Raw genomic sequence first — 72,089 nt, forward strand, 5'->3', positions numbered from 1 at the left:
GAAACTAAAATTAAAATCTTCCATCATAAGAAGTTCTTATGCATGATGCATAACTTAATGTATCATGAATTACAGTAATATAAAGCAACCCTTTTAATGGTATAGTTGAAATTGTGTAACAGAATTTGATTTTAGAGAAAACAATGAGTTTCTTATGCTTCTAATGTAAGCAAATAACCTGATAACTAAAAAAGAAACATAAATATCAAGGGTTAAGTTTGCTGATATTCTTTATTTGTTATATTGTTGACAAATCCCATTAAAATATATCTTATTCCGCTGTGCCATAGAGCTCCATTGTTGTCCAAAAACGCATCAATAAACACATACTGTAGTTTATTTTGAGTCAGTCTAACATGCACTGTCCTGCTCCTTTAAATACTCAGCAGAGCACCAAATGAAAATATGCCCCAACAAATGTACTCCTGTTCGAGTAATATTTGCTTAAAACTACAGTGCCCAGCTGTTTCAGGAAATTCTTAAGCCTTTTTAAAATATGAAGCTATATATTTGTGACCAGTTTTTTTTTTTTTTTAAGATTTCCATCTTCAGTAGGAACCAGTGGGCTCGGGGCAGAGTCAGAAATTATTGAGAGATGGACTAACGTCATTGAGGGGTGACCCTCATTTACAATGACATTGAGTCAATTACAAAACAAAGCAAAGGAAAACAAAACAACAACAATGAGATATATACAAACAGAGAAGATGCAATATCATTAGAAAATAAGAAAAAGCCATTAAAACTTTTCAATTAGGAAAAATAATTTGATAGATACATTCACATAATAAATAGATTATATTTCTTTTCCTGCGCAAAAAAGTAAAACATTTAGCCTAAAATTATTAGCAAGTACCACACACAATAGCAACACTCTTCATTGACAGTTACACTTTATGCAAATTTGAAATATTTCACCTAGCTGTACAATGATTTGCTGTTGAGTTTCCTGGAAAATAAAAATCACTAATTGAACTTATGCAAAGATTAAATAGTAGTTTTACCTCTTAAACTCCTTTGTTGTGACTCAGAAAACCACCTGATTTATCTTAAATTGCCAGTGAAAAAAACCCTTATTCACTATAAAATAAACATTTTCTTGGTGTTACTACATTGACTAAGGGCCCATTTCACAAAGGCAATACAACAATGGAAGAGGGCAAAGAGGATTTGTTTAGTAGTTCAGGCTGCTTCTATGTTTCCGACTGTAGTGAGCAGGAGTTTAAAGGGTTAGTGCACTGTTTATATTTCTAGGAACAAGTCAAAAAAGATGACTTTCAATACGAGAAGTTGAAGTTGAGCGCCAGGCTGGGTTACTGTCGTGTCTCTGTGCTGCTTTTGTAATGTTGCCCTCATCTTTGCCACTATGAAAACCTTCATTCTCCAGCAGGTAAAGTGTTGTCACCTTTCTCCTTTCTTACTCAAACTAAACTCTGTGCTGAATATTTCCTCACTCGATCCTTTTCACTGATTTTTTTCTTTTTCTGTATTATGAGTTTTCCTCTGCTTCCTTCATCACTTGCTTTTCATTTCGGAGATCACCCCCAGACTCCATCTCTCATTCTCTTGATAGTCTGCCTCTGAATCTCAGCAAGTGGAGATCTTTGGTGGCACTGTTGTATTTCCCAGCCCCTTCATCTGTCCAGATCTCAGCCTCCTCATCTCTGCTATGGGTTCACAGTTACTAATGAAAAGTCAATCTGTCCTGTGGGCAGTCAGTGACATGGTCCTGGGTCAAAGGATTTTGGCCTCTTGTAGCTGCTTTCCTGTGATGTCTTTTGACTTTCAGTTCATCGGGGTGTTTTTCACATTTGAAACTTTACAATCTTTGTAGTCTCTCGTTACAAGACATTTGTGTTTTCATTTGTCCATTTTGTGGGCCATGAACGTCTCACCAACAAGTCTCAAGTTCAAATTTAATGCTTTGCCTTCCCATATAAACAGTTTAATACACTAGACATAGGCCTTCGATGGATCCTAAATCAACAACCAGGATTTAACAACTGTCGACAAGCCACCCTTGCCCTCGTCACCCTCTGTCTAATGTTCGATGTACTCCTGACTGTTGTGGTGGACTCTTCTTGGCCCACATCCCATGTTACGCCTTGTTGAAAGTCCACCCCTGTGACCCCCCCCAAAGCTCTCAAGCATGAGCTCATTAAGGTTCCTGCTGCCTTTGAATTCTTTGTTTTGTCTCTTGCACCGGCTTAGTTCCTGAAACTAAAGAAGTGGTGATCCACAAGTACAAGACACCCATGGTGAGTACTCACTTCTTCTGTCAGTACTATTTACCAGTGCATGTAGAGTTCCACTCACAAGGTGTCCACAGCAGATATGTGCCTCACAAAATGTGACATTTGTATCTGTAAACATGACTGCTGTGGAGGTGCACTCTGATTCAGTTTCCCCCCTGGGAACACTAACATGAATTTTTGTGTAAAAACTGAAGTTATACTCTCAGTAGAATCGCTCAACACTTACTTATAATTATAATGTGTAAACTTAATCACTAAGACTGCAGCAATTTGACTCATTCAAAAAAAAAAAAACATTGACTTAGAGACGAGGCAACCGGAAGCACTAAAATGCTAACTCGTTTCCGGGTTTTAGGACTCAATCCTGCACCTCTATAGAATCCGCATCGCTCCACACAGATCTCATGTTTTCGTCTCTTCAGTGGACGTACTTCTTGATTAATTTGCTAAGTCCGTCGTTGCATTTTGCTTTAATAGATAGACCAACTTTTCTACCTCAGCCAAGCATAAAAACTGTTTTGCGATATTACAATTTTCAGTGCATCCACCCAGGTTTTTTTAATGCTCAAATTGAAAATGTGCGTAAAAACAGGTGGCTGGAAACGCACCTACAGGGACATTTTATCCTCTGTCTTTACGGTCACAAGGTAAACTGCAGAATCGAACCATTTCAGGGTAAAAAGTAATCTAATAAGACTGAAATCTTGTTATGTATTTGATTTTCCAATGTAGTGCTTTATTGAATGACGTCTCCCTGCGTTTGTGTTTGTTTCGGTGCCAGAATCCACAAAAAAAATCCACAGGGTATCTTTAATACATACCTTTAAGTACACAACAGTCAATATTCCCACAGTATTTAGACTGAGGTGGGCCTCTTGTCTATCTTTATTCCTTGTGTTATTTTTAACTAAACACAAATGTAACCTCACTTATGCTCCTCATGGTTATTTTTTCCTTCTGCAGGCACATCAGATCTGTTACTCGGTCCTCTGCCTTTTCTCCTACGTGGCGGCAGTGAAGGGGAAGGAGGCGGAAGGAAAACCCAAGCTTCTGTCACCGAGACCCCTTCTTAGCTAGTCTACGCCCCGCGCCCTGCCCCCCCCCCACGCTCCCTCCCCCACCCCTCAGAGTGCCTCTCTACTCGAAATGGCATCTCAGCTCTAAAACCACAGACTTCTGACAATCCCTAACTTTATTCTAAGCACACAATTCCTGCTCCCTCCTCTTGTATATACAGGCCTAAGACCCTTTTTAGACCCTGTCGTGTAGACGTGTTTAGTCTGTGATGTTGTGTAAATACTTCCGACCCCTCGTCGCTGTCGTCCCGTTGATCATACAAACTAGCTAAATGTTTTGCCTGCTCCTTAACTCGGGAGAAGTGACTGCCCCTCGAGCTCTTCTCCTCAGTGTGAAAGTCTTCTATTGTTCCTGCTGCCAAGACCCAACTATTTTTACCGATAGGAGATGTGAGGGATCGCCCCGAGGCACAGAGTGCATGCAGGTCCCGTGCACAGCCTTGACATTCACTACAGAGTAGCCCCCCCCCCCCCCCCCCCGCCTCCTACCCGTCTCCATTTGACTGTGTGAGGTATTCTGTGATATGTGGTTACTGTAAAGTTCCAGTCTGTCCAAGTTTAAACAGGTATAACATCCGGAGACCCTCTTGTTGTGCAGGATGTCCCATACTGAAAATGCTACTGTATACTGCACCAGAGCACCGCAGCATGTAAACGCTTCTTAAAAGTGTTTGAACCCCCAAAATAATGTGAGTGTTCTCAGATGTGTTGCCCTAGATCGGCCCGCCAGGCTGAATTACTGTTCTAGTTCTACTGTAAAACTTCTCGTCTGTGTTCTGCTGTTATCAATTGCATGTTACTATGAGGATGAAAAAAATAAATATTATATATATTTCTATATATAGTATTTATTTAATATATACATATATTGACTGTACATTTCTCTGGAAAAAAATGTTACAAATTGTTGAGTTGCTAGATGTGCAATACTTAATAAGTAGTTAGCCATTGCCAGAGCCATGTTTTTTTTTAGTTAACTGGCTTTCACAGGGTGAAGAATGTAAGAAAGAACTTTTCTTTTTCTTCTATAGTACATATTGATTGAAGTGAATATGATGACTTCAGTTTGACTGTGTTTAAGTTTGTCTTTTTTAGGTAAATCAACAAATCACATGGCAAAGAAACTGCTGCTGCGTTGCTCTCTATGGTGCAAACTTTGGAGCATTTTGGACTTAGGCCACACCCCCAATTAGTGATGTCACAAGGCGCTTTTTTTAACAACAGCAGCAGGTGGTGGAGATGCTGTAGTAAACGTCAGATATGGTAAAGTACCTTTTACAATCCTTTTACAATTTTGTTGGTACACTTTATTTTTCGATTCAAGTCGTCGCTTGTTTGCTGAATTGAAATGCAGTGGAAACCAAACCCACCTGGCTCAAACCAGTGTTACACCACAGTGTGTAATGTGTGACCAAAGAAGGGGGGTCGCTGTTGCGTGCATGTCGTTATTATTGTGAGTCAGTCTTTAAAACGGGTTTGTGACTTGACAACAAGGCTAGCAGCGGAAGAAACTTTAGAATAATGCTGCGTTCCATTTAAACTGAGAAATCGGAATTTCCGAGTTCCCCGTTGAAACTTTCAATTGTAACAGCCCTTTAAGTAGGATTTCCAACTTGGAAAGTGGGACGAACATCACCAACCCCGACTCAAAATACAAGATGGCCGCCGTTAAGCTATAGTAATATACTGTTCATTTGCACTTCTGTCTTATTCGTGTCTCGTTAAATCAGTCGTACACACAGTACTGTCCAACTTCTATCTGTGGACATCTTGCTACGGTGTTTACGCAAAATATTGACGTAATGCGTTGTTATCAACTGGTATTGCTAAACAACGGCTAACCTGGTGGGAGCAAACCCCATTAAGTTTTCCAACTTGTACTGGAACGCGATCAACTCGGGTGTGTGTCCCTGCTCCGACTTCCGATTTCCGGGGTAAATAGAACGCAGCATAATTATATGCACACTTTCAGATTGTATATCCGTCGTTCAACTACGTATTGGTAACACGGCGATGATACGTGAAGATGAACTAAATGGGTTTTATTTCTAGAATAAAAAGCAAAATGACGGTGGGGGCTGTGGGCAAATAATATAATCGGTGTGTGCCTGAACACCGTATACACAAACTACCGCGGCAAGCCTATCTAACACAGGCCGTCAGAAAATGGGACCCTGTTGTACCTGGAAATTAATTAAAATAATTATTACAAGTAACCATTTGTAGAAAGTGACAACATCCATGCAACTATCGACATTATCGATTAATCGTCGGTCAGGAAATGGTTAAAAATACTGATGGTAAGTCTAAGCTTTGTTTTGTGTGACAAACAGTACAAAATAAATAAAGTTATTCAATTAACTGTCATAGAAAATTCACATTTTAGAAGCTGAAACCAGTGAATTTTTGCTTGAAAAAAAAATAAAGGATTGAATGATTAGCTCTTGGTCACAGAATATGGTACAACACCGGCGCCGGTTTGGTCAGGTTTTGGCGTGAACCTCATAAGCAGCCAAGGAAAAACACACTGTTTTTACATCTCAGACTGGGTTGTGCCAAAAGTCTAAAATCCTCCAAACAGACCAGCAGCAGTTTTCCATCCTGTGATTTCTCTTTCAGATGTGTTGAAACAGCCGTGGTCATCTGCTCCCAGAGGAGATCGAGTCTTAATGTTGTTTCTGTTCCGTGATAGTAAAGAACAGTTGAATCTGGTCTTATCGCTGGCCCGTTAACTTTCACAGTGAGTGTGTGTGCGTGTGGGTTTGTGTGTGCTCGTGCGTCCATGTGGTGAACAGTTTCTCCAGATCAGCAATATAACGGTACAGCTATATCACTGCAAGGTGTTTTTTTGATTCTGACATGGTTGTATTTTTAGTGATTTAACTGTGCAAAGGAAAATAATCAGTGGGATATTGAGAGGATGCTGTTCCACTAACAAATATATTATATATAAATAATATATAAATTAGACAGAACTCGATATGAAGCATCTCTGAAATTGGTTTGGAAATGGGACAAAAGCTCTTTCTGCTTAAGTTAAAAAGGACGTTTTTTTTTAAACTGGAGTATTACAACTCATCTCTGTCATTGTACTAGCCAGCTTCTGTAACAAGAGGGAATAAATGAAATGAGATGCCAGGTGTAAGTATTCCAGTACTTGAAAAAAAAGTATTTATAGAATATGTACAGCTTTGGCAATATAATAAAGTTATCGCAAATAAAGCTCAGCGTAGTTCATCGTCCTTTTATGAAGAAAGAAAAATGAGGTGAAATGAACATTTACATTTTTTTCTTCATTTTACTGAATAGTTTGAATCCATATTGAACACAGACACAACCATTAAAGGTAATCACTATACTATGGCTTTTTTATGACTTTTTCGTGGTATGCTATGACTTTTATATGACGTACTATACTGAGTTTATTTTTCATACTATAGTCATAGGTGCAGTTTCAACTTTAAGGTTGGGGTTCACAAAACAATCTAGAGGGTATGTAGACAGAGGTCTGATGTACAGGGATGCATGCAGCCATATTCCACGCATTGTTTTCTTTTGGAATTCCTAACTGGCTGCGAGCAACGCAGCACTGCGCAGCGTGCCGTTTTGAGCGGAACTTTTGTCGGACGTCCTGTTTGAAACTGGTTGTTTCTACTTATTCCTGTAGTTCGCTTTGAAAGCGCAGCAATGGACGAGGAACAGCGGATTCATTAAGTTGAAATGAGTTATCTATACCGTACGATACCTCCTCATTTCATTACAAAAACCTAAATACGGCGGCAGCAGGCCGGATGGAGATCGCCTGGTAGTTTACTTGCTGTTGGCTATATTGTATGTAATTTCCAGTAAATATAATATAATATAAAAACCTGTGTTTTCTATTTAAAAATTACATACGTTGGAAGATAGCAATACTACTCACCCATCTTTTAAGTGGTTACGTCTCCAGTCTGATCTCGAGCGCACAGCTGATAGGTACGTGGTTTGTTTACATGACGTACAAGAAGTGCATATTTAACGGTGTGTGGACAGAGAATAAAAAGACCACAAATCTATCTTCTCATCTTGTTGGTTTCTTGTTCTGTCAATAAGAAGACACAACAAGGTCGATATTATTCATCATTACAATACATTTTTAGTTCTGTGTTATAAAAACTATAGATTCATTTCTAGGGAGTTCAGTTAGCCCCCTGAAACAACGCAAACTGTTTTAGAAGACGGCTTTAGGATCCCGCAGGAGCAGGCGGTTATAACTTGCTGCATGTGGGAGCACACAGTCAAAAACATAAACTGTAGCGATAACCAGAAGGTTGGAGTCAAGAAATTAAGTCTAAAATTATTAAAAAAGATTAAAGCAGGTCATGAACCACTCACCGGCTGCACAGTCCCGCTCTGAGCTGGTGTCTGGATCAGCAGAGCTCCGTTAAAAAAAACAAGGACACTAACAACGCGGCTCTAATTACCTGTGCACGTGTAATAGTCTTAGCCATTTCACGTTACTGAGAAACATGGTAAAATACTGTGTTTCAAATCAGATACTTCCATGTAGCACAATGTGCACACTATGTACTTTTTGTGTAGTGTGTGAATTTCTAAACGGCCGTTGTGCACTCGGTAGATCCACTGGTGATAGTCAGCCACAGACATCATGCCGTATTGGCAGTAATTCAATTCAGATGGATAAATTAACCCAATAAAGGCTTCTATCTGGCTACAGTATGATTGTACTTTGTGAAAAAAACACATTTATAACTTAAATTTGTAGAATTTGCCCTTTCAGTCGCAGCAGATGCTGGTTCCTCGCCCGACATTTTTACACATTTGAAATAGGTTGCTGTCCCCCTCCCCTTCCGCAAAGTAGCAAAATGGCAACTGTTGAGGGTGAGCGGTGTCTAGTGTTCAACGCTCAACGTTTTGGCCGTTTTGAGTACAACATCTGGATTCTTAGAGTGCACTACATTTGGCCATACTTCTCAGTGTGAACACGCTTTTGCACTCTAAATAGCAAGTGTAAGTACGGAATACGCAAGTTGAGACACAGGCTAAGACGTTTTCCAAGACACATTTTACTGACTTTTTTTTCATACTATACTATTACTTTTTGTCATGACATTTTATCGAAATACTATACTATGACTTTATTTTGTGACAAATTGTCATACTATACTTTGACTTTTTAAAAACTTTTCGACATACTTTACTATACTAAGTTTTTTTTCCGACGAACTGTACTATAACTTTTTTTTTATTTTTTTCCACATGCTATATTATGAATATTTTTATTTTTTCAACATACTATGCTATAACTTTTTTATTTTTTCGACATACTACACTGACTTTTTTTTCGACATATAACTATTTTTTGACACTATACTACAACTTTTTTTTTTCTTTTTTTCAACATAATACTATGATTTTTTTTCGACATTCTATACTATGATTATTTTTATTTTTTGCGACATACTATACTATAACTTATTTTTTCGACATATATATATACATACTTTATTTTAACTTTTTTAATTTTTTCAACGTACTACACTGACTTTTTTTTCGACCTACCATAATATTACTTTTAATTTTTTCGACACACTATACTGTGACTTTTTTTCGACATACTAAACTATGACTTTAAAAAATGTTTTAACATACTATACCATGACTTTTTTTCGACATACTATAATATGACTTTTTATTTTTTCGACATACCATACTACGATTTTTTTTGACATACTTGGACTTATTTTTTCGACATACTGTATTATGACTTTTTTATTTTTTAGACATACTATACTTTGATTTTTTTTTCGATATGCTATACTATGACTTACATTTTTTTGACATACTATAATATGACTTTTTTTTTTTCGACATACGATTCTATGACTTTTTTTAATTTTGTTCAACATACTATACTTTGACGTTTTTCGACATACTATACTATGACTTTTAAAAAAAAATTGTACATACTATACTATGACTTTTTTGTTTTTTCGACATGCTATAGTGTGACTTTTTCTCGACATACTATACTATGACTTTTTTTTTTTACATTTTTCGACATACTATACTATGACTCTTTTTATAACAACTTTCTACATAATGTACTATGACTTTTCATGATATTTTTCAAAGTACTATACTATGAAATTTCATTATATATTTCATCTTACTATACTATCAATTTTTAATAAAATACTATACTATCACTTTTTAAGACATAATATACTATGACTTTTTTTTATGACATACTAGACCTAGCGATCCCACTAGAGATACTAACTAGATCTTGGTCGTTTTTAACTACATCACAGAGAGGAACTACCATCACAAACCTACCGGAGCCTGACCTTCACCCACCTTTTATGACACTATTATCTGAGAAGCTGAGCACAAGCAGCTGTCAGACTTCTTTGAACTCTGAAGACTTTTGTTACTCAAGAAAGCAAATCAAAAGATCAGTGACCTTAAGGAGGATATCCGACGGCTTTCTGATGAGCTGAAAAATAAAGATTCCCTCCCCGTCTCCCTGGAGCCATAGACCTGGTCAGCTCCCGGGGCTGCTGCGCTCACTCCCGTCCTCTCAACCCAGTGATAGTCCATATAGGGACAAATGACACAGCTTGTCAGCAGTCTGAGCTGACTAAAATGGACTTTAATGAGCCGTTTAAACTTTCGAAGTAACTTTACTTGTATGTGAAGTCTGTTTTTATTTCTGGTCCTATTAACACACTGGCAGGTGGAGCAGGTGGAGCAGGTGGAGCAGGTGGAGCAGGGCATTTCAGCAGGATCCTCAGCCTCCACACTGGGCTACAGTCCACCTGCAGAGCTCACAAGATAAGTTTTATTGGCAAATTGAATGTGTTTTGGGACGTTTCTCCCTCTTCAGGACTGAGTCCCCCCCAGACGGCTGGGCCGCTCGCTAACAGCTAACATGCAGCACGCGGTACAATCAGGTACAATCCTCTCCACATGATCGACCTTGCACACCTCCCGGAACCTCCATCTCCATCACTGCTTACAAAAACAACACCTCAGAGTAGTGTTTCCCCACTAGCTCCCCCTATTGATCACTAACCCTCTCTCCCAAATTTACTTTTTTTATGACATGATTTTTTTTAGGACATAATACAGCCTACTAAGATTTTTATGGCATACTATATGATTTTTTTTTATACTATACTATGCCTTTTTATGACATACTACAGCTTAAAGGGACTATTTGTAACTTTCAGAAATGCTTGTAAACAGCGACACCTGTGGCCGTTAAGTCAACGAAAGGCAGCGTTGGGCTCGCGCTTGCTTGCTCTAAATATACCTGAACGAGCATCACTCAAAACAGTGAGGCGACACACGTCAGCTAAAACCACAATATCACTCTATATTTCACCTGCTTGGCAGTAATGTTAGCTGACCAGACGAAGGTCTCTCCATGAATCACTGCTGATCCTAGTGATGGCTTTTCCTGCCTCAGCACAGGCTGAGCACAGGCTGAGGCAGCGGGGCTCCGCAGCGAGTAACGTTGTCGTTTCCGCCCGCAGCCGGAGTAAACAGGGGAGACACCGGCACCCAGTCGGTAACGAGACAATAACGTTTCTCGCTGTGGAGCCCCGTCACTTTACAACACACGGAAAACCTCTGTTGGTCTGGAGGAGCTGCAGCAGTTATTTCGGCACAAACGTCCACTGTACATTCACTAGATATTCTCAGAGCTAAACTAACTCTTCTGCAGTGTGGAGTGAGCGGGCGTTCACGTCTAGAGGTGGAGCGAGTACACGAGAACGCGCGCGCTGTGAGTGAAGGCGAGCAAGCGGAGGAGGAGAGGCTCCGACTACACGCGCATATGCGAGCGCGCATGTGTCCCGACCCGGTACATTTATACGCTTAAAAAGTTACAAACAGTCCCTTTAAAATGATTGATTGACATTTTTTATGGCATACTATAATAGTTTTTTTTTAGGACATACTATACTATGACTTTTTTAGGACATACTTAAATTTTTTTATGGCATACTATTCTATGATTTTTATAACATACTAAACTATATTTTTTATGACATACTATATTGGGATTTTTATATATATTTATATATATATGTATATATATGTATGTATATATGTGTGTATATATGTATGTATATATGTGTATATATATATGTGTGTGTATATATATGTATATGTACATGTATGTATAAAATCATATATATATACTTTGCCTTTTTATGACATGCTATGAGTTTTTGTAACTTTTTATGACATACTGTACTATGATTTTTTATGACATCTATGACAGACTTTTTTGACGTTTTTTTTATTATATACTATACCATGATGTATTTTTTATGACATACCATTCTACTGTATGACTTTTTCATGACATATACTATCACTTTTTTTTATGGCATACTAAACTGACTTTTTTTATGACCGTTTTTATGACTAAAACTGGAGGATTTTCTTTTGTATTAAATGTGCAAAATGCTTTTGGAAGTACATCCATATCGCCATTGACATTTTTTTTAAGATGCATAAAAATATGTTAAATAAAGCGTTCGATTTTGTAGCAAAGAAGATGAATAAGAAAATGCTGATTCTTATTTTTCAGTAACAGCAGTGAGTGAGCAGGAAAACAGAATAAATCGATCACAAACTGGCCGTATTGAAACATGAGCACATTGTGCTGTTTAATAACAGTTTATGGGTATTTGAAGGATCAGTTTACTTATATTACAAAATAGTATTTTATCACCTAACCCAGGTAACCGTGTACATAGTTTGGGATCTTGTATGCTCAGCATACCTTTGTCTGAAACTTCTGGGGTGAAAGACATTTAACGTGTGCTCTGAATAACCCACAAAACTGTCAAAAGTTTTGGCAGGAACTATTTCTTTGGTAAAAAAAAGTAGTTCCACAGTGCGATCTGTGGATTATCCAAGTAACCAGGACATCATAGATCATCAAAGATAAATTGCTGTTGAGTTTTTCTAATGTGGTTTCTCAATCCTTACCTAAAATAAACAGACTGGTTTTCAGCTTAATGACAAACATTTTTCAGATAAACCCAATTTTTTTTTACATGTTTTATTTATTTTATAAAGATTCAGATTAATCCTTCTGTTTGTCCAAAAAAATTTCAAATCTGGAAATGCCGGTAGGCTGTATCTCAAAACCTCATCACATAAAACCAAAACTTTCTGTTTGGCCAGGTGCCATTAAGGTTAAGTAGAAAGTACACATTTTTGTCAGTTGGTTAAACTGACCTTTTAAATTCACAACTGCAGATACTTCTCACTGCCACTTCTAGTACAACTACTGTACTGTAGCTTAAGGCACTTTTTAATTCAGACTGCAACTCTACAGAATGAAGGGGAAGTCAAGGACATCCTTTGTGTAGGCACATGATTGAACAGGAGAGGTAGCAAGAACAAGTTTTACATTACAAAGGGAGTGTGTGTGAAATCACTGCCTCGTTCACTACTCTCTTTATACAATAATAGACACTCAACAGTTTACTGTAGTGTGCAATAAGTTGAAATTTCAGAATTATTGTCAAAAAATTCAGAAGTTAGTTAAAGGGATAGTACGGGTATTTTGAAGTGGAGTTGTATTTTCACCGCTTTATCTTGCCGTCAGATAACCCTTTCCTTCTCCTTTCCGACAGGGAACTGAACTGAAAGTGAAACCTTTCTAAGCTCTCTCCAAAGCCAGCAGGCTCAGATGACAAAAACAGTATAGATATGTTTCACTCTCAGTTCAGTTCACTGATGGAGAATATTCTAAATATAGCGTACACTTAAACGGATGTCAATTCTTTAGGTAAGTCTTTCTTCTAGGTGGCTAAAATACGTTTTTCTGCCGTTCCTGTCCACAACACTGTATTGCTTTGCTCCAGCGCTTCTGTCTGTTTCTCCAAGCTGGGGGCGTGACGACTGTCATCTACTGTAAGTAATAAACCTACTATGGATAAGTACCTCATACAACCCCACTTCAAAACACCTGAACTGACCCTTTAATATGGAGTGATTTTGAGGCAGCCGTCTTCAGCCACATATTTAACCACAGAACTGGGAATGATGAATTATGTATTAAAAAAATTATAAATTACACAATATCAATTGGAATTTGGTGTCCTTAGGAAAATGTATAAACCCACTTAGTTAAATTTAAGCTTATAAAACGTATTTGTCACTAGTCACTATGACTGAATCCAACAGCACCTTCAAAATCTGAAAGCAAGGTGTTTTTCATCATCTTTGCATTGAAGCGTTGCACTATGTCACATGTTTGAAAAGTTGCTTTCATCATTTAAACTTTGCAGATTTTGTAAAGCATCCTCACTCTAAAATCGTTGTGCAATTCATCAGGTCGTTTCATTTATGATTTGATGCTTGACTTCCTCAGCGTCAGATTTAGCTGTTGAGAGCAACATTTAGCTCAACTTGCAGTTTTTGCCCAACAAAAAAGATTGGCTGTTTCCGGAGCTCAAATATTCCCGTGGACCGAGCTGCGGAGTATCCGGAGGCGAGACATGACTTCATCCCAGTCCAGGTAGGCGCCCTCCAGGTGTCGCAACTTGTCTGGCCTGCTGACGTAGTTCTTCCGCCCGTGCATCAGACGCCAGTTATCAAAGATCACTACGTCGCCTGAAACACAACAAATCCAAAACATCATTTACGAAGGTATGAGGTATATTTCATTAGATCTTTATTTCAGTAAAGAATTACATTTCGTCAAAATAATGTAGTTTGTTAACGGTGCTAAACTCCAAATTCAGAGCTTATTTATAATTGAGGGATTGCCTCCACACGGCTCTCAACATGGTGACAGCTGAGCTGGTGGCTGGCAGCTAATGTTGCTAACAGCACAAACAGTGCAAACACGACGACGACACCGTCGGTTGAGACGGTATTATCAGCTGTAACCGCCGTATAAGCAGTGCAGAGCAGAGGTGATTAGTTAGCCAGCGGGGCAAACGGACTCACGTGCACGCACGGCCGGACCGGCTACGTAAACAAAGCACAGAGACGCTCGGATTACAAAACACACAGGAACGTGACTTCATTCTCTGCTCAGGTAGACATTAACCCACTATATCTTTACACAGACAACAGTTGTTTGCTGCTATATTAATGCTCTGAATTTCAAAATAAGCACCTTAATGAAATGCTTCTTGGCCTTGGAAGTAACAATCACTGTTAATCAGTGACTACTGTAGGTAGTAAACTAGTCAGCCAGTCGACAGACATGCGAACGTTTGCATCTTACGTTAAAGCAGATAAACACACTGTTTAAAGGACCAATATGTAATATATTTACTGTAATAAATCATAAAATGACATCATATGATATGATATGTCATCAGAAATTAAGGACACATGCTGAATTGAAGTACTGGCTTCTCAGACAACAATGCTACGGCCAGGATGTTCTCCTGTGAAATTTCCATTCCGGTCCAGGAAGTCTGTTTTTGTTTTGGCCGGTGTGATCCCGTCCACTGCACATTTCAACACCCTGTCGCCACATATGAAACAAATTGACATACAAACACAGCCTTCAGCAGCACATCGGCACATCTCTCTGTGGTCCGTGTACAGCTGGGTTATCAAGGCAGCCAGTATTTGAGACACACAGCCGGTGAAATGATTCAGACTGCTGCTGGACAGAGGCAAATGCGGTCGTGTCTAGAAGGTAACCCTCCAACTGCAAAAACCTGCGCTGCAATCAGTCACATCGGAGGTGTGGACGGTTCAAGGCTCCAATTTTTTTTAATTTGGACTGTGTTACCCATTTGAAACTCAAGCGGTCAGTCCTACATAGTGTTCCTTTAATCAATTTCTTAAACTTTTACTTGTGTTTTTGGTTTTTGAAAGATTAAAAAAGACCTCCAAACTACTAATACGTCCCTCTTACTACAGCTTAAAGTAGTTTGACAGTCCCGACAAGCCTAGTTACAGTTGCTGCGCTATGTCTGGATAATTGCTGTTCAGGTGAGGGGTTTAGCCAAAGGTCTTTTCATCGCGTCTCGCCCCTCTCTATGACGGCAGGCTTTGGGGTGTGGCTACTTGGAAAACAAGTTTAAAGGACACGTTTGTTTGAAGCATCTCAAGGCCGCATCGTCAGGATGGATGCTTTCCAACATGGAGGCTTGAACCCTGCGTCTCTCTACTGACAGCACCATGCTGCTACACTGGGATGTCCTTAGACTCATACAATATCACTACTTCATCTCTGTCACTTTGTGTGGCAGACTCTTTGCAGAGCAGTGATTATTTAGAGAGGGTTACACCTCACATGAGGTAATTTAATCTGGTCTACAGTGACAGAGGTGACATTGACTCTCTGATGTCATTGTGACCTTGATGATGAGGTTGTTGTACGTCAATGTACCGGTACATGTTCTGTTTACTACGAGCCTGAGTATTAGCACTTTTACTGTGATTAGAGGGCTTTACAGGTACATTTTCTGATATTTGTATTTATGTCGGTAGAGTTTTTAGAGGTGCACACTGACCTGGCATCATTTTGTAGGTGACCACGTTCTCTGGTCGGTTCACGATGTCCGTGAAGGCCTTCAGCGCTCTGTAGAAGGGCTGAACTTGATGGAGGGGGAGGTCCAGCACCGAATCTCGGGTGGCGTTGTTGAAGCTTATGCTCGTAACACAGCCCTCGGCGTTAATGCTACTCAGAGAGGAAGAAGACGTTCAATGTCAAACTAACATGACTCATGAGTTTTAGAGTTGAAACTATTCGTTGATTAATTGATTAGATGCTCAACAAAAAAAATTATTGGCAACAATTTTGATAATTAATTAATCAAATAAGTCAAATACCAAGCAAACGTGCCAAATTCACTAGTAGGGCTAGTATTAATTATTTTTCATTATTGATTAATCTGATATAATCTGGATTTGGTATATAAAATTTCAGAAAATAGTGAAAACCAATGTGATGATTTGCTGCTTTTTTTCAAAATTGCACGTTAAATATTTTTGGATATTTGACTGAAAAAAATTGACAAAATGTGCAATTTGAAGACATCACTTTGGGCAATGGAAAACTTGCATTTTTCTCTATTTTCTAACATTTTAGAGACTCAAGCATCAAATCATCAATATATTAATCAATTATGAAAATAGTCATTTGGTTGCAGTCCTTTTACCCAGAAAGGATTCAAAAGCCTCATTTATTTATCGCACATTAACTAAAAATCAACTCTACGTGGCCAAAAGTATATGGACTCATGAGCATTAGACCACATAGTGAACATTATTATGCAACACTCTTCTGTTCCACCTGGTGTTGGAGGCCATATAGAGTATATATTTTGGACATAATAATTCTGAACAGCAGATGGCAGTGTCCCATTTCCAATCACACACACAAACTCCACTGCATCTTTTTTTCTTTTTTTAAATGCATGTCATTTAGATTTTTGCAAGGTCTGAATCTTTGCTTCACACAGAGATAGTAAATGTGTGTGTATGTGTGTGTGTTAATAAAAAACAGTGATCTAAAAAAGCCCATCTTACTCGATGATGCATTTCTTGGACTGCAGCATGAAGTCGCAGTAGTCCGACCCCGTGTCGGTGAAGTCCGCTTGGAGCGTGGTGAGCGTCCTGAAGGCCTCTGGGTCTTCTCTCCGCAACACCTCGGCCATGTGGAAGCCATCCACCACCTCGCTCTCCCCCTCCCTCCTCGGCCTGGTTGATGCAGTGCAGAATCTGCACCTACAGCAAATCCAACACACATATGCGGCACAAATGCTCGTTTTACGACTCTAACGGCATAAATGCCAGCAATCGAAACAAACTTAAAAGCAGCACATAAATTCATAAGTGAAACCATATCTGCGTCGTGCAGTCTAATCCTCTAAATAGACCATATAAGTCAGATTTTACTCACTCCAGGTGTGAAGTACAATGCAGGGTAGTCTGTATGGGCACTGAGCCTTCCTGAAGTGTAGGCTACATTGTTCGCCATGTGTTTGTCCTGCACCTGCCATGTGTGCCTGAAGACAAAGATAACATTCATTACTAAACTCTGCGTTAATTATTTAACTTTGGCTTTAAAGATAAGCAGCGACAATTAGGCTGTGTGGAGAAAAAGGATGAGATGACATGAACTTTGCAGGGATCCCTGCGGGGGGAAAGCGGGCAGCTTCACAGGAACGCCTAGACTGTAGTCTCTGAAGTAGATACTTCATTGAGATGCAGCAGGAGTCGAGCGCTAATGAGGTAAAGTTATCTTCCATGTTCTGTTTGCATGCCTCGTTTGGATGCCCGACTCGTAAAATGGTCTAGTTTCTCCGATGGCAGGCCTTCAGCTTTAGTCTGCAGTGTCTTTACTTCCAGCAGTATGAGCTCATCCGCTGGCAGTGGAAAAGCTTTACGCTCCAAACCTCTGTTCTGACTGAGTGCACCAGGTAATTCCTCTGGCTTAAAAAAGCTGGAATGCTCTTAGGTTGTTTTCCCCGTCTCTGTCCTCAAGTAATCAGCACTGCAATAAGTCAAAGTGATGAACTCTGGTGCGATGAAAGGGCCAACAGACACTCTCTAAGCTTCTCCGTGGAAACTAAATGAATCAAAGCTACAGATAATTGACGAGTGGACACATTTTCCTAAACATTAATGTTGTAAAGTGAGAATCTGAGAATGTCTTTCAACAAAATATCTAGCTGCTTTTTTCCCCCCTTTTCCCCCTATTTTCCCATGTAAATAAAAGCTCTTTTGTATTTAATTTTTTAATAATAACACTCCCTGGGCTCTGCTCCAGCAAAAATATGATCAGTGGAAAATTCAGCAGTTCAGGATTTAGTGTGGAGTCAGATTATTAAACAGTGGCTTGGCTGAGGATGACAAGAGAAAAATGGATGAACGTCACAGAGTCTTACCCGTAGTATGTCAACCGGAGATAGCCAATCCTCTCAGCTAGTCTGGCCACTTGGCCTTTCTCTGCCTGTGCCCCCGTCAGGTAGACGATGCCAACGCGACGCAGGGCCATGAGCCAGGCCAGCGCAGCCTTATCGTCATGGAGGACTTCCTGGAAGTCGCCCGTGGGAATGTGCAGTTTGGAGTCCCAATAAAAACGCTCTGAAATGAGAAAGGGGACATGGGGGAAACGTCACTTCATCTTAGTGGAGATTTACATACATACAGTGGTTTCTGTTTGTTTGTCTGACAAGAAATAAGCTGTGTGTCTACAATGCACAGACATGAAGCTTTCCCACCCAACAGTCTGTCTCTGTCCTGTCCCGTCGCTGCTCTGCTCAACAAACAAAAGCTGCACAAGGACAGAACTGCTCTGTATCATAGCAACTTTATCAGAGGTTACATCAATTTTTTTAATGCACATTCACTCTCAGATATAAGTTTGAATTCGCAAAGATACCTAATGTTTTCACTAAAGACACGTCAACGTTATCCCATTGTTTGGTTCAACTGAAAAGGACCGGAACCATCCAGGTGTGCAGCAGGAATGAGCTACATTACAGTATAGAGCATGACCATTCCCTTATACTTTCCATCAACACACATCGCTAACTTTAGGACTCATTCTTTTTCCGAGATGGCGGAAAGAAAGTTGAATAATGTGCCGTTAGGTGCTGTCTGGTGTGCTACAGCCGGAGGAAATCAAGTCAAGCATGAACTCACACTTTCTACTGAATGAAACACATTATTAATGTGTAGTTACAATTTTTCAGGCTTAAAAATGTAACTAAATATTTAAAAAAACATATAAGAAGTGAAGAGGGTCGCAGGTTTAAACCCGGTTTGGGGCCCTTCTGTGGGGAGTTTGCATGTTCTCCCCGTGTTAGTGTGGGTTTTCTCCCGGTTCTTCCCATAGTCCAAAGACATGCAGGTTAATTGATGCCTCTAAATTGCCTATAAGTGTGAATGGTTGTCTGTCTCTATGTGTCTCAGCCCTGTGATAGTCTGGCGTCCTGTCCAGGGTGTACCTCGCCTTCGCCCGATGTCAGCTGGGATTTACAGCCACCACCCGACCCCGAATGGGATAAGTGGTTACAGATAATGGATGGATGGATGGATATTAGAAGTGGCTAGCGGTGCAACAGATTTTATGTTTGCTTTGTCACAAAAGGGAAGCAATTAATTTATAACTTCATTTTTGGTCTCCTGTGTCTTTCATTTGAAAACGATGCACTGCATGTGATAGTCTGCGCACTTCAAGATGAATAGCTCGCTGAGAAAAGTCAGCCCGTCTCCGTCAGACAGACAGAAGTGGAAAGAATCCTCCCACTGCTCTCCACCCAGCTGGCTCGACTCCTTTTTCCATGCAGCCTCTCTCCAGTGACTTCCACAGAAACAGCTGCTAAGTACATTTGCAGGAGGAGGAGGAGGAAAGTTTAGCTGAGGAGATTGTGTACCTGTCTGATCTTTGTGTCTCCTCCTTGTGTCTCTTTTCAGTACCCACCAACTTAAACTTTCCAAATGGCTGGATCACAAACACATTACAAGGTTAAAGCCAGCAGGAGACGGACACACAGCGAGGCGAGCTGAACTTCATGCATAATTTATCATCCTCAAGTGTCTAAAATGTTAAAAGACATTGCGACTGTTTGTTCTGAAGGCCATAAAGATGTACAGTAGCAACAGACCAACCGGTGATGAGGAATTTCTGTGCCTTGTTTTTTATTTTTGAAAAGGCAGGGAGGTACAAAGCACACCGGGATGCATCATCAGTCAGAAACACAGTGATCATCATGACTCGCAGACCTCCCTCCAGGCTGTTGTCACAAATGATCAGCTTCTGGCCGCACAGTTCAAAAAGGTCAGGAACCTCCCGCTTGTTAAAACTTGTCAAGAGGGCAGAAGGGGGGAAACAAAGGCAGAGAAACAGGAAAACTGGGGCAAAGGTCATGCCTGAATGTTACAATTGCTCTCATGAAACTGAACCTGGATGTCTTTTGCAGACACGCCGGTGTTTTGGCTCCACGGTTTAGAGTATCACCCGTGACAAAGAGGCTACAGCGCTGGTCGCAGTGTGCACATACATCAGCTGTGCAGACCTGGCTGCAGTTCAGCTCCAGTCTCATTTTGAACACCCTCGCTGCTGTCGAGGGAGTTCACACTGCGGTGGCCGGGTCGAACAAAAGATGAGAGCTTTGCTTGAATATCTGCCTTCTAATCATGTAATTAGCTGCGCAAATGTGCTTCATTTTTAACTGGGAAGGCTCATCACAAATTTTAGATGTGAAGAATCACAAGAAAGTTCTTTTTTAGTTTCTTGTCAGCTCACACTGGCAGCAGATTAAAGAACAAATAAGGGCCCCAAACTGCTCTAGATACAAATCTGGTCAAATTTAGAGCCGATAAAGCAGATTTTTTTTAAGTAATGCACATGACCAGTGTGTAGGATTTAGTGGTTAAGGATGCGTTAACACGTTATTGCCTTAACTTTGACAGCCCTTGTAAAAACGTGAAAGGCTCTCTCTAGAGTCAGTGTTTGATTTGTCCGTTCTGGGCTTCTGTAGAAACATGGTGGAGCAACATGGTGTACTCCGTGAAGAGGACCCGCTCCCTATGTAGATATAACGGGGGTCATTCTATGCTAACGAAAACATAACAATTCTTAGTTTCAGGTGATTTATATTAAAAACATAGTTATGAACATTATATTCCATTTCTGCTTATAGATCACCCTAAATCCAGTTTTGAAGTACTTGTACTTTACATGAGTATTTCTGACTTCTACTCCACCTTATTTCAGATGGAAATACTCTTTTCCACTGCATTTATGGAACAGCTACAGTTACTGGCTATTTTGCATCCTTGGTATTGGGCTTGTAAGACTTTGGTCTGGTCTGATGAACCTACAGAGAATTATCAGCTGTATCTGCAGCTCCCCTCGGCTCGATGGAGCTTCACAGTGAGTTACAGTTCATTGTTTAGTTGTCCGGCCTGCAACTTTTGTTTTTCTTCACTCTCACTGCTCTCATAGTGTCGTTTTCAGCCGCAGCAAACAGCAGTTTTCAGCGAACAAGCTCTAAAAAACACTGTACACTACCATAGACTCATAAGAAGTGGACGATGTCACCCATTGGCTTGTGGACTACAGTTTTGAAGCCTTGAGTTCGGCATTTTGGCCATCGCAATCTTGGTTATTTGCAACCAGAAGTGACACAAGAGGGTGGAGCTAAGTACAACTGAACGCTGAATAAGACATTTTCAGGCTACAGAAAATGTTACAATTAACTTCCATGAACTGAAAACACACCATGAAGTTGTAAGACAAAAACACGGACCATGTTAGCGACCTGCCAATCACAAGGTAGCCACACCCTGCGTAACCTGCTTTTATCATCCCTTTGCCTCTAATTGGGACCATAATTTACTAAATGAACATCATGCTGTATTGAAGAAGACTTGAATCTAGCGATTGAGACCATAAACTCATGTTTACAATGTTTACTGAGGTAATAAATCAAGTGAGAAGTAGGCTCATTTTCTCCTAGACTTCTATACAATCAGACTTATTTTTGCAACCAGAGGAGTCGCCCCCTACTGGCTATTAGAAAGAATGCAAGTTTAAGGCACTTCAGCGTTGGCTTCACATTTCAGGCCCCGGAGTTGCCTACTGTTCACTACCTGCTCAGCACCAAACGGCAGACAGACAAAGTTATAAACTAGCTGGTGAATATAGTGGAGCATTAAGCAGCTAAAGAGCCAGACATTTCCCTCAGGAGTTGGTGGAGACCAAAAACAGAGCTCAAAGAAAGTGAACATTATTTGATAATTACTATTAAATTTTATTATAGATTTCCATTCTCCAAGTGGCCAGAAAACCGACTCCAAATGAATGCTGGATGTGTACATAAGCTAAAAAAATAAGCTATTTGCTAAGTTTGGAAACTGTACGTCAATGTTGTGTTTACAGCTCGTTTCCACTGCTTGTTATTGCAGGTTTAAGTTCATTTGCTCATTTCAGTTAAACCACTGCGTATTTCACAGGACGGACCGTGCTGGTGTTTGCTTGAAGGGGCACCTCTGACAGTCTGACAAGATAGTATATGTGCATAATCCTCTCCCCTGTTTCCCCCCTCGGTCGTGGTCTGCTACAGTGGCTTTTCCAGATGAGGAAACCTGAAGCCGCGGCTCCCGTGGCTGTCAGGCAGCTCATGGCAGTTTGGCTCTCCCCTCTCTGTGCTCTGTTTAAGCTCGGAGGGCCGCGTCGCTCTCCTCTGCAGCTGGGAGCGCCTCCAAAGCTCCGTTTCAATCACTGCAGTTATCCAGAGAGCTTTTGTTTTGACTTGGTTAAGTTTTATCACAGAGCTCGGATCAGCTCACTTCAATGGGCCGTCTGTGGAATGCACAGTGGAGGGCTCACAGCCAGATGGGCAGAAACAACCTTTTTTTATTTTTTTTTGGAAAGAATAATTAGATTCAAGCTGTTGTTTATACTAAAAGCATATAGTAGGCTATTTTAGAGATTGCACTGAAAAAAAATAAAATAAGATTGCCGTATTTCAGCTGCAATCTGACCTCCAAATATTTCATTCTTGGATTTGATTTTACTGATGTTTCAGTATAAATAATCCCAGTGACTACTCAGCGACAATTCAGTGGGAAATATTGTACTTTTTACGCCACTACATTTATTTAACAATTGCAGTTACTTTACAAATTAAGATTTCATACACAAAGCATATGATGATTTTATAAATTATGATGCATTTCTATAGATTAAACTACCCAACAGTAGCTATAAGACATAAATAGATAAATTAGCGCCTCGACCAACTATAACAGTAAAATGCTGCTTACACATTAATTCATCAGTAATAATCCAATAATGTCATGTACAATAGTATAACACTCACAGAGAGCCATTTCTCTACATTATAAATACTTTTTCTTTTGATACTTTAAAATAAATTTTGCTCATAATATTTATGTACTTTTTATTAAAGGGTCATTTTGGTATTTTTCAACCTGGACCATATTTCCCATGTTTTTGTGTCTAAGTGACTAATGGGGACAACAATTTCTGAAATTGGTCCAGTACTGAGGGAGAACGCTGCAGACAGTAGCCGCTCACAGGCTGCAATGTAATCCCATCGGGGTAAGCTGGCACCTTAATTTACGTCCACTAAAAGTGCTTGTTTTTGCAGTGAATGTTATTATAAGTGTCTGACAACATTATGGAAAGAGTCTCGCTCAAGGAGAAGTCTCGTTCTGAAATCTGGCGAGGTGACGTGTTGAGCTGGAGTGCCAGCCGGGCAGATTTTTTGTGTTGGAGTACAGAAAGCTTAGCTTAATGTTATCTAAAAGATTTCAATGCCATGGCTGAATATTTAGATGATTTTGACAACGTGGATGAGTTATTTGAATTCAATGGTTTCCGTATTTACTTGAGCCAGAGTATACGGATATTCAGATTTCACAATGAAACTTCTCTGAGTGAGACACACAGAAACAAGCAGACCGCATCAAGCAAAAGGTAAGAAAAAGGATTAATTTCTCGATAGGGTGCTTTCTGTAATGTTATAATAACAATCTGAGCCTGTCGGTGGCAAAAACAAGCACTGTTAGTGGACGTAATGTCACATAGACGCTGCTCCCTTGCCCTCACAGCTCGTTAAGCAGCTGCCGACTGCACCGTTCTCCCTCAATACTGGACCTATTTCAGAAATTATTGTCCCTATTAGTCACTTAGACACAAAAACATGGGAAAATAGGATCCAGGGGTTCAAGTTGAAAAACACCTAAGTTACCCTCTAAGTGACATTTTCAACGCAGGAATTATACCCAAAACTGTATTCTTATATTGCAGTATTGCTGAATACTTCCTCCACCACTGAATAAAGCATCTTTTGTCTGTCTTTCTCATTAATCACAGCAAGTAATAAATTATTAACACTGTTGCATCTCTGTTAATACACGTGTTAAGTGAATACAGATGATTTAAACCAGCCTGTTAACAGCTGCAAGAACAAAAGCTGTTTAATGATTAATGATTAGTGTTCTTGAGAAGGAATAGCACCCATTACATTACCATACTGCCAACATGTTGTGCATTCATTAGTGTTAATTTGTTCAGCAACTTGCCAAACTAAATTAGCCTGCCAAACTTAGAGCAACGAAACAACTTGTTTTAAAGAGGGAATAGCGCCATATTTGGTAACTTGTTGTTATTTATATCCATATTAACAAGTGTAAAATGTTTTCCCCATAACAGCCATAATCTGCATTTGCCACAAATGAGACTTTTTGTTTCTTCTGGGAGGATTGAGATTGTATTGGAGTAACTACAGAAAGTGCTTTACTCGTCAAGAAGAAAATATGTTTGTCATTGCAGGCCTTCATAAAAGTTATAAATTATGAGAAGTTTCAAAGTGATCCCATTTTTAACCACACCCATGAGTCCAGACATTTTATTTCTCTTTAGGGTCCTTTCCATAATGTTGTCAGACACTTATAAAAACAATCTGAGCCTGAGTCAGTGGCAAAAACAAGCACTTTTAGTGAACATAACGTTACACTGACGCAGCTCACTTTTCTCTCGCATCTCGTTTTGCAGCTGCCGGTTACAGCGCTCTCCTTCAATAATGGACCAAATTCAGAAATTGTTGTCCGCATTAGTCACTTAGACAGAAAAACATAGGGGAATATGGTTGAAAAATACCTAAGTTACTCTCTAAGAGACATTTTCAACGCAGGAATTTTATCCGAAACTGTATTCTTATATTGCAGTATTGTTACTTTTACGTAAATAAAAGATCTGAATACCTCCTCCACCACTGAATAAAGCATATTTTGACTGTCTTTCTCATTAATCACAGCAAGTATTAAATTATTAACACTGTTGCATCTCTGTTAATACACGTGTTAAGTGACTACAGATGATTTAAACCAGCTTGTTAACAGCTGCAAGAACAAAAGCTGCTTAAAGATTAATGATTAGTGTTCTTGAGAAGGAATAGCACCCATTACATTACCATACTGCCAACATGTTGTGCATTCATTAGTGTTAATTTGTTCAGCAACTTGCCAAACTAAATTAGCCTGCCAAACTTAGAGCAACGAAACAACTTGTTTTAAACTTGTTGTGATTTATATCTATATTAAGAATTGTAAAATGTTTGTAATGTGTCTCAACTTGGAAAGAAGAACATGTTTTTGTCATTGCATGCCGTCATAAAAGTTATAAATTGTGAGAAGTTTCAAAGTAATTTTAATTTTACTACACCCATGAGTCCAGACATTTGAAAAGCAAAAAACAAACTGTGTTCCTAGTTATATTCCAGTTAACAATTAGCATGTGTGTTTGTGTTTTCACAGTGTACATAATGTATGTGTGTGTGTCAATAGAGCTGCATGAAACTCACTCCACCTTCCACTAATTGGACAAATACACCTTTATCTATGAAACATACCTGGATGACAGAGCAGCCAACCTCTGCACTCCCAGTTTGGAGCAGACAGAGTGAGCAGTGTTGTCTCACTGGAGAGCTGCAGGCCGTCCACACACACTAATCCAAACACAACTCTTTCTCCATCAGCAAGTTTAGCTTCCCCAAATTATACTGAGCCTTGCAGTAGTTTGTCAAATCATGTCCCTTTTGCCAACTTATACTCAATGCTTTCAGTATTATTCAAAGCGCCAAGCAGGAGGTCTGGCTTGCCAGAGAAACGAAAAATCCAATCATTATAATCGCCGAGCTTTCAGTACAGTCTGATGTAAAGGTGTTGAAATTTCAAAAGAGATGACAAAGAGAAAGGATTTAACCCAAATATAGTTGATCCGTGAAGGAATTACAGGAATATATACGGTGAAAAATAAACTGTGTGTGGGTGAAAAATAGTGAAATCTGTTGAAAAGAGGCTTAATTTCTCTTGAAAGACACATCTGGTATGTGGAAGCTTTGGCTGACCACCATGATTTTTGACAAATCTGAATGATCAACAGTCCATTATAGCACACTTCACAATGATAAAAGCTAATTTTGATAAATGAAACACTAATAGTTTACAGTTTAAACTCTTTGCAGGTTAATAACACACCACATGTACACGTGTATGTAAGCATGTGTTCTGCTGAAACTGTAAATGGCGTGTGAACTGACTGTCAGGTTTGGAAAACACTTTTTCCGTGGATGGACCTCCGCAGCTATGTTTCCAGGAGCCTTTTCTGTCAACTGACGAGAGATGACATAGACGGCTAAATTCAGACCAGATGGAAAATGGGAAACACCAGCCAAGACGGGGGATTGACAAATCAGCTGCTACTTGGCTGAGTCAAACCACTCAAACCTTATCTCTGTAGCACCTACCTGTGTATATGTGCAGGTATGTGCAGATCTGTGTGCTTTGCAAATGACTGACAAATTTATGTAAGCAGTAAAATCAAGTGAGAGACTACTTTGAAGTAGTATGTAGAACTTAATATGTTAAAAAAGAAAGTAAAAAAAAAAAAGATTTAAGTTTAAAAGTGAATAAGAATGGCATAAATAAAAAAACTAGAATTACCGCCTCATGGTTGTATTCCTCCGCAAACCAGTCAAGTTGCAGTTTACATCTATATCTGTCCAAAATGTCATCGCTTCATCATTTTATCCTGATAGACATTTGTATGAATTTGCCATATTTAGTATATGAATTCTTGTGCTATGGCCAAAAATGTGTTTTGTGAGCTCACAGTGACCTTTAACCACCAAAATCGAATCAGTTCATCCTTTAGTCCAAGTGGATGATTGTGTCAAATTTGCGAAGAAATTCCCTCCAGGCGTACCTGGGATATCTCGTTCACGAGAATGTGGTGGACGGTAGGGTTGTGAGAAAATATCGATACACATGAGTATCGCGATATTATATAGATTCTCCAAAACACGGTATCGATTTTGAATTAACCTCTTAAAAATCCGACGGCCGGCTGCTATTCGATCTTTTGGAGGTTGTAGTAGGCTCAGTTTTAAAGCTAGTGTGAAGTTACTGTTGATTTTAGACTCTTTTTAGAGGTGCTCAAGCACACCTAAATTCCATCTCAGCACCCCTAAAAAATAACCATTAAACCCTCTGACACCCACGGGATTGTCGCCAATCCCGGCTGACACTACTGTCTTTAAGAGGCTGCCGCGGGCTCAGTCTTAAAGCTTGAAGCCAGAGTGAATATTGGCATCATATAAAACTAGAAAATGTAAGGAAATATATCGGTACCAACCATGTCATACTAGCTTGTGGAGAAAGAGGCTAAATAACGCTCCAGAGTTACACTAAATTTTGGCGAGGAAAAACTGGCATGCCAATTTTCACAGGGGTCCCCTTGACCTCTGACCTCAAGATGTGTGAATGAAAATGTGTTCTATGGGTACCCACGAGTCTCCCCTTTACAGACATGCCCACTTTATGATAATCACATGCAGTTTGGGGCAAATCACATGCAGTTTTTTACATACTGTGTTTTGCATAAAGGTGTTATTTTCTATTCTAAAATGGTAAAAATCTTGAATTTCTGGTGTGTACTTTATACTATGACAGTTTTCCTAAAATTACATTTAAATCACAATATATTGCCTTGCTTACTGTATCGCAATATTTTTCAATATATTGAATCGTTACCCCAGTATCATGATTCGTATCGTATCACCAGATTCTTACCAATACACAGCCCTAGTGGACGGACGGATGGACGGAGAGACGTACAGTATGTGCAACAGACAGACAGACGGACAACCCGAATGCCTCCAGCCACAGCTGTTGCTGGGTTGAGGCATACAAAAGTGTTTAAACTGACTAAAAGCCAGGCTAAAAAAGTGTTGCATGTATATTTAAAGATACCAATATGCACCATTTTCAGCTCCCTTTACAATAGGTCCTTGGGCAGGCTGTCCTAAATAGCTAATTATATTCCAAAACATATGCGGACACCTAAAGTATACGTGCAAACTGTTCTGTTTCCACGACACTGGGACACAGGGTGCCTGCATAGGCAGATGTGTCGACACGTGCAAACTGCTTGTGGTCGTAAATTTTCATCTGCAGACGGACATTCACAAAGAGTAAAGCAAAGGTCCTCGTGGGCAGATGACATTTACACATCACTGACCTTCATGGCTACGCGGTTGTGGAAATGATTATTTGTCCTTAATGGTTTGGAGCATAAGAGCTACAAGCTGTTGCAGAAAACGTTTTCATCCTGCATTTTAAAACAATTCATATGCTTCTTCAGAAGTACTATTCTCCATAGATTTTAGTGAAATCTGTACAAAAACAAGCAACAAAGAGTAAGGCCTTAAAAATGGGTGCGAGGTGTGCTCTTCTTCTGGACCTAGTCGGCACTCAGGCGGCCATTCTGGATCAACTTAAAATGATTTATGACATTTTTGGTAGACAAGAGAGTCTACTAGAGATCATCTGTCTGTATTGGTATTGGAATTTATTACCTAGTACCACAAATAGTGCCACAGTCTACTATTAAGTACACATTGCTGATGGAATATAATTCCCACTTTGTATTTAGGGCATGCATGGCCTTTGTCAGATTTTTGACCGCTTCACAGAGATTTTCAAAGTGCTAAGATTGATCGAGACCAGATAGTTGAGGTAAAGAAATGGTGAAGTGCAAGGGGTTTCTTGACAGACAATCTACAGCGTAAGGTTAGAAATTGTTCAGGTTTTTGGCTATGACTAGTAACTAGGGCTGTTTTTTTTGGCAGGTTAGAGGAAGATATAACAGAGACAGCTGTCACAAAAAATTTTCCTACAATAAATTTCACAAAATCTGTCTAGCATACTGCTTTCAAAGTCTCCTAAGCTTTTACATACTTGCATTATATTTTGAAACCGTTGGACTAAACTACACCGTAAGGTATTACAGACTGTGAAACTCCCCGTCTCCAAGGTCAAGAAAGAACTTTCTAGAATAAAAGAAAATCTATTATTATTAAATCTGTTATTGTTGTATTGCTGTTTACTGATGGCTTGATATAAAAGCAGCAGTATTGATCAATACAAGTGTTAAGGTACCAAACACAAGGCAACTAAATTAAAAACAAAATCCCAACTCTAATAGGTGCAAGAACAGAACAAGAAGGATAAAAAAAACTTTATTAAGACCGACGCATCAGAAACATGGAGCTCAAATTGAGCTTGTGTTCTGTTACTAAAATATTTAATTAGTAAGGCTGTCAAAGTAAAGATAATAATGCATTAACTCTACTTGTGATTTTTAGGTTAGGTTTAGGTTTTTAGGTGAAGGTACTGGCATCATATGAAACTAAAAAAACCTAAGGAATCCATTGGTACAAACCATGTCATACTAGCTTGTTGCTAAAGGATGAGAAATAACGCTCCAAACTTGCGCTAAATTTTGGTGAGGAAAAACTGGCATGGCCATTTTCAAAGGGGTCCCTCGACCTCTGACCTCAAGATATGTGAATGTAAATGGGTTCTATGGGTACCCACGAGTCTCCCCTTTACAGACATGCCCACTTTATGATAATCACATGCAGTTTGGGGCAAGTCATAGTCAAGTCAGCACACTGACACACTGACAGCTGTTGTTGCCTGTTGGGCTGCAGTTTGCCATGTTATGATTTGAGCATATTTTTTATGCTTTTATACTTTGAACAATCATGTGATTAATCGCAATTAAATATTTTAATCGATTGACAGCCCTAAAAGCTAGCAATCTACTGGAGGAACACGAGGAACAAAAACAATTTAAAAATGATTATAGTAAACAGGCGAGTCTAACTCTGAACAGCATATGGTCAAACTACCATTCAACCATTGTTGCTTGCTATGTAAAAGTAGCACAACGAAAAGTGAAAGGGAGGCTGACCCGAGAGGGCCACTTCCATTAGTACAACTTGATGAAGTTACTCTGAGTGATCACAGCAAATGACTCAACTTGTCACAGAAACGGCATACCATTAAGCCTTGTTGAGGACGAGTAATTCACTGAATAAGGGAAATGTTGTAAGGGCAAGAAGACAGACTCCTTTCACAAACTACCGATGTGAGTTGGTGGATAAGTGTGTGAGAAAAGGCTGTGAGCTATGTGTTTGTGAGCTATATTTTTTACTTTTTTCTAAAAATCCATTTAACCTGTTTCCCATCCCTCTTTTAAATACCAGTGACATGAAATTAGTCATGATTCCCGCCCCGACTAAACAAACATGACAGGCGCAAAATGGGAGGCCTGAGACGATGACACGGTTCAAATATTAAAAGCATCTGGCAGGCGTTTGAGTAAGCCACTGACAGATTTATCGGTGAAAGGAAGAGTCGTCGCAGATAAGGTTGTGAGTGACAAGTTTTTGGTGTTCCCGAGAGCAATGCAGCATCATCGCTCTCCTCTACGTGACGTGAAAGGTTCAAAGTGCACATGACGGCAAGAAAGCGCCATGTGTGAATTCCAAAGGTCCTGAACACATCTATGAATGAGATGTGATACTCGTGCTGATGATTACAGAGACCACAGTGTTCAACAGAAACACAAAAATCTGACAGCATGCTTGTCACATAGTAGTTGGCTAATTAAATATTTGACTAAAGGTGCCAGCTGCTGAGTGGCCCATAAAGATGTTTGTCCAAGGAAATAGAAAATAAATGAGCCACACTAGTGTAGGCTCTAGGCTTGGGAATCACCAGAGGCCCCATGATACGATGTTATCACGATACTTAAGTCACGATACGATGTTATTATGATTTTAAACATTTTGCGATAGGAGTATAATATATAATGTGATTTAATACCTTTTTTCAACTGTAAATTATACAGTTGTAAACATCTGTTTTTATCTAATAAGATACAGTTTTCATCTGCTCATCTCAGAGTTTTTATTCACAATTCTTGAGGTCAGAGGTCAAGGGACCCCTTTGAAAATGGCCATGCCAGTTTTTGCTCGCTAAAATTTAGAACAAAACTTTGAATTGTTATTTAGCGTTCTTCCCGACAAGCTAACATGACATTGATTCCTTAGGCTTTCTAGTTTCATATGATACCAGTACCTTCATTCTGAGCAACTCTAGCTTTAAGACTGAGCCCGCTACAACCTCTGAAAGACAGAATAGCAGTCGGACTGTTAAAAGGTTTTAGTCTTTATAATAAAAGATCCAATACTTGACGTCCGTGTAACGATACAATATTGCCACGCAAAATATTGCGATACTATGCTGTATTGATTGTTTTCCCCACCCCTAGTATGCTCATTGTAAACAACACACTGTTAATACACCAAAGTATTGAACAACATTTTATTCTGACCTGATGATGGCATGAGATGAATAATCAGGGGCTCGCCAATTTTCACTAAAACCATCATGTCTGCACTAAATTGAACGATAATCCATCCAATAGTTGTCGTGCCATTTCAATCATTGAAATACAAGTGCGCACTCTCTCTCTCTCTCTCACTCAACCAAAGCGGTCGAGGCAGATGGCCGCCCACCCAGAGCCCTGTTCTGCCCAAGGTTTCTACCCGTTAATGGAGAGTATTTTCTTGCCAATGTCGCACCTAGTGCACGCTCATAGGGGATGTCTTGTTGTGTCTCTGTAAATTATAGAGTACCGTCTAGGCCTGCTCTGTATGAAAAGCGTCTTGAGATAACTTCTGTTATATTTTGACGCTGCATAAAAATAAATTGAATTGAACAAATGCCAACCTGCTGGTGGCAGTGGTGGTGGTGGTGGTAAAGTCAGGGTAGACTTTAGGGAATCACACTCTGAGGATCATGAATGTCACAAAATTCATGCCAATCCATGTTGCAGATGTTGAGAGATATCTCACTGGATATATATGACCAGTTGAGGGAAACACTTAAGTTAATACAAAACATACCGAGGGGAACATAAATGTTTGAATCAAATTTCATAGCAATCCATCCCGTTTCCGACGTTTCCGACCGACAGTCATCGCCAGCCCTGGAGCCATGCCGTTACCTTGGCAACAAAACAAACAATGGACTGGGGGAGCCTCCTGTAGTTTATGTCTTTTGAAAATAAATGTCAATTAAGATTCCTGAATGAAGGCAGGACCAACTGTTTCTAACAAAAAAAAACAGCATAGCTACCACACGTGGCACAAATATGTGTAATAAAAGTGTTAAAATTACTAAAATATAGTGTCCAAACAATAACAACTGTATATTGGGATATTAAAGACTTACTAAGAATATGTCTGTAACATGTCAGTCTCGGGCACCGGGCAGTTTGAGGTTAAATTCCTGGTTACACATACCTACGGGCTCTGGGATTTGTTCGCTCCCAAGGAAGGAAATACTGACAACGGTGAGCTTGTGTTTGGTAAGAACATGCAGAGCTTTTCTTGACCCTCACTCTAAATCAGTTTTCCATATGGCAGAGGCAGAAGGGGGTCTGAATGAGACTCACATTTATACAGATGTCAGCCCTTCAGAAGGTCAACTGTTTCACATGCAGACACGCTGCTCTTTGGTTCGGTTTTGTCTGGAGTAGATGAGCAAGGCCAATAAACTAGAGATGCTGACAAATCACATGTGCATCCAATATGACATTTGAAAATAAAGGCCTAATTGAGGAAGTGACTGAACAATTACGATGCGTGGAAAGTCATTTAAAAGTAAAATCTACTGTCTGAGAATTATGGAAAGTATGTTGTAGCCGATTTCTATATTTGAGACTGTATAACAGATTTAAAAGTTTTCATTATAATGTAATAAGTGTCCTTGAATAGTACTAGTTCCATGTCTCGCTCCAATAATAGCTGCTGCTGAACTACATACCGCGGTTTGAGTTGCACAACTCCATAGAAACGGTAAAAGCAGAAGAAAAAAACATTACTTTAGACATGAAAGCGGGAGGTATAGTACAAGCTGAATAATATCCCCAGAGCTCCAATTTTCATATTGACCTCACAGTGTCCCGTGAGTGCTTAACTTCCACTGTTCAGAACACTTTAACAGGCATACTTGGGCCTGTAAAGTCTAGGTGCACTGCATGAAAAAGGAAACAGAAATTCAAACTGTGGACTACGCTTCAGTGAGTTAACGTCACGGAGAAGCAACGAGCGAGAATGGGAGCCAAAATCCTCGGAGGTGAACGCTGTTCATCATCCATCTTTTGAGAATGCAGACCTTTCCGGTATTTTTCGGTGCGAGGAATTTCAGGCTGGCACTCAGGAGGAAATAATTAAACCCAGAGAGAGTGTGTGTGAGCACGTCATCTTGTATTGTGTTTTGGTTTTTGAGCTTAGCAGCGTCTTCCAGGAGCACTCCTGGCTCTGAGCTTGGAAGAAAGAAAAATCTACTCTACACATAATGAGTATCTGTCTGTAAATTGTTATGAAGGGGATCTGTTTACACTTCAACATGAATGCAGGAGTTCTGTAACACGCACACACGTAACGTTAATCAGCCTGGAACAGAGCAGGAGCCGCTCAGCCCTGTGGGTCCTTCAGGACCACGTGTGTGTGTACACAAACCGACTACAGTCCATCCCCCGCTCCACTGAAATGTTGCTACCTTGTTCCACGGCTGAACTTTCTCCTCTGCTGTCTGGCAGACTGTAAAGCGTACTGGGCCATTGTTAATGTACTGTAAAATGAGTTCTCTTTCCAGTTTTTAAAGAACTTAACAACCCTGTTATGTTACTGAGAAATGTGTGGAAAGAAGAGTTTAAATCAGATCCTTTTTTTTCCCCATGAAAGGTTAGCAGAGAAAGTCCACTCATTTTCATTACACACACACACACACACACACACATCAGAGAGCTGCTGCTTAATTACATAATGGACGTTAACAACCCTTTTATTCACAACCACTCATTTCCTGCTGTTGCCACAGTATACCTATTACATTTCAATTAAAAATATATTTCTCATTTAATTTGCCCCTTTTTTCACAATTAAGAGTTAAACACACCTCATTTAGACAATTGTGATGTTGTTCAGTATGTCAGGCTTACTGTTTACAGCTAAATCTAAAGGGAGATTTGTCAAGTATTTAATGCTCTTATCAACATGGGATTGAGTAAATATGCTGTTTTATGCAAATGTATGTATATATTTATTTTTGGAAATTAATTAACAACACAAAACAATGACAAATATTATCCAGGAACCTTCACATGTACTGCATTTAGCATGAAAAATATGCTCAAATCATAACATGGCAAACTGCAGCCCAACAGGCAACAACAGCTGTCAGTGTGTCAGTGTGCTGACTTGACTATGACTTGCCCCAAACTGCATGTGATTATCATAAAGTGGGCATGTCTGTAAAGGGGAGACTCGTGGGTACCCATAGAACTCATTTTTGCTCACATATCTTGAGGTCAGAGGTCAAGGGACCCCTTTGAAAATGGCCATGCCAGTTTTTCCTCGCCAAAATTTTGAGCAATTTTTTGGAGCGTTATTTAGCCTCCTTCGCGACAAGCTAATATGGTATGGGTTTTTCAATTTCATATGATGCCAGTATCTTCCCTCTAGCTTTAAAACTGAGCCCGCTACAACCTCCGAAAGATCGAATAGCTGCCGGTTGCGTTAATGTGTTGATGTGAAATTAGTGCTGTTAAAACTAACTTCGACAACCCTAATTTGAATACGGCAGTATTTGTTGAACTATTAAGGGAAGTCATGATGGAAACAATGCCAAAAACTACACTTTTTGTCATTTTACACTATTGTCAGAGGGAAAGTCTTTGTCATACTCTTTCAAAACCCAACAATAGGGATTAAACCACAAAGAATTCAACAGCAAAACATAAATGTGTGTTTATCTGTAATATTGCTAAAGCAGAAACTCTTGCACTTTCTTTTTTATACTGACTTCAAAGACAGACAGTAAATGTCACTCAGGAAAATATATAATTTCACAACAAACTTTCCAATATGTTTACAGTGGGAAGAAAATTAGATCCGCTTGTATTCTGCAATAATTTACAGTGAATGTGTTACTGTATTGATGCTTCTGTTAAAAAAAAAGAAGAAAAAAGCTAAATTGGTGACACTGACTATTTCATCACATTTCTGCAGTGAAGAATAAAGCATTAGATTTGTCAGGTCATTGAGGATATAAATGGGCTGTTTGGATTTAACACAGATTGGATTGGACTTTGGACTGATATATGAGGATATACTTGGGGACTTTAATGGTAATTACAAAGGTCTGTATGCTATGTGTTAAATATGACGTCCATAATGGCATGCGGTCACAGTATGGAAAGTGTCATCCGTGACGAGATTGTTTGCTATTTATGTACAAGCAGGTAACACTTGCTGCTTGCCAAGCAGACAAATTACTGTTCTCAGATATCGCTTTGAAAATGCAGTAACTCATGACAGTGTTTGTTCATCCTGTTAATTCTAAGACAGCTGCATTTTGATTTATGGCCTCTTTTAGAAAACATCTCTTTGATAAACAACAGGTAATCAATTAGAAGGTAATCATTCGTTTAGTTTCAAACCAGTGCAATCCAATCAGTAGGCCTTTTTTGTCAGCAGTTTGAATGCATTGTGTGTTTTTATTTTTTATCTTATCAGTACAGCACCACTGACTTATATACACATGGTAAATACATTTGGGAGGAGATGAACCGAGCTGAATATTCTACATAAAAAGCCCCTGACACATTCAACATATACACCTACGGCTGGGACACACCTGACGCTTGTTAATAGTAATAATACGCGACTAAAAGACGGTATTCTATTAATTCATGGAGCGGTGCAAGTCACTGCATTTTCTACAACACTGTCCTGCAAATATTTTAGAATAAAAACCTTGTGTTAACAAATGAAGGAATTCTGTCCACAGAAAAAATGCTAGAGGGCTTTTATTTTGAAACCGAAACAGGAAATGTTGAGGACAAAATAAATATTAACTTTCATATCTGTGACATATTCTACAGATGCAGACATTGAAACTGTAGTAATGTTGATGGTGTGATGTCAATATACTGTCAAAAGATCATTTTCACTGTCTACTTTTGCTGTGATCGGCACATGGAAAAAATAGGCAAGACCTCGAATCTCTAGAGGAGACGCAGCTGACATACACCAAAACATGGGCGCCGAAATAAAAAACAAGAGGTTACGCGACGCACACGCGTTGCTCACGTGTCCAGTGTGTCCTGGCCCTTAGTAGCCACTAGCTCAACTGAACTGTACTGCATTATATAGAGATGTTTTTTGCTATTTTGGCCACCCTCATTGATACACATGAAGTGGACAAAATAATACAAACACCTGTCAGTATAACGGCACCACAGACTACGTCCTCCAAAATGACCATATGGTTGAATCAACACCTTTCTAAAACGGCTTCAACAAAAACTGAGCCCTATATTAGACTGCATTAGTTTTAACTCGGTGTACCTGATAAAGTGGCAACAGAGTGTATTTCTGTCAGACAAGTACCTGTAGAGCAGCAATACCTGCATAGAAGACGTGTTCCCTAAAACCAATCCATTACATGAAATTCTAAAATACAGACTTTTCCTTTAAATTAAAAAAATGTGAAAGCTCGACTCACTGTTGAGGAAAAACTCTTCTTGCACTGCTTGTCTGGCAGCAGCAGAGAAGCAGCGTTTCTTCAGCCACTCTGAATCAAAGACGCTGGCGTGCTGGTCGGGCCACACAATGGACACCTGTGGAGAGACAAAGCGTTTATTGATCCCAATAGGTCGAAATGTTTTAGCTCTTTTTCCAAGTTTCTACACATTAATATTTTATTTTCATAAGCCATCAACTGAAAGTGCACCATCTCTCTTTCACATAAACAGTAAGTGACACCCATTTTTATTGACCGGCAATGATGAGGTCTGAATATTTACTTGGTATTCTGGTGGTCTTCCCCGTGAAGGTTAAGCTTTCAATGTGCTCTTTTGATTTATAAAACTGAGAAAGAAATGCATTTTTTTTTTCTTTTCAAATGAGGATCTCCTATCTTCACCATCTGCTTTTTTAATACTTTTGGCCAGTGTCGCCATCTAATATTTTCTATAGTCACAGCCAAGCATGAAACCATTGCTGTGGTACTTAAAACACGTTTACTATAATAGATTATCAAGCATATGTTGGTACAGGAAACTGCATTTAATTTTCATCTAGAAATCACAAATGGCACACAGTAGCTTGGCAGCATTGTCACGTCAAAGCAATCTATTTATAGCTGTGTCCCACTTCAGGGGCCGAATCCTCTACAGGATCCAAAGGTGGTTCCTTTGGAAGACTTAAAGGTCAGACTGAATGTGTGCTTCTGCCAGAATTAGATCATATAACCTCCCAGCTCATCACCACGCAGTTGCCCTCAAACAGTCAGCAAAAGTTTAAATGCCATTTATAAACTGGGACAAGTTTCATGATACCAAAGTATAGTACGAGTTGTGTTGTTTAACTTTAACACAGGATGATAAAAAAGAACTGCCCACTAACGTCAGAAATTGTAGGGCAAACACAATATCAGTAATAAGAATAGTATCATGTCATATTAGTCCAATATCAGTAATGATGTTATTGGTTGAGAAATAGTGTAATGTGATGTAGGGCTGCAACTAACGATTATTTTCATTGTTAATTAATCTGTCGATTATTTTCTTGATTAATCGATTAGTTGTTTGGTTTATAAAATGTCGGAAAATGCTGAAAAATGTCGATCAGTGTTTCCCAAAGCCCAAAATGACGTCCTCAAATGTCTTGTTTTGTCCACAACTCAATGGTAATCAGTTTACTGTCGTAGAGGAGGAAAGAAACCAGAAAATATTCAGTGCAGGGTTAGACGGCACAGCGAGCACTAAGCGGCGAGGTCCAGGCGAGGGTTGCTGTAAAGTGCACATTCACCCCGGGCCTTTTCAAGCCAACCTAGAGTCGAGGAAGTTGAGGAAGCAACAACTCCCTCAGTAACTGTTTGGTAAAGCCAAGTGGGGTTGATCACAGTTATCTTTGTTTTTCCTTATGTGGGTAGTTAAGGGGTTAATTGACTGACAGGGACTGAGTGGCTCCAAGTGTAATCAGGTGTGCTCTGATTTCCCAGGTTCTTACTGCAGGTGTCTCCAGTCTGAGCTGATGGCAGCATTCGCCTGATAAGCCAGTTTGAACTGGAAAGGCGGGCTGTTAGGTTATATGACCATGTGTGAAAGTAGAGTTTGAAAAAGAGAGTGGTAAAAAAGAGCAGCACCAGGCATGTGGTGAGCAGTGTAACTGAATGCAGAGGATGATTTTCCCTCCATGTGTTTTTTCCTTTGTTTGATGGAATTTTTACAGACTGAAAATAAAAGTCTGCCTTATTTTTCAAGCATACTTACCTGCCAGTGTGATGATTTCTCTTCGTGACTTTTCACCTTGCTCTCCTGCACCTCACCTTGCAACAATTGGTGGCAGTGGTGGGATCTAATACGCCTGTGTCGAGTTGGTGTTGGAATGCTGACTAAATGAGAGGTGCAGTACGTGGAAGAGGTCGGCCGAAGAAATCCACCTTGGCAGAAATGGAGAGAAAGAATGCTGAAAGGACAGTGGAGTTTGAGCCACCACTTGATGGAGCCATGGCCGCTGGAGATGAAGAAGAAGAACCAGTGGTACGGCCAAAAATACTTATAGACCGTGTTGCTAGTGAAGAACTCTCTGCCACAGACTTTTTTGAAGAAATGAGAGAGTTTATGCGACGGTCTAGACAAACTGAAGCGGTACTTTTTGATCAGATTAAACAGCTAAGAGGTGAGATGGGAGCAAAGTCGACGCAGGACTGGATGTCAGATGAACAATATGAACAGCCTGACCAACATTATCCTCATGCTATACCTGCTGGTGTTTTAAAGCTGCAAGCTGAAACCTCCATGCACCTGCCCACAGTTAAAGAACCAAAGAAATTCATTCCACTTCAAGCTAGTGGGCCTGTCTCCTCATTACAGCAACTGTTGCCTCAGCAGCAACAGCGTGCTTCTCCACCAACCCGGTCTGTCAGGCCCCATGTCAGTGAACCAAGAATACCTGACTTCAAAGAAGGTGAAGATCCAGAGAGCTTCTTTGTTCGGTTTGAGCGGATGGCCAGAACATGGGGGTGGCAGCCAGTGGAGTGGGCAGCCAGAGTGGTCACCTTATTGACGGGAAAAGCTCTTGATGCTTATGCTGGAATGGACGAAGAACAAGCTGAATCCTACGAGGCCGTTAAAGCAGCAGTGTTAATGAAGTTCAATGTGACAGAGGAGACTTACAAACAGCGTTTCCGGAGCACTATTGTGCCAGTGGGAGAAACAGTCCGTGAAACCTACAACCGGATAAAGGGACTTTATAAACGATGGATGCGACCAAACAGCCGCACTAAGGAGCAGATTGGTGAGTCTATTGTTTTGGAGCAATACCTCCGTGTGCTCCAACCAGACATTCGCACCTGGGTAAAGGAGAACGATCCCCAGACAGGAGAGGAAGCAGCGGACCTGGCAGAACGCTACACAGCTGCTCACGGGGACCCTTCAAGGAAAAAGTTGACTGTTGGGAAGTCAAGGTTTGGGGAGACCAAACCTTACGGTTTGCCTGTTGTGGACAATAAGGACATTGGGGTTGGTAAGAAACCTGTACATTCAAACTTGAAACCTAACTTCACATGTTTTTACTGTCAGCAACCTGGCCACAAAGCTTCATTTTGTCCTTTAAAAAGATCAAAAACAGTTGAGTTGTGTTCTGTACCTCGTCCTGATAATGATGACCATGATGATGTTAATGAGAATGAAATGATTCCACATAGACATGTAGTAGATGTCACAGTTAACGGTCATGTGGCAAAGGCTCTGGCTGACACTGGTAGTTCGCAAACTTTGGTAAAGTCCAGCCTACTCCACAACTCACTGACTAACTTTGAACGAAATGTAAATATCACATGTGTTCATGGATGTAGGAAAGATTACCCAACTGCAGAAGTGATCATTGAGGTTGAAGGGCAAGCCTTTATGTTAACTGTTGGTGTGCTAGATCACCTAGCATATGATGTAATCCTTGGAGAAGATTTGCCTGTGCTAGACAATTTGGTCCAGCAAAACTCCAGAGTATACTCTTGTGCTGTAGTGACTCGCTCTGTCACCAAGGGGTTAGAACCCCTACCTGATGCAGATGATGGTTTGTTTAAAGGGGGAAATAAGGTTAAGAAAACAAAACGTCAGCGTCGTCAGGAGAAAAACAGAAATCTTGATAAAGCTAAATGTCCTGACCCTTCTCTCCCTTTAACTCCTCCCATTGAACCACAATGGCAAATCCCTGACAATTTCAGAGAGATTCAGGAGAATGACTCCTCTCTGAAACCTCTCTTTGCAAAAGTTTGTGAAATAGATGGGGTCCAAAAAAGCTGGCACAGGGGGGCTGAAAGGTGTAATTGGGGATCCCTTTGTCATAAAAGAAAACCTTTTGTATTTGGCAGACATTGAGAATCCCAGACTTGTTATTCCAAAAGAGTATCGTCAAGTAATACTGCATTTGGGTCATACTATTCCATGGGCTGGCCATTTAGGGCAGGCTAAAACCTATAACCGCATTGCTGAGCGCTTCTATTGGCCAGGGTTATACAAAGAGGTACTGGAGTATTGCAAGACATGTCATGATTGCCAGGTGGTGGCCCCCACCAAAATTTCAGACCGAGGCCAATTACAACCATTACCTATTATGAGTGTGCCTTATGAGAGAATAGCCATGGATATCATTGGTCCCCTGCCAAAGAGTAGCAAAGGACACAAATTTGCCCTGGTGATATGTGACTATGCAACCAGATATCCAGATGTTTATCCACTGCGCTCCATTCAGGTCAAACATATAGTTCGATGTTTAGTGGAGTTATTCTCTAGAGTTGGCATCCCTAAAGAGATCTTAACAGATCAAGGTTCAAACTTTATGTCACATCTAATGAAGTCACTGTATTCTCAACTTGGTGTGAAAGGGATAAGAACCACTCCTTACCACCCTGAAACCGATGGTCTTGTCGAGCGATTTAATGGTACCCTGAAACAAATGTTGAGAAAATTTGTTGATGATACTGGCAAAGACTGGGATAAATGGTTGCCTTTCCTTTTGTTTGCATATCGAGAGGTACCCCAGGCTTCAACTGGTTTCTCCCCTTTTGAGCTGTTGTATGGCAGACAGGTGAGAGGCCCTTTGGACATGCTGAAGGAGAACTGGGTGGCTGGTGTGGCAACGTCACCAACAACGAACATCATCTCCTACATTCTGCAGATGCGAGACAAACTGGAAAGTTGCAGAGAAAGAGTCAAAGAAAACATGCTGGAGGCTCAACATAAACAAAAGGTATGGTACGACAAACATGCTCGAGAAAGAGAACTGAAAACTGGACAGAAAGTGTTGGTACTGCTCCCTACTGGGCCGAGTAAGTTACTAGCGAAGTGGCAAGGCCCCTATCCTGTTACCAGAAAGGTGGGCCCAGTAACATATGAAATTTCCTGTCCTGATAAACAAAAACACAAGCAACTGCTCCATGTAAACCTATTAAAGGAATACCATGAAAGAAATCCCTTGGAAACAGGTGGAGAGCATGTTCTGATGGTCCAGGATGTCCAATCTGAAGATGATGTGGCGGAAGCTGAGGAAGCGGACATGATGCCCTTCAGAGAGAAGTGTAAACCCCAGATCCCTCCAGAGCACCTGAGTGTGGATCAGTGGCATCAACTGGGTGAGCTTAAACAATCTTTCCCATCATTGTTCTCAGAAAAACCTGGCCGAACTGATGTGATAAAACACAAAATTGTTCTGAAGGACACTAAACCTGTTCGCCTGAAGCCTTACAGAATTGCAGAACGAATGATGGAACCACTGAAGAAGGAGGTGCAGATGATGTTGGACATGGGAGTCATTGAACCATCCAGAAGTGAGTGGTCAAACCCCATAGTGCTTGTTCCCAAGAAAAATTGTACTCAACCTCGGTTCTGTTCCGACATGAGGAAACTGAACAGTATTTCCTGTTTTGATTCATATCCCATGCCCCGTATTGATGAGCTGCTAGAGAGAATCGGGAAAGCCAACTACATCACAGCATTAGACCTTTGTAAAGGTTACTGGCAAGTGCCTCTTGACCCATCTTGCAAAGAATACACAGCGTTCCAGATTCCAGGAATGGGCTTGTTCCAGTACACTGTGTTACCCTTTGGCCTTCATGGCGCACCTGCGACCTTTCAAAGATTAATGGACATTGTTCTTAATGATTGCTCCAGGTTTTCAGCTGCCTATCTTGATGATGTGGTAATCTACAGTAAATCCTGGGAAGAACACTTGCAGCATCTTGAAATCGTCCTAAGCAAGATACAGGAAGCCGGGCTGACCCTGAATGCAAACAAGTGTTCCTGGGCTCAGGAGGAGGTGAAATACCTTGGGTACCTGGTCGGCCGTGGGCAGATAAGGCCACAAATAGAGAAGATAAAGGCCATACAGATGATTCCAAGACCCCTGTCCAAGAAGCAAGTGAGATCCTTTTTAGGACTGGTGGGGTGGTACAGAAGGTTTGTTCCCCATTTCTCTACATTGGCGGCACCACTCACCGAACTAACAAAAAAATCAACCTCGAAAGTGATATGGAATGATGAATGTGAACGTGCCTTCCAGGCATTGAAAAGGCAGATCTGTCAAGCTCCTGTGTTGCAGAGCCCGGACTTCACGAAAGCATTCCTTGTGCAGGTTGATGCCTCCGGTGTTGGACTAGGAGCGGTGCTAGCTCAGGGGGAACCTGGTGAAGAGAAACCTGTCCTGTTCTTAAGTAAGAAACTGTTTGACCGGGAGAAAAAGTACTCTACTGTGGAAAAGGAGGGACTGGCTATAAAATGGGCTATTGATTCATTGAAGTATTACCTTTTGGGAAGAGAGTTTGTATTGCAGACAGACCACAGACCTTTGAAGTGGATGCAATCCAAGCAGCATCAGAATGCAAGGATTCTGCGTTGGTGCCTAGCCCTCCAGCCATACCAGTTCACCATAGAGCACTGTCCTGGTAAGAAAAACCTTATTGCTGATTATCTGTCACGTTTGCCTGACTTATGTAAGCCAGAGGGGGAGGAGGTGTGAAATGTGAGGAAGCAACAACTCCCTCAGTAACTGTTTGGTAAAGCCAAGTGGGGTTGATCACAGTTATCTTTGTTTTTCCTTATGTGGGTAGTTAAGGGGTTAATTGACTGACAGGGACTGAGTGGCTCCAAGTGTAATCAGGTGTGCTCTGATTTCCCAGGTTCTTACTGCAGGTGTCTCCAGTCTGAGCTGATGGCAGCATTCGCCTGATAAGCCAGTTTGAACTGGAAAGGCGGGCTGTTAGGTTATATGACCATGTGTGAAAGTAGAGTTTGAAAAAAGAGAGTGGTAAAAAAGAGCAGCACCAGGCATGTGGTGAGCAGTGTAACTGAATGCAGAGGATGATTTTCCCTCCATGTGTTTTTTCCTTTGTTTGATGGAATTTTTACAGACTGAAAATAAAAGTCTGCCTTATTTTTCAAGCATACTTACCTGCCAGTGTGATGATTTCTCTTCGTGACTTTTCACCTTGCTCTCCTGCACCTCACCTTGCAACAGTGCACCACCAATACGCCCGGCGGGGGCCAGCCAGTCCAGGGGAAAGTTCTCAAGAGGGGATCCTCCTACACCGAGCTGCCATCCCTGACTTGGGATGCACCGATCCGACTTTTTCAATCTCGATACCGATATGACACCTGGGCTTTGGGTATCGGCCGATACCGAGTACTGATCCGATACCAGTGTTTAATTAAGAATCTGTATGCCTCACTCTGTGGAAGTGACTGGGATCAGTCTTTTATGTGTGAGGCAACATCAGGCTTAACTTAAACATTTCTTTCCTAACTTTGTAAAACTAAATGTGACAAATACAAATATATGAATTACAATTAAGGTGTAAACTGTTATAATGCAGCAACAAATTGGTCAAAACTTAAACAGGAATTAAAATTCCAATATGTATATGGTATATAAACATAGAATTTAATCGAAAAGATCGGCCCCATTGTCACTGATATCCGAGGCAGTTATTTGAGTCAGTGTTGGCCCGATATCCGATCCGGTATGGTATCGGTGCGTCCCTATCCCTGACACGCCGAGCGGGGCAAAAGCGCACCGCTGTAAAGGAAAAAAGGTGTTCTGGATTTATTATTTAAGACAAAATGAGAGTCATTGCAAAACGGAGTGTGCCAAAATATTTTTTTTACGTTGATTATCTTGTTTTCATAATGATGATTATAATAATAATAATAATAATAATAATAATAATAATAATAATAATAATAAAAGTTGATTGTACAGTCAAATTTGGGCATTTTTGCTTGAAAAAAATAAATATATATATTTATATATATATAATATAATGCTTTAAATAACTTATCAATTATCAAAATAGCTGCAGATTAATATGCTGTCGATCGACTAATGAATTAATGGACTAATCATTGCAACTCTAATAAGATGGAATTAAATCTGAAAGTAGTGAGTCAAACCTTATCTCAGTGGCTTAAATTTGTTAGGTAACTTCATGAATGAACTTTCATGCTTAATATTTGTTGACTTCAACTTAGATTTTTGTCTTGCTGTGGGTGGAGAAGAGTTCATACCAACACCAGAATTTCACATTCCAAATAGGATAAATCTTTGGGATCCCAGTGAGAAGAAATGAGATGCCCCACCGCTTTGACTGATGGTACTGTAGCTCCAAACAAGAAAACTTTTTTAAAAAGTTTGATTTATTGGCAATTTCCTTGCTTATATCTGAGGATGCAGCAGCACTGCTGAACATATTTTTTTACAGCAGAGTCAAATAGAACAAGAAGCACAAGCAGTCACATGGCCAAACTGGCTTTTTTTTTTTTTATTAAAAGATTAACCATATTTTCAAACATATCCTGTTATTGAAAAGGAAAAATTAAAGTTAATGCAACCAAAATGGCCATTATTACCATCCAGTGGAATTGTAAAACTGTGTGGGCGCACAATTACAGAAGTATTGTGAATGTTGTAGATATGTAAAGATTTATTTACACAGTCAGTTTGGGTAATAATTCAAACATTCATCTTTTTCTCTTAATATAGAACATCAAACCCTGAAAAATATAAGTCAGATAGTGGCAGCAGCCTACCTTGTTGTCATTGGTGACCTCCACAGTGTCAATTCCTGTATGGATATCAAGATCAGCCATCAACAGTTTCCGTGCCTGAGCCGACGCCAGGGTACATGTTGGACACTGGCAGTTGTCTCTCAGCCAGGTGAACGGGTACAGACTGCTGCCTCCATCCTCCCACTCCACCTCCACCATCCTCTTCTCATCCAGAGCCTGGACGGTCCTCACTGAGTGGCGAGCCAGAGGGTCGGAGGCAGACCCCAGTGTCTGCTGCCCACGAAGCTGCATTGAAGTCAGAGAAGAGGGTAGTGGACCTGCAGCCCGCCCTGGTCTACAACAAGCCCTTAGAGCCCGGCACGCCATGGCAGACGTGCTCCCCCGCAGGGCAGGCAGGGCGAGACGGGAAAATGTACTCATCCACATTTCTGGTTCCCTCCAGGCGACTATGTCTCCAGATCAAAAAGGGCCACCAACTCTCTGTAGTTAATGAGGAAGGGAAGCAATAAAATGAAAACAAAATTTAATTAAATTTTTTTAATTTAATTAAGTATATAATGAGCCAATGTGATAAAAATTAAATAATGCACAGGTGTATTAACAAGCATCAGCAATATTTTTTGTCATATCTGTCTAATGGTGCCTTCAAATAAAACTCGTGAGCTCGTGTTTACAACATGGGAAGTCGTGTACACTTGGCGTTCAAGTGGTTACGTCGTGAGAATACCGCTGCTAAGCAACGACAATATTAATATTACTGTCAGCATCTAGAAGCCACAGAGGCTAACAATCTAGCAAGTGGGTTACAAAATGCAGGAAATGCAAAGATATGATAACAGAGGAAAAAGATGAGGCCGTTGGGAATATCAACATTTTCCTCAGACATATTATAAAATTACGAAGAAAAACAATATACGACTAAAATTACAATATATTAACTTATTATCTACCGAAAAATTAACTTACATGGCCTCCGCCATTTCTGACAACGTCACACCTCGTGAACTCGGAGCTTTCAGAAACTTTTCACTCAAAAGGTTGTGAATACCTCAAGAGGGGGCGTTCATATGGACTCTTCTCGTGAACACGGTAAACACGACCCCATTTAAAAAGGCACCATATTTTAAGAAACACAATACAAAGACCCTGTTCAGACCTGGCAATAACATGCATCCTGAGTGATCTGATCACAGGTGGACAGCTCTAACTACAGGTGTGAATCAATGCACTCCAGACGCATTGAGATCCGATCGCTCAGACCACATTCAGAGGTGGTCTGGTCAACATATGGCCGCATTCTTTTAGCAGTGTGTACGTGAATGTGTCCTGGGCCACATTAAGGACCACCTACTCAACTGACGTCCCGCTGGGATCCGTTTGTCTCTGCGCTACTCAGGTGAACAGACAGGCAGCGAGCGCTTGTCTACCTTTCGGCATGGAAACGGCCTCTGTGCTCTACTGTATTCTGTCGGTACAACTGTATTTTATTAAAATATTTTTTATTATAATATATATATATATATATATAGGCTACATAATCTACAAACTATCAGACTGATGGCACTCAAAGTGCATTATCATCATACTGTCGGAGATGTGTCAGTGTTTTTGTTCCAGTGCTTTGCGCGGAGCTGACACCTGCCCGCTCGCTTTCTCTCATCCCCGGCTCTCTGAAGCTCTGTACCCCGCTGTTGACTGGCAAAAGGCAGCGGTGCCGGTGGCATGCGAGGAGGTACAATAACCTTATATTTTGATGTTAATATAATGTACCCGAATATGTAGGATATTACTACTGACATTCCTGTAATATTAAGTCTCAACGTCTGCTGTATTAGCCGTGTGTTTACTACGTGTTTATTTGCATATAGAGCGGGGAAGTGAGAGCCGATCACTAGTGGTCACTCAATAAGCATGTGGAGACGCATTCAAACCCCAAGTGTGAACAGATGTACTTAAAGCTGTCCACTTGTGGTCCGATCCCTCAGGACGCATGTTAATGCCAGGTCTGAACAGGGCCAAATTACTGACATTTTTTTTTTCATAACTGATTAATCAGCTGATAATTCTCTGGATTAATTGATTGATCATTTTGTCTATAAAAAGAAAAACATAAAAATTCCTTGAGCCCAAAGTGATGTCATCAAATGATGTGTTCTCTGTCTGACTAAGTCCAAAACCCAAAGATATTACCATTTTTGCTTGAAAAATGACAAACGGATTTTATTTGATTTCATTTTTGAATGTTGAAGTTGTTTGAAGAGTTTGTCTATAAGCTCAACTACATAAAAAATTGGTTTATAAACTATTGTAATTACGAACTGTAAACTGCATATATGAAAACAAACTCGAAAAAAGGGAAAAAAAGTATTAAAAAAAAGAAAAATGACAAACGATTAATCAATCATCAAGACAGTTGCCAATTAATCAAGTAGTTGATTGACAGAAAATTAATCATTGCAGCTCTCGTGAATTCCAACAACAGTTTGTGTTGATGTGATTCAGTCTGTGTGTAACCACATGTTTGTATTGCTCTCTAAGGACAAGGCATTTGTGTAGCCTTTTAAATCCAATACATGGTCTATCTTCCTCTTTGATTCAGTGTGGGCGTGCCTGCTTGCTTTCTTGCTTATTTACATGCATATTACATTTCAGGGTAAATAAAGCAGCCTCTAACTCATCTCTTCAGAAGCCAAATACTTTTACATAACCTCATTAGTTGACACTTTGACCACGTTTAATGTGAACATCCGACATAGTAACGTTATATCTGCGACACAAAATAAGGAAAAGCATAATAATAGGTCCCCTTTAAACTACCAACAGTCACTCAGGCTGTCACAGCAGCAGCAGCCAGCTGCTGGACTGACTTTGATGATTAGCAGCATAACAAACACCCAGAGGAGTGTGTGAACCAAAGTTAGCCGTCCTCTACAGTTAAGGTGACAACAGCTTAACTGATACATACATGTTTAGCCGGTAGTCTTTCGTTTTATTGAAAGAAGAAGAAGAAGAAGAAGCTGCTAACTGTTGTTAGCCAGTTAGCACCCCCCTGTAGTCTGACCGTTACATCACACAGAGACTACCTTCTCTCCTCACGGGGTTCCTCACCGGGTTCCTCACGGGGTTCCTCACCGGGTTGATGTCAAGTTTATGTATTAAAGTGCCTAAAAACAGTAAAACCGTGTTAGCCAGTAACAGACGTCAACAGTACCTGTAATGTTTTGATAACTGTTCCTCTTCCCCACCAGCGTCGCTCCGTCAACAACAAACACCGGCTGAGTGAGTTTGTCTGTGTGTGGGTGTGAGAGAGAAAGTGGGTGAAAGGTCGAGCGGCGGGAGGCTGAACCGATGACATCACCACTGCTAGTGCGTGAACGGCGCTCTACTTTACTCCCTGAGCCAACACTGATTTGTTTACACGATAGTGATAAAGTACAATACAGATTGGGGTTGCTCAACCAACAGGTGTTTCTGGGGGAGACGGGTTTATATGGTTTTAGGTGATCTGGGGACCCTCTAACACAATATTGGTAATTTAACAAAGAGAGGAGTCTCTAGTCTACACATCTTTACATGTACATACTGTACATGATCACCCAGACCATGTATATCCATTCAGTATGTATTTCTTTGCACTATTTGTTTTTTTTACAACTTCCAGAACACTTGACTTGTATAGCCAATAGACTTTTTATTTTATTATTTTATTCTTATTTTATTGTTGGTCATTGGTGCTTTTAAATATAGGCTATTTATATAATATTTATATATATACTCCCATTTTTACCCATTGTGTACATAACAGGCCTGTGTATTCCTCACCTTTATCTGTCTAGCTTTGTTGTCCTTGTTCCTAAAAATGTGACATAGCAGCCCGTTCGTACGAAAAGCATTATGAATAGCACGTTAATGCACAAGGCGTTTAGCGCGTAATAAGAACGCCCTTCTTGCTTTTGGCATGTAATTCGTACACCACCGTATCCTACGCTCAGAGCTAGTGACGTAGAATATAAAAAAAAGAAGGGTGGACGGGTCCAACAAACACGTTTGTGACGTGTTTTACATACTTATGTGACATGACCTTATGACCTTATGACCTTAGACAATATTTGCCAACCTTGAGACTTTAAAAAATAGGGAGGATTTCAGGACCAAAGCGGGGTAATTTGTGTTTCAGAGATTTTGTTTTCTGCATTCTGGTGACTTTTAAAGAATGAAAATAACATAATAATAAGTAAACTTCCACAGCATTTTGTTGTTAAAAAGGCCTACTTTTAATTTTACCTTTAACTCCAAGGAAAGAAAACTGAAGAATTCGCCCCTCTGGTGTGAACTTGTGTAAATCTCTGGCATAAACTAATATTAATCAGTTTTTATTCATTCATTCAGTATTTCTTTCTATCAGTACTCTGCATTTCTCTCTCCGTCTCTCACTCGCTGGAGGCCCTTTCAGACACAACGCGACAACGGCACTACTGCGCTCTAAAACTTAATATTTCCGATAGCTTGCGCCATGACAGCTTTTTGCTGCGTCGAGCAAAGCCCAACTTCGGGCGCTGCACGGGGAAACGACATTTGGTGTAGCTCTATTGCCGTCCGGGTGTAAATAGTAGGGCTTATACAAACTGTACAGGGCCAGAAGCAGGATGAGATAACTAAAAGGAAGAAAAAAGTGTGAAAATTTGCCATAAATTTGGATAAATACAGGGGAATTGTGACCCCGGGAGGAAACCGGGAGAGGGCAATGAAAACAGGAGTCTCCTGGGAAAATCGGAAGAGTTGGCAAGTATGCCTTAGACTGAGGAGCAACGACTACTGTGGACCTATTACAGATATTTGATTATTGTGCAATGCTCATTTTGTCCAAAAAAAGACAAGCTAACACACAAACCTGAATTTGTTCAGATGATTTTGTATATGACAGATCAGGAGGGTTTGCTTCTTTCTCATACAAATCTCCCTGTTTTAATAGTCTAATCTGTAATATTTCTCTCCCATAGATTTGCACTGAATTGATTCTCAAAAATACGGAGCAAAGTGCGTCCCTTATCAGTCCAATACGGAACATGTCTTTTAGTTGCCAATTACGGGATGATTCCTTATTTTACGGGACAGTTGGAAACGTAATGTAAATATCTTCAACTGCACTAGAGCTGAAACAATTCAACCAATTATTCAATTAGCCAGACAACAGAACATTTTCTTAATATTTTGATGATCAATTAATTGTTTTTGTTATTTATCTGGCAAATAAATCACTGGCTCCAGCTTCTTAAATGTGACGATTTCCTGCTTTAATTTGTCATATATGACAATAAACACATTTAGACTGATGGTTGAATAAAACAAGGAATTTAACGACACCACCTTGGGCTCCGGGAAATTGTGTTCAGTATAGTCAATCATTATTTTCTGACATTGCTCAATTAATCAAGAAACCCATCTCCACATTAATCCATACTGAAAGTAATGTAAAGTTTTTTAGCGTTCAGTCATACCTCTTACGTTTCTTTGCAGGTTCCTGGAAGATGACCAGCACCCAATGGATGTGAAGAACCGTCTTCTAACCAAGTAACACCTGCTAACGTCTGAGTATAAATTTCATAGATTTTTTTGCAATTATTAACCCGGGATAAGATACTGTCACTGTGGTCAAGTTAACAGGTCAAGTTATAATATAACAGAGTTTGTGAGGGTAGGTGAGGATTATACAACTCACACAACCACACACGTTCATGAACAACAACAATATCGGTAACACTGATAGTCGTATCATGTAATGGACGACTTTGTGGTATTGGTTCAAGCATATAGTCAACTTTCATGTAAACCTGAGAGAGAGAAAGAGAGATATTAAACATAGATGGAAATATTAGACATTTTTGGAATCAATCATTTTAGGAGTATTGTATTTTCACATTATTTTTGTAGCAGAATAAAATGTGCAAAAGACGTGATCGATGCTAAACATCTGTTACAGTACACTGATGTGTTTTGTGTCAGATTTCTATCTGGTATACTGACTGCACCAATCAAAACATCCTGGTTCAGAAGTTACATAATGTTGTGCCAACCTGTAAATGATAACTTCCATCATAAATTCACTTTAATGATTTATCTAAACCATAGCCTGGGTGAAGGTTGTTTTTATTTACCTTACGCAACACTACCACAAAGTAGGATGATAGTTGAAGCAGAAGTCTCATGATACCTCGACTCTTTCAAACCTATGTTACATAAATGTTTTTTCCTCTGTGTGATGCCAATAATCCATCTATCTAAATGAGAAAACCAGGGGTTTTCCCCTCTACTGGAAACATACAATGCAAGCTAAGGGTTTTTGCTGTATTTTATGTTGCCTCATCATCATCGTAATCAGTAATCAGTGGGCTCAAAGTATCTATTGAGTGTGTGTAACCACAATTGCAACCGTCATACTGTACTTTGCCATGTTACATATCAGTTGGCACTTTTCAGTGCGGTACGGAGTTGTGGATACTAATTCCTTTGACTCGAAACCTCTAACTGTTTACTCAAGCGTATTCACGACTTTAAAAGGCTGAAGTATCACAAAAAAATGTTGTTTTCAGCACTTTCAGCACGGGTGACGAATACGGGACAAAAAACAAGTTGTTTGTAAGCCCCACCGCACCTCTCAACACAACTTCCTTACATGTCTGTTCCTCATAAATACCAACAACCAACTTCCTCCTTCAAAGCGCCCATAGGAGGGCTGTGTATATAATTTACAGCAGACCTCAAAACCTTGTAAAGCAAACATGGAGGGGAACTTTGTAATTACGGTGCACGTGGCAATACAGCACGCACTCCCAGTGGTATAGTGCTACTGACACTTTGAGGATGGGGACCTCTGTAGGAATTCTTAGCAAAATAAGGAATCATTTAATCTCACTTTTATGTTATTAGTGGCTAGAAGAGACCAGTAATAACTGGAAAGGATGAATGTTTCGACCCAAGACCAAATCATAGTTTTCTAAGGCAGGGATTCTCAAACGTTTTGGGGCCAGGGACCCTTTACAGGGGAGACTATTCTCCAATGACCCCCTCTTTATCTTAATAAACACTGATTAAACATATGCTTACTACCATCTGTACTCTTAGATGCCTTTGGAACTATTTGTATTCTTAAGCTTTTCATCCTAAATACTTCAGACCTTGTGATAAATAGAAACATTTCAATAAACTAGCGACATACATGAAACCTGCCTTGGCGGAGGTCGGCGCTCTTTGAGTGCACTTCTAGTTGGAAATCAATTAACAACACAAAACAATGACAAATATTGTCCAGAAACCCTCACAGGTACTGTATTTAGCATTAAAACATGCTCAAATCATAACATGGTAAACTGCAGCCCAGCAGGCAACAACAGCTGTCAGTGTGTCAGTGTGCTGACTTGACTATGACTTGCCCCAAACTGCATGTGATTATAATAAAGTGGGCATGTCTGTAAAGGGGAGTACCCATAGAACCCATTTACATTCACATATCTTGAGGTCAGAGGTCAAGGTACCCTTTTGAAAATGGCCATGACAGTTTTTCCTCGCCAAAATTTAGCATAAGTTTGGAGCGTTATTTAAGCTCCTTCTCAACAAGCTAGTATGACATGGTTGGTACCAATGGATTCCTACGTTTTTTTAGTTTCATATGATGTTAATACCTTCACCAAAAAACGTAAACCTAACCTAAAAATCACAAGTTGCGTCAATGCATTATTATCTTTACTTTGACAGCCCTAATAATTTTATATTTTAGTAACAGAACACAAGCTCAATTTGAGCTCCATGTTTCGGATGCGTCGGTCTTAATAAAGTTTATTTTATCCTTCTTGTTCTGTTCTTGCACCTATTAGATTTGGGATAGATAAGTTTGGAGCGTTATTTAAGCTCCTTCGTGACAAGCCAACATGACATGGTTGGTAGCAATGGATTCATTAGGTTTTTCTAGTTTTATATGATACCAGTATCTTCACTAGCTTTAAAACTGAGCCCGCTATATCCCCCGAAAGATTGTTTGTGTTAAAAAAATTTGTGACGTCAAAACGAATTTGCGTTAACGCGTTTTTATCACGTTAACTTTCACATCCCTAAATAAAAGCTTTCAAAAAATGAACAGTAGAAAGACTGGCATAGTCCTAACAAATCCAGATCTTTAAACTTACCACTCTAAAGCTGACTTCAGTTTGTGCTTCAACTTAAGAATAATGAATTTGTGTGTCACAATCAGTGTTTATACTGGCCCAAGGCTAACGTTGGTGGTATGCTTGTTTTATTGGTGCAAATGGTCCCCATCTGTAGATAATGATGCAGCATAATTTTATAATTTATAGCAAATTGTTTACCCTGACAGAGTGGACCCAACTTTGAGAATCACCGTTCTAAGGAAATGTGACCCAAGATGGCGGCGTGCATGCTAGTGGCAGCCTGTTCTAGCACTCCCCGTGTTTTATCAGTCTGTTATTGTGAGTACCATCTTCTATGTTGTGTGCTGGGGCGAGGGCATCAAAGCAAAGGATGTCAACAGACTGAGTAAACTTGTAAAGAAGGCTAGGTCTGTCATTGGCTCCAAAATGGAGGAGTTGGCGGAGGACAGAGTGCTGGCGATAATGGATAACACCTCCCACCCCCTACACAGCATGACAGCCATAAAGAGCACCTTTAACAGACTTATTCAACCCCGGTGTGTAAACGAGCGTTATGGGAGATCATTCCTGCCGGGTGCTATCAGACTTTACAACTCTGCTCTCAGCACATCAAGAACATTGAATAAAACTTGCAGGTTTAAAGGTCCCATACCATGCTAATTTTCAGATTCATACTTATATTATATATTATTATATATAGTATAGTATATAAATATATTTAGTTTTTCTACTAGAACATGTTTACATGTTGTAATAATAAAAAAAAATCATACTATCCTCATACCCCTCATACTGTCTGCCTGAATATGTATTTACCCTCTGTCTGTCTGAAACGCTCCGTTTTAGCACATTTCAACGGAATTGTGTTACTAGGCAACAGCTTGGGTCCATGTTTACTTCCTGTGAGCTGATGTCAATCATATGGTGCCTTCAAATGAAACTCACGAGTTGTGTTTACAACATAGGAAGCCGTTGGGAATATCAACCTTTTCCACAGACATACGTATTAGAAAATTACAACGAAAAATATACAACTAAAATTAAAATATATTAACTTATTATGCACCGAAAATATAACTTCCATGGGCTCCGCCATTTCTGACAATGTCACAACTTGTCGGAGCTTTCAGAAACTTTCCACTTCACAAGAGGGGGGGCGTTCATATGGACTCTTCTTGTGAACATGGTAAACATGACCCCATTTGAAGGCACCAATAGTCTAAATATTGCATAGTTGTGACATCACAAATGTACAGAAATCCTGATGGCTTGTTTAAAGGCACAGTTTTTGTATTTCTCCATGGATTGAGAATTTCGATACTTAAAAATCTGCTTTATAATAAAAAAGGACAGGGAAATCCCAATTACAAATTACCATATGGGACCTTTAATATGTAACTTGTTTGATTTTTAATCAGTTTTTTTGTCTTGTATTTTAATGTAACTGCTATGGTGTTTTAATTTTCCTTCTCTCTCTATCTACATTTATCTATCTATCTATCTATCTATCTATAAAACATGCTCTTGCAACAACACTTCAAACACAAACTCTTTATTTAAGAAGACACCACAATCCATTAAGAATATTGTCGCACAGATTGGTGTTTGACATTGAAGTCCACGAGTGCTGCCTGCAGTCTTATCCGTCAGGGTATTACATCTCACCACGCATCTTAACAAGGTAAACAAGAATATATATATGCAGCTCTATTTCAAAACTTTATATAAACAATGAATACATGTTAAGGTATTTTGTAATAAAGATATTGGCACTCACAGTATTTACTTACTTCTAATAATACACTGTACATTTTCCAAGATTATACTGCCTGTGCAGAACAGCACAGTAACGGTCTTGTATTTAAAAATCATGTCACAACCTTTAGCACCGGAAAAGTATTGTGCAAAGTCTGCTATATCCTATAAAGAAAAAAAAATACAACCTTGGTGTCCATATGTAAACATTCTTGGATATTCTTAGAAACATTCATCTGGAGTGTCATAAGAGAGCAACAATAACAGCTGCTCTTGTTACTGTAGGAGTTTTCAACCAGGCTACTATATGAGGTCCACCCCTGCTTTACTGCTATGTGACGAGTTCATTCAAAAAACTCATTTATCCAACTTTTGGGTCAAACTCAAACCTAACACATAGCAGTCACTAGTGGATATGAACACTGACACATAGGCTGTCCAGCGTGTCCAAAATGTTACTTAATCCTCAAATGAATCGCTCCAAAACTCACTCCTCACTCCGTTTTTTAGGTCACAGAGTACTGAATGAGTTTGGAAAACCATTCATCTGACTACAGTACTAGTGTTATGAAAACTGATAGTTCCTGTTCTCACTTTTTTGGATTGGCTGACTCATATTTGAAGTCGTTGTTTTACACACACACTTACAAACACACACACACGCACAAACCTGCGACTGTTTACGGGTAAATTTAACGCACTTACCAAAAGTGACCAACGGACGGATAGTGCCATACATCATTTCTTATAAAATATTACTTTAATTACTCTTTAGCCATTTTTCAATAAAAATATTTAACTACTATAGTGTGTTTTATGGTGCGTAATGACCATTACAATGGGCTCTAGGAGTGGGCAATATGACGATTTACACATTCAGATGATATATATTTGTCTAGTGATTTTACTGTTTATACCTCGGTGGCTCTTTAATATCTCTGGGTGCATTGGGACCACTTTATGGCAATATTGGATTTTTATATGATCTTTTGCATCAATATGATGCAGTACTTCGTTAGGAATTTAGTTTGCTGGGTCAGCCAAAAACAGTCATTCCTTTCTGGTTATTGTATCCCTTAACATTTTCTCAGTTGGCTTTTTCCAGAAAATGTATCATAATATTGTCATATAAAATTGCATATACTGTGAAAGAGGTATCATTGCCCACTCCTCAGTCTTTTTATAGAAAGTAAGCTTGTTGGTGTCAGATACAGTCCACCAGACTTTTTAAAAGCTCAAAACAACACATTTTCTTAGCAGTTCCTAGCAATGGAGATAGTTTTGGTTGTATATGCCCAGGTTTTTATATCAGCCCTCACAGAGATTTCTGCCATGAATGGAACGGATGTAAATGGAATATACTTTGTTTCTCTCACAATATTATATTTTTATTATTTGGAGCACAACTTCATTTAGGAAAGTGGACCAAATGAGCACAATATAAACTAAAAATAACAGATGCTGACACACGACCCCTTTACAAAACAGGACCGTGAGATCAGGTAATAATGTAGGAAACCCATCATTGTTGATATTGTACTTTAGTAGCCTATATCTGCAACACAATTTACAAATAACCAAATCACAATTGACACGCAGTGAATATGGGAGGCTTTTGGGGGTCTCGGGGCAGTTGCCCTTTTGGTAATCCAGGAGACATATCACAAAACCCGGGCAAATTCAACCAAAACAATATGCATGACTACATAGTCTACCTCTAGAGCAGTGGATCCCTACCTTTTTTTTTAAAAATGTATTTCTGATACTTTAAAGTGAAGCAGTGTGTACCCGCAACCCCTCATCAAGGGTCGCTTATGACTATGAGTTGTGAGCAGATTGTTTAATTTGAATAATTTTCAGCAACAGAAAAGGTGAACTGTCGAGTATTTCACAAGAAAAAAAAAGCTTAGATAAAATAAGTCCGAAAATAAGCTTACAATAGTTTTTTTTCTTATTTCCTATCACATTAATCGCCTTGAGACTGAAGATATATATCGACCATCTCCTGACCAATTAGAGGGAATCCAAGTAGGGAACCACTGCGCTTGAATTAAGCGAGAAAAATATGTTATTTTGTAATTTAGGTGAACTGACCCTTTAAGTTTTGTTTTTATCCCTGATATGACTGCTCTGCCTCTGCCTCGTGGTCACCATATAAAACAATAACATACTACTACTACTGTAGTGAGACCTGTAGGGACTACTTTCTCTCTCAGAACTTCATGTACTCGTTCTTCAGCCTGCTCAGCCTCGTGCCGTGGCTGCGGATGATCAGAGACAGCAGCTCGTGTTTGTCCTTCAGTCCCAGAGAGATGTCCAGCGTGTCCTTCAGGACGTCCCTGGTGTGCACTACCATGTTGAGGAAGTCGTCGTTGAGCCGGTGCTCCTCCTTCAGCTCGCTGTCCTGGCTCTGCTTGAACTTCACCTCCAGCTCCAGCAGAGACTTCTCAGAGTTCGTGAACGCCTCTCCGATCTGCGCCGTCTCCCTCCGCAGGTACCGGCCGTAGTTGTCCTCTCCGTCCAGGTCGTAGGAGATGCTCTTACCGATGCCCTCCAGCACCCGGGCCGAGTCCTCGATCTGCCGCTTGATGATGGTGAAGTCGTCCCGGATCACGGCGTCCTGGTCCTCGGCCAAACCGCACTTTCGCTCGTCGGTCATCTTGAAGAGCATCTGGCAATGCTCCGGGTCGTCGTTGTCCTCGTAGTCTCCGTCCGGCACGAAGTAGTGGTGGAAGGTCCCGTTAGACATCTCCGGTTGGAGCGGTCCGCGGAAAAACGCTCCGCACGTCGGCAGCGAGAACAGCCCGGTGCACAGGAGCCAGTAGAGGACAGACATGATGATGATGTCCCACAAAACACACTCAATATGAAATATTAACACGTTATTTCAGCGACAGAGTCAGCCTGAGGGACTATTTAACTCCAACACGAACATTTCACTCAGCTTTAAACGTCCAAACTGCGCAGTTTTAGTTGTTGTAGCCGCTTCACGTCCTCCTCAGTGTCCTCCACAATGTCCTCTTTGTCCCAAACAGATACAAAGTGGCGTGGAAATGTTTCAAAAGCAGCCTCTCTTCTCCTCTTCTAGTGCAGCCGGCCAGCCTCCATCACTGCTGCTGGTGAACAGGAACACTAATGTGTGAGAGTTAGTTTCAGTGTGGAAACAGTTGTACTCTCCCGACTCCTCTCTCGGTGCCTCAAACGCAACATCTGGATGTCTCAAGTGCCGCGCTTCAGCTTTTTGGCTGCTAATAATAAAACCTCCTCCTCTACTGCTGCTGCTCTCAGGTTACAGCCGCTCCGTCACTTTAAAAGGCTGCATTCAGTCTGCAGCAGACCAGTGGTAGTGCACACAACCGGGACAAGCTGGCGTAGATGGTTAGAAAAGTTATGAGAGGATTGAGGAATAAACAAGTTGACCACATGTATAACATGTGAAACACAATCCAACATAACAGTCCTGTAATTATAGCAGGCCTACTTTTAGAAAACTTGTTATTTTTAAACACCTGGTGACATGTGGCAGAAATGTGGATTCAACAGTAGTTGCTAGATATTTTTTAGACTTCTGTTGCTTTGTTGTATTAGATTGGATTATTAGGATACATTATTTGATTGAATGATACTGTTTAAAAGTGTGTTTAATAGTTTTGCCCCCAAAGAAAAAAAATTATACATTTATTTTTTTATTTTTTACAATTAATCTTGCAGTAGGCAGATTTTTTTGGCATCATTTGGCAAAAATGCCATAATAACCTTTCAGCATATTGTAATTCAAGTGTTTTGAGAGATAACTAGACTATTGCTCTTCCTCATGGCTCTGTTTTCAGGCTTTAAAAAATCTACAAACTGGCCAATCACAGGTCATTTCAAAAATCATATTTGCTCCATTTCTACCCACTGTGTTATTTTTTGCATGTAATTCTTTAGACTTTAGTTGCATTGTTGTATTGGATCAGATTATTACATTTGATTTCAAGTTTTGCTCCCCAAAGATGAGTTGAACAAAATATTAGAAACAACGTATGCTTAGTTTTTTTTATGTATTATCTTTTAATTAAACTGTTACAGTGCAAACACAAAATGTATGCAAAAACACAAAAAGACAAAATATCAGAAACAATTTGCAGTAAATGTAGCCAATATATATAGGCTAATAATGAATAAAAAGCTTAACATGATAAATGAAAGAAAAAAAGACAAATGTAGTATTACAGGCTAATATATTGGATTATATTACAATATGCAGGATTGTCTCCTCCTGCCCCTGGTAAAATACTACATCCATAATTAAGTACATTTACTCAAGTAGGCTACTGTACTAAAGTGCAATTTTTGTACTTAGCTTCAGTGTTTACATTTTTATACTTTACTTTTCTATTACTTTAACTCCACTATATGTTAGAGGCAGTTAGTTTATACATTTTACTCCTCTACATGTAGGCCTATTTCTCAGCCATGGTTACTGGTTATTTTACAGATTACTGTACAATAATTTGTGCAATAATTCAACTGTGCAATACCCTGGCATTAATACAGCGTTTATACTGTATATTTCAAGAAATATTCTTATTTAATTCATATTTATACTAAAATTGCATTTATAGTTAACACACTTATAATAGATCCCACTTCTCAGCATTTTGTGTTTACTTATTTACACTGTGGTTATATATTGTATGTATTTAATGCACATATTTCTTATATTCTCATTTCTTATTCATATTTTTATTATTTATTTATATTTCTTTAGGCTACAGATATCGTGGTTTATATATTGTAGCATTATGCACATAATTTACATGTTATTATTTCTATTTTCTTACATTTCTTTTTGTTATACAAGAGCAACTTTTACATCCCAATTTCCCCCTGGGGATCAATAAAGTATTTCTCATTCTGATTAAAATTTTACACACAAAACATAAGATTGCAAAATATGATGCACTGTTATAGATTAAACTGCCGAACAGTAGGAAAGTAGTTCAAACATTTCCACGTCAACCTGCAAAAAAAATTAAAATACTGTTTACATGTTTAGGCATCACTATTAATCATCAGATAATATAATATTCTACTGTATAATGATATAACTCTGATAGGGGTCGTTCTTCTGCTGAGTACTTTTACTTGTGATGCTTTAACTACATTTTGTTCATAATACTCTTGTTTCTGATTGCTTTCACACTGTGGTATTGCCATTTTTCCTTAAGTAAAGGATCTGAATACTTCTTCCTCCACTGCCTATAATAACAGTTATTTACTGTTAGAAATAGCTTCTCTTTACTTTCCACTTTATCCCTGCCAACAGTTGAAACGTATCTAAGAATACAAATTGAATTGAATTTAAAAGGCTTTAATTGCTCTTTTTAATCTGCAATTGATCATTGTTTTATTGAACAATATAACAAAGTGTAAGAGTCATTATTTAACACCAGAAATAATCTTGTAATGCATACAGTATGTCTGGCCTGTGTAGTTGGAAGCACATAGACTAAATTCAGGAGGCATAACCACATGTTCGCTGCGCTTCCTTTAGTGAACACCTGTTTGTTTTAGTTGCCTGCTGGCATCAAATTACAAGTTCCAGCTCAGTTGAAAGGAAATAGAAATACATGTGATGATCACCTGTTGAGAGTCGGAAAGCTTTGTCTCAGTGTAGACCTGTACTTTGTCTACATTTTTTCCCCTATGCTGCACTGATTATAACTTTACTTTTGGAAATAAAAGAATATGTTTGAAACAGTGATCCAGTAATTTAAAGACATATTTTAATATGTTGATCCAAGAAATGCCATTCTAACTAAGTGATGCTTTTTTCCAGTACGCTTAAGCCGCTTTAGTCACGAATGCAATGCCCCGAGGGAAGAATGAATATGATCTTATATATCTCAAGATCTAACATGTTAAGAGTGAGCTAATTTGCTAAACCCACAATTCCACTCGATGCGTGCACAATCTTTCCAGTGGAAACAGCAGACGTTACAGCATCACCTACCTCCGAGGAGTCCTGCTCTCATTTTTCCACTGCATGAGTGATCAGTCAGGGTTGTAACCTGCATAAATTAAAGATTGAGCAGAGCAGAGGAGAGTTTTAGGTGGTAAATTCATTATTAAAAATAGGTTTAGATCCCCAATTTATTTACAAAACACCAAATTCCTTGTATGCGCAGGCCTTCTGTTTCTGATTCTGTTTAAAATGTCATATTATTAATACAAAAACAGAAGTTTTGTTACATAAGTCTTACATAAAACAGGATCTGCAATGTGCATCAGTCGGATTTAGGATGGAGAGAAATATCTCACTGCTCATCATGTCTGTCTCTAACCTCAATAATAACAATAATTGAAAGAGCATAATTCAACATTGTCTGTCGCTGTTGCTCCCGCGTTTCTGAAGGTTTCACAATTACAAATTTTATCCTCTACTCCAACAGTAATAAGATCTATTAGCATGTGTGCAACTCCACTTTTTATTAGAACCCTGCAGTGCCAGCTCCACTATAAAAAGGGAATGATGCTGTCAGAGATCAGAGAAGCGTACTTTACCATTGCCTGTCCTGTGACATAACTCTGCAGAAAGAATTTCAATGTGGTGTCAGACCGAAAAAAAGAAAATGGAAAATGAAGTCATGTTGGTTTTGGGTGTGTCACTCTGTTTTGATTTGACGTCTTTTGTGGCACGTTTACATTTACATTAAATCTTTTTGAAGTGGAGAAGAACTCCACCTTCTCACATAGGACATAAAAAAAGCCCAGGATGCAGTAGTTGATGACCTCCCTCTCTTTGCATTACAGTTTTTCTCATTCGCTTTGGCTCAATTCTCAAATGAGAATAATTTTTTTTCAAAACAATGAGCTCAAATCCCTGAACAATTAGGTTGTTGATCACAACAGATTAGAATTTCTCATTCATTCAAGCAAATTGCATGTGTTTTGGCACGTGTGTGCAAAAGAGTCAATACAATTGTCTACAATTTGCACAGTAACCACTTGCACATGTCTTGCTGATCAAAAGAGTTGGTGAGTTGATTCTCAGTGAAACATGCAAAATGATCCATTCAGTTATCAGATCATCTGTCCGACATACGTGTATATTCCATGAATATCTATGAGATGGTGTTATGTTCTGTGAGGAGATACAATTAGTTGTTTTTTTACTGAACTACAGCAGAGGCCTGTACTGCAAAGCGAGTTCAACATACCCAGGGTATTTTGACGTTATCTGGCTTAACTAACCCTAACAAACGAGATCCCACTAAGCGGTCCGATGACGCCGGTTATCAACTCGGTAAAGCAACCCAGGGTTTCTCAAGCTGGCTATGAGCGTGTTCACATAAACGGGGCGGTGTCTGCAGCATGTGACCAATCACAAACATGGACAAGCCTACAGAATTGTGGACGGACAGGCAGAGTGAGTTGATAACCAGTGTCGTAGGACCGTTTAGCGTGATCGCGTTTATTAGGGTTAGTTAAGTTAAGCCAGATAACGAGACGATACCCTGGGTATGTTGAACTCACTTCGTAGTACAGGCCTCTGGTTCTTTCATTGTTTGTTTGTTTTTTTTTTGGCATGGATGTCATTTTGTGGCAAATTTTCTGTTCACTGTATCTGACTTTACATGAAAGCTCAAAGGTGAATCTACTTATACTACATGTAACATATTGCTACACAAATATATTTGCAGTATAAACACACATTTACATATCCTGTTTCTGTGTACTAATGACTTTTCCTAGTAAACCTTTACCTGCTGTTGAAATGGGAACCTAAAAAGCTCAGTGTGATACACAACAGCATTCAGCTAGACAAAAACTGACATTCTGGTAGTACAGTAAGCACTTAGTCAACCCTGGAAATGTTTCTTTTATACAAATCGCTTTGTTGTTGACACTGTCATTGTTAAAAAAACATGTAAACATTTTGACCAGGACGACTCACATGATGACAAAACAACTTTTCATTTTGGTGGCGTTGGCCAATTTACTGACACAATAACTAAGTTTTGAAGCATGAATGAAGTGTTTTGGGTGAGTTACTACCTTTTGCAGTCATGCAATAGAGTTGTGATGTCCCATCAAACAGTTCTGACAATTGCTACTTACAGTTTAGAAAATGTTAAGACTGTCTAAATTGCTTTGGCTCATTTTTTTTAAACAAACTGTAAAGCTAAAACACAACCCAGATATTTTTTTGCTCTTACCAGTTCTTTGCTGTAGCATCTGTTTTGATCCCTTCAGTCTGGATATTGGATGAAATTTGGTACAGTACAACATTTAACAACCTAATTTGTGATAAAGTGCCTCCAACTTTGGGCTAAATTGACCAAACTGGGATTAGATTCCAGTTTGGCAAAAACCTCTGCTTCCCACTTTGAGTTTGATTTAAAGTGATTCAGCAAATCTGGCTCAAAGAGTGCTTCCTGTGATTGCAGAAGAGGGTTTATTTTACATTTTTGGGACTAACGGAGACTGACTTCTGCGCTGAACTGTGTTATTGGAAAATGTCTTCGTATATTTAAGAGAGTATAATCATTATTGGATCCACTTATTGTCATAGTTCTGGTAGATGTTTTGTCTCACGAAGCAGAACATGGAGGCAGAGCAGGTGAAATAAAAGTGGGGTTCACTTGGTCGATGTTGAGAACAGAAGTCAGCTGTCAGCAAACGCAAACTGGTCCAAATGGGAGCAGGCAGGAAGATAAAACAGGAGCAGATGGCTGAAACACAATGGCATAATGCTACATTGAACAACCTGGTAAAGGGCTGGTGTCTGTGGGCGGGTATATACTGTATATAAGTGCCTGATTAGAGGGAATGAGGGGCAGGTGTGCTGGCAGGTGATGATCACATGACTGGGGAGCGGTGGGAGCTGACTTAGGACCACTGCTGGTCAGGAAGGGAATAACAGGGCCTGACATTATGTGATGGAGCTGTGACACATACAAGGAGTGAACACAACAAAGTCCACATTTGTGCTGTGTAATCCAGTCTGATGTCAGAGAGGTCTTGACTCAACTGTTGGGGGATTTTTGAGACCTGATAAAAATGCACAACGGCACCACAAACTATGAGCTTCAAAAAGCACCTTAGAGTTGAATCGACACTTTTCTGACACTGTGTCAACTGAACTTTAGAAGCATTATAAGCTCCTCAAAGGTGATTTATTGCTGTGCCAACAGTGTTGGGCTGAAAAAAACTAAACCTTTCTTGTTAAAGGATGATCTATTCCAACAGTAAAACAGATAGTAGCTGACTGTTGTGAAAGCATATATGATTTTGCTAATTAGAAGCTGATGGATTTGCAACTCAGTCATAATTAATCCAACACAGATAAACTGAAGATGATTGTTATTATTTTTATCTCTAGAGTCTTAGCATTGTGGCACACTTAAAAAAAACATGTGTGAGTCTGAGCAAAAGACACTAATTTACCACCCATAAACGATTTTAGCCCGTTCTCATTCCCAGGGCGTCAAATACCGAGGCTGTGTCACGACCATCTGCATTCAGTACCGCGGCACACGGCACCCTTAAGTGCTGGTATGAGACGCACCAGACTTTCAATTAACTAAAATGTAAACCCATCCGCGGCAACAGTAAACACTCAGAGAAAGTGCACCGGGAGTGTGGTGACGTAGTTTCGCCTCACGTCGTCTTTGTCTTTTGCCAACAAGTTGCATTTGAACACGTACATTCTGTGCCTGTGTGAGAGGAAATAACTCTCCCCACCAGAAGGTGGGGGTAGTCTGTATTCGTCATTCAAAAAAGGTTACCGGAAGACTGCGGACTGTGGATATACAAGCCAATGTTATGATACGTACATGAAACAAAGCTGCGTTTGCCGACCATTTTCACACCACCCTCACTCACCACTTCATTCCAGATGGCCATGTCGTTGGAATGATCAAATGAGATGAAGATGAAAAAGAGCCTTCTGTGTTTTTCCTCTTGACTTTACTTGTTGGCTTGCTTTCCTCATGTCTGTTTCTCTTCACGCTGAACAGCCAATCAGAGTGATTTCTCTCACCGACGGGCACCGCCGCAGATTCAACATGCTGAATCGGCTGAAAAAACTCCAACTGACTAGAGCCGACGGTGCGGGACACACCGCAAAAACTAGGCCGACAGGCGCTCACCGACGGTCCCAAACTGTCCGACGGCCGACTGACGGCTTGGTGTGCAAAGAGCGAAAAGACACACAGATGGCAGACGGGAGGGTAGATGGATGGATGGGTCCAACAAACACGAGGCTTTCATCCAGGAGACCGCTGTTCGTGACAATCAGCTGTTCGTTCGTGTCCCGTGTTCACAACGTTCGGTGTCATTTTCACTCTACAAACGTAGAAGTTTTAAGGCCAACCATGTAGTTCCTACCTAAACTTAACTATAGTGGTTTTGTAGCCTAATCCTAAAGGGACGCCAAGGGTAGCTAGGGCGGTGGTGGCCTAAAGGCGAGCTTGGCTGGAAGGTTGCCGGGAGAATCCCCTGGACCGGATAGGACAGGATAAATGTGGGTGGGGAAAGTGAAGAAGCAGCGCTTGCCCCTCTGTCGTTACCACCACTGAGGTGCCCTTGAGCAAGGCCCTTAACCCCAACCGCTCCAGTGGAGCTGCTCAGTGGCCAGCAGATCAGACTGTGGTTGTACTGGGCAGCTTCCAGGTATGAATGTGTAACTGTGTGAATGTGATCAGGGCGTTCCTGAAAAAGAGAGTAATAAATCAAGGTGAAAAAAAATATATAGTGGTTTTGATGCCGAAGGGTGGTGGCGCCAAGGATGGTGGCACCAAGGGTGGTGGCGCCAAAGGTCGTGACAAAGTGGCAGTATGTGACGAATTAGGATGAGAGAGTGTTGACAATTTATCATTATGACAAGATTTTCTTTAAACACGTTGCAAATGATTTGGTATTACACATCAAGTTAAAGTATTACAATGAAAATGAAATGTGAAATTTAAAAAAGCATATACATACATGTGATTGATTTAAAATGGGTAATTTACTAACTCATGGCAAGACCCAGAGTAGTTTGTATATTGTGAAATGTCTGCGGAAAATTCTGCCCCACTCACTCCGTTTCACCCAATTAAACATAATTAAAAAATCTCCTCTGAAATTGTTTTTGGCTGCACTTCTCACAACGTTGCTGTCTTTGAGCCTTTATGTCACAGTTGGCTTCGAATTACGCATCAAACTTTGTAACGTTCTCCCAAAACCCCTCCGGCACTCTGCTCCGAGCCCAAAAAAAGTGATGACCAAGCGTACCCAGTTACTACAGCGTGGTGGCAGTGACATCATAAATCATGTGAACTTTTAAGAGTTGGTTTGTGCTGCAACTCAGACTGTAAAATGTAACACAAAGAGAAATTCCAATATTCATTCTTATCCTTTTTCATTATCAGTTGTTTCTGCTAGTCAGCGAATCTATTGTATTCCACAGACAGATTGTGGGCCAGGGAGGATTTAGATAGCACAGCAGGAAGACAGCCAATGCTGAAGATGCATGGCCTTGTCTGCGGAGCCTCAAACTATGTATCTGTAAAGCCAAATGTCCTTTGTATCTATGAAGTCGACTCTCCCCCATCATTTTTTTGTGCATAAAAGTGTCTCCCTGCTCTGGCGAGGCAGAGCTAATGCATAGGTGTGTGAGATTGTCTCTGCTTACAACTGTAATGAAAGTTGGCCATCCTGTTGGTTTAGTGTTCGTCTTTTATATGATTGTAACCAGCAGCATCTCTGGACCTGCTCCAGCCTTCAGACCAGGCTTATATGCTGCAGTATGCACAACAAATCATATACCTTATTCCCATATGAACAGATGTGTTGGATCATTATTTTTTATCTCTCAAGGTCTTTTTATCCAGCTAGATGTGGGTGGAGGTGTCAGATGTCCACAACATGATATTCTGCAGAGCACGTACAGTGTTGTTAGCCTTCTTCCTGCTCGGCTAACTAGAAATACACTTTGGCGGAGTACGTGCACTGCAACCAAAGTGCTGTTTTAACCATGCTAGCTCCTTGGCTCCTTTGGATGGCATGTCTAGCGGTTTGTCCACCTTAGGTCCAGACTGACATCTCTCAATAACTACTGGGTGGATTGCCATGACATTTTTCTTCAAGGCATGCCTGGTCCCCAGATGATGAATCCACCGGATATTTTGTTGTATGATTTTATACAGTGTGATTTTTGGGAATCAGAGGATAGGCAGTAGTATTTACATCTTAGTCTCCATAGTGTACTCTGTTAGAGTTTGCACACACAGCATTAGGGCTGGGTATCGATACTCAACACCTAATGTATTGCACTGATAACCCAGTACCAAGTCGTATCGAAACATCTCCAGTCAAACGACACCTGCAATCGATCATTTTTGTGCCCAGATATAGAAAAAAAGACTATTTGTTTGGTTTTGCTTGCAGCCAATCACGGCCAGCGTTCTCTGATTTAGTGCGATGTATGATTGTTCCACTTCCGCAGCAGCTACAACCCATACAGCCGGGATTACCTGCCTGCAAACAGCTCTGAACACAGAGATGTCTGAGCTGGCAGCTAACAGCTAACGATGCTTCAGTGCTGACAGAGCTAACAGTGTTTACCTGAGCGGGGAACCGACGGATAGAGGGACTGCGTTAACAGCGGTAGCCGCTAGCTAGCCAGTGGGACACACACACACACACACACACACAGTTTCCATTCACATGATGGGTATCAAATGAAGTATTGATATGGGTATCACTTTAAGGGTTCTGGTATTGGTTCTGGCATCGATACCCAGCCCTACACAGCACACATGCTTTTCTTGCAATTATAATATTGTTTTGTAACAATAACACATCGTAACATGTTGTATATTAACTGCTGTTTGCATTATGTTTACCGTGAAGACCCCCTCCCACTCTGTTTGTGGCTTCCTGGGCTCTTCTCATTCCTCAATTTTTGTGCCTCCTCGATCCTGCCGGGTTGTGGCCCTGAAATCGATCTCAGCTCTCCGTCTAGAAGGTACGTCCCAATTCCTAAATTGCATCTTGACGAGCGAGGAGGCTTGCCGGAGGAGCTATAAGCGAGGCTACACCAGTGTCTCTTTTGCGGAAGTCTTTCCGACACCTGTGACGTATAAAAAAAGGTGTGACAATAACGGCTGATGCAGCTGTGTCCCACTTTATATTCAATTGACGTCAGTTGCCTGTTGCCTGGACTCCTGTCTCCTCGCATCTTTTACTCACGTCCTCTCCTCGCGTCTTAGTCCCGAGCGGAAAGGAATCAAGGATGTACAAACTGGGAAATGAGAAAGGCCCATTGTGTGTGTTTTTCCTGTTGCTGTGTAGGAGGCAGTCAGAGTGGCAGTGGTGTGTCAGGAGGATGAGCCACCTCCTAATTGCTCCTCCTGATATAAGAGGGCTGGATATGTCAGTTCAGTCTCTCTCTCCTCCCAGCAGGGTTTTGTTTGGTTGTGTTTTGAGTTCTATTAAATTTGCTCTCCACCTTACACTATGCCTAACCTCGCCTACACCCATGCACTCACTACTTTACATGTTTCACAGTATGTTTGTGTATAGTTTAATATGGGTTGAATACATTTGTTTTACTTTAATCCATAATTATCTGTCTGGACTTTGGGAGCAATTTTGTCACAAACCAGCTGCCAAATGGATTCCATCCACGTTCATTCTTTTCTTCCTTTCCTTAAGTCATGTGTCTCTGTTCTCCTGCTCCAGCAACCTAGACTCACAGTACGTCCCCCAACGATAATGAAGTTATTCCTTCTCAGCCTGAGATAATGGCCCAAGAACAAATCCATTTGCCTGCACACTTAATGTCCGTGTCATTACAAAAGACATTTCAGGTAATTCAGTTTTACTTGGGAAAATTGTGTAGTATATGTGTTCTCTTTTTTTGCTGTGGTTCTACTGTCTGTCCTGATGTGCTAATGTGGCTCCACTTTTGACCTCTTCCTCAGTGAAGCCATTTCTACACTGGGGATGTTTATTGCAAGATTTGCTAAAAGAATTGGACAGTCAGAGTTAGTCTGTTTTTCCGAAACATGAATTAGTCCCTGAGAGACAGAATTAAAATAAGATGTTTCTCGGTATGTCATTTTGTTTTGGCGTTCATTAATTTTCGAACGCAGCATCATTAGTTAACATGAGTTGTGATTGGTAATTGGATTTACCTGACAACTGTGAAGAAAGGTCCCCTTGCTTGATATGATGCCAGTGCCATTTAAGCATCGTTCAATTTAATTACATTTTTCTTCCAGTGGGCAGCTCCGGGGTCTGAAAAGTGAAGCCAATGCAGAAGTGCCTTAATCTTGTATTCTTTCTAACAGCCAGCAGGGGGCGACTCCTCTGGTTGCAAAAAGAAGTCTGATTGTATAGAAGTCTATGAGAAAATGAGCCTACTTCTCACTTGATTTATTACCTCAGTAAACATTGTAAACATGAGTTTATGGTCTCAATCGCTAGTTTCAAGTCTTCTTCGATACAGCATGATGTTCATTTAGAACTTCATCATGAAAGTTAATTAGAACTTTTTTATTCACCTAAAACTGTCTTATTCAGTGTTCGGTTGTACTAAGCTCCGCCCTGTTGTGTCACTTCCGGTTGCCAAAAAAACAAGATGGCGACGGCCAAAATGCCGAACTCCAGGCTTCAAAACAGCAGTCCATAAACTAATGGGTGACGTCACGGTGACTACGTCCACTTCTTATATACAGTCTATGATTTTTTCAGATTTTTCACATGTTGTTGATGCACAGTAGATGTTTTCTTAAATGTTATTGAAGCCAGATGTGGTAACTTGTCATATCAGCTTTTTAATCTATGTTTTCTTTTTTTGGACAGCTTATTTACTTTAGACATCCACCTCCAACCATGCAGTTTTATTGGTGAAGGACAAAAACACTTGAGACAAATAGTAATGCTCATAATGCGATGACATAAATGTATTTGAACATTTTATTTCAAATCTGTCTCAGACCATCTGGATGAACTGAAATGTTTAACCATTTGTCCACAACCTTCTTCAAGGTGTAACATCTGATGTGTTTTATGAATCAAAAGATGAAAAGTGTTTTATAGTGCTATACATAGACAATTTTCTTGATGTCAGATGTTGGGATTTTTATTTGAAATCTTAAAAAGGCAGTCTATGAGTGCCTGAAAGTTTCCAAGCTCTTGTCTGTTTCAAATCATGGTCTTCTTCCCTGTACGGCCACTGGCAGTCTCCAGCTGTTGCTTTTCAGGCTAGCTGATATCCTTTGACTCACTGTGTAAAGTAAAGACAGGTCTGACTAATAGACAGCACAGCATGGACTTGAACTGGCACTGTGTATGCGCATGTGTTGCTTGATTGATCTTTGAGAAACAGGGAATGCTTCCCCACGGTGAACCTCATGTGAACTTGTCTTCACGCCAGGAAAGAACTGGATTTAGGACAGTGGGTGTTTCGTCATTGTTTCTGTGGAGACCTTCATTTCAGAGAAAATCAAGTTTTCTGTTTGTGCCATATAACTTTTACTGGCAAATCCTCAGAAGCCAAATATGTTTCAACCCACATAAAACTGCAACTACACACAGTCCCTGAATTTCATATGCTCTTCTTGAGCAATGACTTCAGTCTCAACACACAATTGCACATTTTGTTCTTCATGAGATCAATCTTTAAACAGACACATATAGTAGCTAGCTTAGCATTACAGCAAAAGTTTGACATTACAGGAAATATACTTGCTTGCTTTCTGGCAGAGAGTTAGATGAAAAGATTGATACCACATGTCTGTACAGTAAATATGAAGCTACTATCAGCAGCTGGTTAGCTTAGCTTAGCACAAAGATTGGAAACCGGTGGAAACCAACCCGGTCTCACGGGAAGGCGTATACATACCACGACACTACACGAACATTCCGCATGTCATGAGTACGCATTTTAGCCTTTTTGAGTGTCATTTGTATGCTGCTTTTCGTGTGTCATTTGTACACCATGCAAATGTCCGCAGTTAGGTTAATAGGCAAGAAAACCACCTAAGTGGGTTTAGGAAAAATGTCACGCTTGGGCTTAACATTAGTACGTAAACAAAATACGCACGGAAATCAACGTAACACAACTATGGAAAACACGTCACAAACGTCACTAACTCTTACCGTAGCATTTATATACGGATGCGTTTACATTGTAGTCAATGCAGGATACATGGCGTACAAATGACACATGGAAATCAAGAAAGGCGTGGCATTCATGCACCTTTTCATGCAAACAAGCTGTGGAAACAGTTAGCCTGGCCTTGTCAAATGGTAACAAAATTTGCCTATTTGCACCTTGAAAGCTCGCTAATCTTGCTTTTTTAATCCGTACAAATAACCAAGTGTAAAAACAACAATTTGTCGTTTTACAGGGGGTTACGTGCTGGGCTACTTCTAAACTCTGAACAGTTGCCAAGTAACCAGCAGAGTCCCAAGGAAGTTACTGGTTGCAGCCAAGAAAAACTCCTTTACATAACAGAATGAATTGTTGTTTTTACACTTTATTTTTTTGTATTGATTGAACAAGATCTAATGTGTTAGTAAGTGAGATTTAGAGATGCTGGTAGAGCCACGCTAGCTGTTTCCCTCTGTTTCCATTCTTTGTGCTAAGCTAATCACCTGCTGGCTGTAGCCTTATTTAACAGGCAGATATGTGAGTGGTATCGATCTTCTTATCAAACTCTCCACCAGGAAACAAATAAACGTAGCCTATTGGGTCCCCATGGGCAAGTTAGATATTAATACATGTCCACTTTACAGTATGAGTTCACATCCTTCACTCTTAAGCCTT

General features: G+C 40.0%; 3 protein-coding genes across 29 annotated transcripts in view; 1 reads left to right on the top strand and 2 right to left on the bottom strand.

Annotated features, from left to right (window-relative positions):
- The window catches only part of madd (MAP-kinase activating death domain), a 73,486-nt gene extending 66,933 nt beyond the window's left edge, over positions 1 to 6,553 (top strand). For all 27 annotated transcript variants that reach the window (XM_037755454.1, XM_037755577.1, XM_037755587.1 and 24 more), the window contains 2 exons: positions 2,212 to 2,258; positions 3,219 to 6,553. In XM_037755454.1, coding sequence (XP_037611382.1) covers positions 2,212 to 2,258; positions 3,219 to 3,332 — 161 coding nt within the window. In that variant the 3' untranslated portion in view covers positions 3,333 to 6,553. The remainder of the gene's footprint in view (positions 1 to 2,211; positions 2,259 to 3,218) is intronic.
- Positions 6,554 to 11,985: 5,432 nt separating this feature from the next.
- Positions 11,986 to 48,712, bottom strand: bbox1 (butyrobetaine (gamma), 2-oxoglutarate dioxygenase (gamma-butyrobetaine hydroxylase) 1). The gene is given in 9 exon segments (XM_037750470.1): positions 11,986 to 13,975; positions 15,844 to 16,010; positions 16,862 to 17,019; positions 17,021 to 17,059; positions 17,235 to 17,340; positions 18,223 to 18,421; positions 36,803 to 36,917; positions 45,384 to 45,842; positions 48,574 to 48,712. Coding segments are annotated over 8 exon segments (1,350 nt in total). The 5' UTR covers positions 45,789 to 45,842; positions 48,574 to 48,712; the 3' UTR covers positions 11,986 to 13,814.
- A 6,348-nt stretch (positions 48,713 to 55,060) lies between these two features.
- On the bottom strand, positions 55,061 to 58,572 carry fibinb (fin bud initiation factor b). The gene has a single exon (XM_037758064.1). It carries the CDS (start codon positions 58,113 to 58,115, stop codon positions 57,492 to 57,494), a length of 624 nt encoding a protein of 207 aa, XP_037613992.1. The 5' UTR covers positions 58,116 to 58,572; the 3' UTR covers positions 55,061 to 57,491.
- Positions 58,573 to 72,089: the final 13,517 nt, after the last annotated feature.

The sequence above is a fragment of the Sebastes umbrosus genome, chromosome 2 (genome assembly GCF_015220745.1).
Source record: "Sebastes umbrosus isolate fSebUmb1 chromosome 2, fSebUmb1.pri, whole genome shotgun sequence".
Lineage (NCBI taxonomy): Eukaryota > Metazoa > Chordata > Actinopteri > Perciformes > Sebastidae > Sebastes > Sebastes umbrosus.

Coding starts and splice junctions, on each gene's coding strand:
- fibinb (XM_037758064.1), bottom strand. CDS start 58,115: ATGTCTGTCCTCTACTGGCTCCTGTGCACCGGGCTGTTCTCGCTGCCG.